General features: G+C 48.6%; 2 protein-coding genes across 3 annotated transcripts; both read left to right on the top strand.

Annotated features, from left to right (window-relative positions):
* Positions 1-21218: 21218 nt before the first annotated feature.
* On the top strand, positions 21219-27154 carry Rabggta (Rab geranylgeranyltransferase subunit alpha). Of its 2 annotated transcripts, none has more exons than XM_052191406.1 (17): positions 21219-21317; positions 21635-21691; positions 21825-21935; positions 22268-22392; positions 22560-22747; positions 23009-23212; positions 23692-23775; positions 23865-23947; positions 24049-24150; positions 24258-24363; positions 24461-24512; positions 24648-24736; positions 24852-24940; positions 25035-25151; positions 25852-25965; positions 26214-26301; positions 26907-27154. In XM_052191406.1, exons 2-17 carry the CDS (start codon positions 21689-21691, stop codon positions 27053-27055), a joined length of 1704 nt encoding a protein of 567 aa, XP_052047366.1. In that variant the 5' UTR covers positions 21219-21317; positions 21635-21688; the 3' UTR covers positions 27056-27154. The 2 variants fall into 2 exon arrangements, with proteins under 2 accessions (XP_052047366.1, XP_052047367.1); XM_052191407.1 differs by lacking the exon at positions 21219-21317 and adding an exon at positions 21339-21483.
* A 2326-nt stretch (positions 27155-29480) lies between these two features.
* On the top strand, positions 29481-43038 carry Tgm1 (transglutaminase 1). Its single transcript, XM_052191408.1, has 15 exons — positions 29481-29597; positions 30231-30566; positions 30711-30899; positions 31797-32045; positions 32372-32490; positions 33011-33118; positions 33464-33638; positions 34011-34149; positions 34289-34392; positions 36543-36631; positions 37066-37219; positions 37321-37602; positions 37980-38140; positions 38506-38642; positions 42679-43038. Exons 2-15 carry the CDS (start codon positions 30236-30238, stop codon positions 42902-42904), a joined length of 2463 nt encoding a protein of 820 aa, XP_052047368.1. The 5' UTR covers positions 29481-29597; positions 30231-30235; the 3' UTR covers positions 42905-43038.
* The last annotated feature ends 16639 nt before the right edge of the window (positions 43039-59677 follow it).

Here is a 59677-nt window from a genome sequence, read left to right on the forward strand (position 1 = left end):
AAATAAGCTTAAAAATGACAAGGAACACTCGTCATGGCTGAACCTGAAAGGACAGAAAATAATACAGCCTAACTCTAATGACCCCAAGAAATCAGGAGTTTAAAATGCTATCTCGCTTTATTAGAAACTAGGTAAAAGGTCACATTCCAGAGCCCGCCCTTTGTTTAGACCTAGCAGAAAGGCCTTGAATAGGTGATCCTGGCCCCACAAGGTAACTGGAAATGGACTAAGCTTATCTTGCTTCTGTAAACTGCTTACACCATTACCCCTATGCAGGAGTTCACACAGCTATAGACATTTAAGAAAATAGGAAACTAATTGGTCCACTGAGCACAGGCTCCAATAATTTAAACTGATTAGCCTAAAAACTATGGAGTGGTACAAATCGATTGGCTCGCATTTCTCGGGCTCTCCATGCTAAGAAATGATTGGCTTGTGATTCGCGGGCTTTGTCGTAAACTTATAAAAGCTGTCACAATTCGACACTCGTGGTCCTCAGTCCTCTACCCCTGCGTGGTGTACGGCTGTGGAACCCAGAATTCTGGAATAAAGAAATCCTCATGCTATTGCATCAAGACAGTTTCTCGTGAGTGATTTGGGTGCCGCCTTCCGGGGTGTGGGGTGCTGGGACACCCTCGGTTTTTGGGGGTTTTACAAACCAAACAAGGGATTGAGACTCCAAAGGTTTTTGTTTTATGTTGTTGTTGTTTTGATAGTTTTTCTCTGTGTAGGCCAGGCTATCCTGGAATTCTCTCTGTAGACCAGGCTGGCCTCAAATTCAAAGATCTGCCTGCCTCTCCCAAGCGCTGAGATCAAGGTATGTGCCACCCCTCCCCTACCACGACGCTTATTTGTATTTTTTTCTTATTTGTTTTTAAAGAAGATTTGATTATCTTTTGCTTTACAGCTAATATCCACTTATAAGTATCTACCATATTTGTCTTTTGGGGTCTGGGTTACTTCACTCAGGATGATTTTTTTTCTAGTTCCATCCATTTGCCTACAAACTTCATGATGTTATTGTTTTTAACAGCTGAGTAATACCCCATGGTGTAAATGGACCACATTTTCCTTATCTATTCTTCAGTGGAAAGACATCTGGGTTGTTTCTGGTTTCTGGCTACTAGGAATATAGCTGCTAGGATCCCTGCATATGTTATGGCTGAGTAGCCTGGTGTTCTTGTACAATTTCTAACAGCGTGGGAGTGGGGTGCTGTCTCTGACTCTTTAGCCTTCTTGTGAGACCCGTTTCCTCCTCCTGGCCTGCCTTATCCAACCTTGAGGTGATGGTATGTGCCTGGTCTTATTATAGCTTGTTTGTTTATTCCCTAGAAGGCCTACTCTTTTCTTAGAGGATGTAGGTGAGGGTAGATCTTGGGGAGAGGGCAGGTGCAAGGGGAATGGGGAGAGGGAGGGAAGGAAAACCATTCGGAGTGTAATGTATGAGAAAAAAACTTTAAAATTAAAGAAGATTTGAAGGGGCAGCATGCAGCCATGCGCTTGAGCACACATGTTATGCGTATGCTTGTGCAGGCTGGAGGAAAACCTCCGATGCTATTCAGGGCCATCCAGCTTGTTCCTTGAGACAGGGTCTCCTGCTAGGATCTGGGACTCGCTTATTCAAGTAGGCAGACTGTCTGGCTAGCTCTAGAGATCTCCCGTCTCCATTACCTAGCACCGTGCAGAGTCGTGAGTGCAGCCTCTCCTGGCTCTGTACCTGGGTTCAAACCCAGGTCCTCACACTCGCAGAGCAAGCACCTTACAGACGAGGCCCATCTTTGAGCCTAAGAGTGCAATTTGGAGGACATGTCATTGTCACCCAGTTTCCATCAACTGCTAAAGGCCCCTTTGGGGCCATGAGGAAGGCTGGAGGTCCCTGGTAGTCAAGGGAGGTGATGAGGTAATGTGGATGGGTGGGGCTGAGGCTTCAGACATGGAATCCAGATAGTCACGAAGGAGCCGGAGCCCAGTGAGCACATCTCGGACAGGAGGCTGAGCCCAAAACTGATGTTTTCCGTTCTTTTCCTGGAAATTACCCATCTGGACACTCAAAAACCTTGACACCGCCTTTTGCCACAGACCACCCCAGTCGGGTATGGGGGTCCCTAGGATGAGGGTCCTCGAAGGCTAGGTGGGTAAGGATTCGGCAGTGACAAACAGAAACAAAAACAGAGGCAGTTGGAATCTGAGTGTATTTTGCAGCTCTCAAGCAGAGGTTTTTATGCATTAAAAAAGCAAATATTACAACTCTTAGAAAATGTGTTCAGTGAAGCAATCACAAATACCATCATTATCATTTGGCACAGTAAAGCACAAGAATCAAGCAAACATTACAACTTCGAAAAGATGTATTCAGTGAATCCCAAACTGAACAGGTAACATTATTATTAATATAAATCACCCAAGTATAGCAACTCTGAAAGGATCTATTCAGTGAATCCCAAACTGAACAGGTAACATCATTATTAATATAAATCACCCAAGTATAGCAACTCTGAAAGGATGTATTCAGTGAATCCCAAACTGAACAGGTAGCATCATTATTAATATAAATCACCCAAGTATAGCAACTCTGAAAGGATGTATTCCGTGGGGCAGTCATCCAAGGCTAGTGGCATATTTCCAAGAACAGATTAACAAATCTTTGTGGTCAATTATTGTTTAAAATCTAATGCCTGATTTTTTTTTATAAATCTTCAATGCATAAATTTAAACTATTTTGATTCCTTTTATTTAAGGCTTTCTTTATCATATACCAAAACCCACCTGCGATGACACATGTGTAGCCATATGAAATTTTATTGTTGGGAAAGTTTTTAATCTATCATAATACTATTATATAATTTTGTAAATGATTTATAAAGAAAAGCATTAGTTTCCCCAGAGATAAGGTCGTGTTAGTGACCCCATCTCAAGGGATGGTTTCTTACCCATTATTCTTGCTTAAGATCTTGGCCCAGGCTACCAGGAACCTGTAACTAATAAAAGGAATAAAAGAAAACAAAGCAGATAAGTTGCTATGAGAACTGCGGCTCAAGCCAGCCTGTGGTGGTGCACGCCTGTAATCCCAGCACTCTGGGAGACAGAGGCAGGAGGCTTTCTGAATTCAAGGCCAGCCTGGTCTACAGAGTGAGTTCCAGGACAGCCAGGGCTATACAGAGAAACACTGTCTCAAAAAAAACAAAAATGCAAAAAGCCAAAAAAAAAAAAAAAAAAAAGAGAACTGCGGCTCAATATGTTTGCTCCGGCCGAGAGTTCCACAGCCAGAAGCAGAAGCGTCCTTCTTTTGAATGCTAATGCCTCAGTCTGTAGAATTTGTCACACAGATTCTGCTGGGGTTGGTGTGGCAGCCTTTGAGGTGTCACTCAGGATACCTGGTCCTTTCAGCTCTCTGTTTTTCTGTTCCTGAAAGAAGAAAGCCTCCAGATGGCCCCAGAAAGCCCAGTTCTAGGTGTCGGCAGCGCACACCTTTAATCCCAGCGCTTGGGAGGCAGAGGCAGGTTGATCTATGTGAATTCAAGCCCAGCCTGGTGTGCAGAGTAGAGTGAGTTCCAAGACAACCAGGGTTTCACAGAGAAACTCTACCTTGAAAAAACCAAAATAATAATAATAAAGAAAACCCAGTGCTACCACAGCTGCTCTTCAGTCAACTCCAGTCCTAGGCCTTCTCTCTAGGTTGGCCGGTGCCTTCTGTGAAGCCCCTCTGTGGGACCCTGCTTATCCCCTCCCCCTGCTCCCCCTAACCTGCACTTCACCACCACTGCCTCCACTGGAATATTTCTCTAGCTCAACCTCCCAGTCAGCCCATGTCCATGGTAGCCTTGTCCATGCCCAGCCCAGCCCTGGGCCAGGAGAGACAAGCACTCACTGGCAAGATCACAGACAAAGGTCCAGCTCTCAAAGCGCATTCAGCTATCAAGAAGAAATAAGCCACACTTGGTTGTGCGCGCCTTTAATACTTAGAAGGTAAAGGCAAGAGGTTCTCTGAGTTCAAGGGCAGCCTGGTCTACATAACGAGTACGTAGTGATTTCCAGGACAGCCAGGGCTATGTGGAGAGACCCTGTCTTGGGGATTTAGGGGGAGAATCATGCCAAGACCCTGGGTAGGGTTTAGATGCTAAGGAGCAGGAGGAATCTCCACCAGTCTCCTCCCCTGTTCTAGCGGGTTTACCTTTCTAGGGGGTTATGACATTTATTTCCACCACACCTTTCTCTGGTAAGTTGACCTTTGCCTGTGTTCCTGTCTTCCAGGAACCAAGAGTACCAATGTCCATCTCTGTCTGCCCTGAGCTCCTGCCTGACGTACCTAAGCACCCCCCCTCAAACCCCCAATACATGGTGTGGGTGCTTCTATCTGAAGATCATGTCCACAGAGTCCACTGAGCTGCAAAGGAGCTTAGATTTGCCCCAGGAATGAACAGGGTCTAAGGAGGAGCCAGGATGGATCCAAAGTAAACAACTGAAGTTGAACATGACGGAGCATATATGTCCTCCCAGGACGGGGGTGAGGGAGGCCAGCTTAGGTTATGCATGAAGTTCTGGGTCATGTGCCATTCTGGATGCATAAAGAAGGCCCTGCCTTAAAAATCAAGAGAAATGGGAAAAAAGAAAGAGAAAAGGAAGGAGAGATGGAGAGAGAGACAGAGACAGATGGAGGAGGAAGAGAAATTTCAACACAGGCAGGCATTAAGCGGTTTGGTTTTTTTATTTTTTGAAAGTGGCCTCTATTTTCATTTTTGTGTTTGGTTTTGACCTTTGATTGTAACAACAGATTATGGTTATGTAAGCAAACATTACTAAAGAGGAACAATAAAGAAATCAAAAGTCAGAAATTGTGGGTGATTACAGATAATGGTTTTAAAGCAGTGCAAACAGGAAACAGATCTTGTTCAACACACACAGACCGTTAGGAGAAGAGCTGCTTCTCACTTACAGGAGGGGACTTGTCATTTCAGGAGGTTGCTTCCTTGGGTTTTTAAGACAAGGTATTACTATAGACCTCAGTCTGTCTTGGAACTAGTCCAGGCTGGCTTCAAAGTCCAGATCCTTCTGCCTTTGCCTCCAAGGGCTGGAGTTACAGGCATGCTCTAGGACTTGTGAACGGGAGGTGGGTGCTGAAGTGGAGAGAACATGGGAAGGGCCAAGCAGGAGCTCATCTGGACCAGCGATCAGGATTGGGGTGTGGCCAGGCCAGCCGTGTTTGGAGGTGGAGGACGTCTGGGTCAGGACCCAATCCACAGATACCTGAAGGGGCCTCTTCCTTCTTCTGAGTCCATTTCAAAGGAAGGGCTCTCGGGTCCTTGAGCCAGGCTCCTGTTTGGAAGAGATACGAGATACGTCCACAGCTGCTGCTCTGTTTAATGAATGGCCTAAGAACAGATCGAGGCCTGTGTACCAGGCTGGAACACAAAACAAACCTCAAGCAATACTGAGCTTTCTCAAGAAAGCACTTCAAGGAGAGCTGGGGTCGCCCTAAGACTGCAGCCCTCAGATGCCGGGCAGTATGCTAGACTCCAGTCTTAAGACTCCTAGAGCAACAGGTGCTAGAGAAATGGCTCTGTGTTAAGAACACCGACTGCTCTTCCCAAGGTCCTGAGTTCAAATCCCAGCACCCACATGGTGGCTCACAACCATCCGTAAAGAGACCTGATGCCCTCTTCTGGTGTGTCTGAAGACAGCTACAGTGCACTTAGATAAAATAATAAATAAATCTTTTAAAAGTTTTAAAAGTTTTTTAAAGTTTCCTAGTGCAGGGATTTGAGCAGTATGCTGGCTAGCTTTATCAATGTGACACAAACTGAAAAGAGGGTCAGCTATAAAGAAGAAACCTTATCTGAGTCATTGTAGGGCCCAGACCACTGTGGGCGGTGCCACTCCTGGGCAGGTGGTGCTGGGTTTGTCCCAGAAACAAGCTGAGCAAGGCATGAAAACCAAGCAGTAAGCAGCCTTCTTCCTCCATAATCTCTGCTTCGGCTCCTGCCTCGGCTTCCCTGGGAATGATGGACTCCAGTGTGTCAGTGTAAACTCAAACCCTTTCCTCCTCAAGTCACTTTTGGTCATGATGATATCACAGCAGCAGAAAACACACAGGACACACAGAGCTCCCTGTGCCAAGAGGTCTGCGTCTCAGCGGGCTGCTGTTGTCTGCTGCCCTCACCCCACAGCACCCGGGGACTCAGCCGAGGCCAGGTATGGGAGGTGAGCGGGTTTCCCTAGCCAGGGTTCAGCTCCAGGCTCAGCTTAGAGTTAAGCCAAGGAATTACAGTTCTGGCTGCCCTAGAGTATCAGGAGAGGAACTAACTGGAGGCTACCTGCATTTAACTTGATAACAGGGAATCAGGAGAAGCCCTTTCCCTGGACCTGCAAGGAATGTTGGGAAAGAGGCAGAGAGAAAAAATGGGGCACCTTCATGTAACCTCTGTCAGCGAGTCCTATGCTGGGTCAAGTGAGGAGGTCTTGGAGTTCCTCTTGTTGGAGAGGTAGTTCCAAAAGAAACACAAAAGCAGAAACAGATATGGCCTGTGCCTCCCTCAAAGGGCCTGGGCCTGAGGAACATGGGCGACTCAACTTCACTGTCTCTTTAGCACAAAGGAACAGCCAGAGTTTATTAGGAGCTTGCAGTGACTACCTAGATCTTGTTGGGTTTGGGATGGAAGTCGAGAAAACTCACTTCTGACTCAGAAGCTTAAAAATGAATGCTTTATAGCCAGAAGCTGGAAAGAACCCAGATGTCCCTCAATGGAGGAATGGACACAGAAAATGTGGTACATTTACACAATGGAGTACTACTCAGCTATTAAAAACAATGAATTCATGAAATTCTTAAGGCAAATGGATAGAACTAGAAAATATCATCCTGGGCTGGAGAGATGGCTCAGCCGGTAAGAGCACCGACTGCTCTTCCAAAGGTCATGAGTTCAAATCCCAGCATCCACATGGTGACTCACAACCATCCGTAAAGAGATCTGACACCCTATTCTGGTGTCTGAAGACAGCTACAGTGTACTTACATGTAAAAATAAATAAATAAATATTTAAAAAAAAAGAAAGAAAATATCATCCTGAGTGAGGTAACCCAATCACAAAAGAACACACATGGTATGTACTCGCTGATAAGTGGATATTAGCCCAAAAACTCAGAATACCCAAAGTACAATTCACAGACCACATGAAGCTCAAGAAGAAGGAAGACCAAAGTGTGGATACTTCGGTCCATCTTAGAAGGGGGATCAAAATCCCCATGGTTCACAGCCAACCAATGGACTGAGCACAGGGTCCCCAATGGAGGAGCTAGAGAAAGGACCCAAGGTGCTGAAGAGGTTTTCAGCCCCATAGGAGGGACAATAATATGTACCAACCAGTACCCCCAGAGCTCCCAGGGACTAAACCACCAACCAAAGAATACACATGGAGGGACCCATGGCTCCGGCTACATATGTAGCAGAGGATGGCCATTTCAGACATCAGTGAGAGGAGAGGCCACTGGTCATGTGAAGGCTCAGTGCCCCAGTGTAGTGGAATGCCAGGTCAAAAAGTGGGAGGAGTTGGTAAGCAGGGAGGGGGGGATAGAGGGTTTTCGGAGGGGTAACAAGGAAAGGGATAACATTTGAAATGTAAATAAATCAAATATCTAATTTTAAAAAAATGAAAGTTTATTTTCTGAGCCCTCAGGGAGGTGGCCAGTTCAGGATCTGAACCATATCCCCAAAGGGAGATTGTAAAACACTTTTAAAGGATTGGAACACAAAGTGAGGGGGGTCGCTGGGGAGAGCTGCAGTGTTATTTAATTGTATTTTGATATTTGGGGTTAAGCAGTGATGTACCTGTTGGAGACTGGACCGTATTCAAGGCACTTGGCTTCAGGGTCCTTAATTCATTCGTCTAGACAGTAGGTCCAGAGCTCAGAGTGACAAGGGGACAAAGGAATGGGCCAGCTGCACGTGATTCATTAGTGCATAGCAGGCAATTGGGTATATATATTTATAACCTATACACCTTGGTTTAGATAACAGCAGTTTCTATATTCCTTTCCAGTTAACAGACAGGTTAAGAATACATTTGGAGAAATGGAATAGATATTCATTCTTAGGCCTGGGAACATGAACTTTTTGACCCTGCCAGCAAGATAGAGTTGTCCCTGAGATGTCTGCACTCAGACAGCTGTTTACAACAGAAGCAAACTGTTCAGCTGCAGGGCCGTCCCCAGCTCTCGAGGGCTTGGGGCTCTGCCCTGTGATTAAATGGAGACTGAACATGGAATGGTGGTACTTAGAGTCCATCTCTTTTACTCGTTCCCAACAATCCCACTCCATTTTTCGAACAAGTCTCCAGTACCACTCATTTCCCAGGGCCCTCAGGCTCCCAGCCCACCTCCCAGGCCCATTTCTGCCCACCATAATTCATCCTGTAAAGTCCATCTCTGCCTTCTAGAAGCTTCTGGGTTTTGGTTTTTTTTTTTTTTTTTAACCTTGTTTTTCCCCCCTTCTGGGAACTTTTTTCCTGTGACATCTGCTTGGGTCTTGACTAGTATGAGAGACGTGGATGTCCTTATCCATTTCCTAGGAGACACTGAGAAACCCTACCTCAAGCCAGCACTGAGTCTTGGGGCTCTCATTCCTACTTCCCCTGTTGCTACCCTCCCCACACAGAAGTCTATATCCTGAAGCACAGAACCAAATAGTGCTGAGCTATTCAGAGAGTGGCTAACCTCAACCCCACAGGTCCAGCGAGAACCAATGATGGTAGGTTGGCAACCTGAGGCAGGATCCTTTCCTAGGAGCCATCCTGCCTCCTAGACCTTGTCAGTCCTTCTTGCCTGCTCAGGGAGCTGGAGATTGGGAATTGAGGGTTGACTGGGGATTTCCCAGTCAGTAGGGCTATCAGCTGTAGGAGCCATGAGCGTCTCTTGGTGTCCTTCCAGTCTCCCCTATCTCTGGGCCAAAGCTCTAGCCTGAGTCATAGCGTACAAGGGAGACACAGCACACAGTGACACAGCCTTGCGAGCAAGCGAGCAAGCGTTCTCCTTCCTTACCGGGAGTTCTCAGCTTTCCGCGCCACTCCCTGTTTGCTCTCTCTCCGTGTTCCTGTGAGAACTCGAGTACCCACCCTGCCTGACTCACCCGGCCCATGCTTCTTGTCTTCACTCCCCGATATGCCCAGCTTCTCTCTTAATCCCTCACCAGCTCAGGAAGCACAACCTGTCTTGCTTTAGCCGCCATGGCTCACCAAATATTCATCCTGGCTGTCCTGGAACTCGATCCGTACACCAGGCTGGCCTCAAGCTCACGCCGATCTGCCTGCCCCTGCCTCCTACATGCTGGGACTAAAGGCGTCCGTCCACCACCACATCTGGCTTTTTTTTTCTTTTGAGAATCTCATACTTGAGTATTATATTTACATCATTTCTACCCTCTCTCTCCTCCTCCACTTTCCTCCCATTCCCTCCAACTCAAATTCATGACCTCTTCTTTAATCATTATCATATATATCATACACACCATATATACAATATTTCATATGATACATATTATATATGACATATATACAATATGACATGTATAATATTATATATAATATCTAAAACACCTGCTCAGCCCTTTTAATGTGGCTCTTATGTACATGTGTTCAGGGACATCCACCTGGGGTCAGATGACCTATGGGGGGGGGGGTTCATCCCTAAAGGCAATTAGTTCTCCCTTCCTCAAGCCTATGATTCCCTGTAGCTCTTCATCTAGGGCTGGGACTTTGTGAGATTTCCCGTTGGCACTGGCATTATGCATGTCATGTGGGTGACCATGTTGCTGAGATTTCATGGGTGCAGCTTCCCTGTGACATGTCTAGAAGACACCATCTCGCAGCAGGTATCCTGCTCCTCTGGCTCCACGGTTTCTCCTGAGCCTTAGGCGAAGGCGGCTCTGCACTGTAAATGTATAGCAGTCGCTTATCCTCTGTATTTTGACCAGTTGAGGATCTCTATAGGACACTCTGTTAGAAAAAAGAAGCTTTGGTGAGAAGTAGGAGGTACGACTTGCCTGTGGTTATAGGGGTAAGTATTTAGAATATTGTTAGAAACTATATTTGTTTAGGGAAATGGCAGTAGCAGGTTCTCTTCTGGAGTCTATGACCCTCCAATCAGTGGCAGTTCGGGTTTTCAATACCAGGAATGAATTTCCTCCTATGGAGCATGCTCGAGTCCAGTTCGACAGTTGTTGGTTACACCCAAGGTTTAAGTGCCACTATTACACCATTGTGGACATCGTGTCAGGCCAGCCATTGTTGTGCTTTATAGACTTTATAGCTAGGATGGGTCTCTGTGCGTTCAAGGCCAGCTTGGTCTACAGAGTAAGTTCCAGGACATCCAGGGCTACCCAGAGAAACCCTGTCTCGGGGAGGTATCGGGAGAGGTTAGAAAAGAAAATGCCTTACTCCTGGATCTTATGGAAGCATTTTCTCAAATGAAGTTTTCTCCTTTAAGATAACTCTAGTTTGTGTGTCAGGTTGACATGAGACTAACTAGTCCAGTATGTAAATATATTTCACATATATGTATGTGAATACACAAATTATAAACATACAAATATATTTGTATATCTGTAACACACATACATATATACAGGTATAATTAAATTTGCTTTTATTTTTACACAAATGGTTGTTTTGCCTGGATGTATGTCTATGTATCACAAGCATACAGTAGACATGGAAACCAGAAGAGGATGTTAGATCCTCTAGTACTGGAGTTTCAGAAGGTTTGAACCATATGGGTACTGAGAATTGAACCTGGGTCCTTTGGAAGAGCAGCCAGGGCTCTTACCCACTGAGACATTTCTCCAGCCCCTTATATAAAATGTTTCCCTATAGTCTTTTAAACCATCTTTAGTAGTACTTAGCTTTCTTTTTAATAAAGATTTATTTATGTGTAAATGTCTGTATGAGTCTATATTGCCAATGTGCAGATGCTCATAGAGGCCAGGGGCATGGGATCTTCTGGCTCTAGAGTTACAGGAAGTTGTGAGCCACCCAACATGGGTGCTGGGAACTGAACCCAGGTCCTCTGGAAGAATAGCAAGTGTTCTTTATTTTTTATTTTATTTTATTTTTATGTATATGAGTACACTGTCACTCTCTTCAGACACACTAGCAGAGGGCATAGGATCCCATTACATGTGGTTGCTGGGAATTGAACTCAGGACCTCTGGGAAAGCAGTCAGTACCCATAACCAATGAGCCATCTCTCCAGCCCCACAGCACATGTTTTTAACCACTGAGCTATCTTTCCACTCCTTTCCGAGATCCCCAGTGCTCTTCGGAGTTACAAAGTCCAGGCAGCTATGTTTCAGTACAGACTTTGATTCCTCGGGGTGCCTATGCTGCTCTGAAGTCATCTGTCATATTGTTTCCTTCTAAAAGTCTGGTTCCCTGGCTAGAATGTAGATCTGTGAGAGAAGGAATCTTATCTTGGACCACGTCATGAAACTGTGCTGGTCACCAATCATTTCAGTTGATAAATGTCTAGCTGAATTATATGTTTACCAAGTAACTGCTACGGTGAAGGAACCTTGATGGGGAAGGGAAATACAGGCAAATGACTCTCTTTGCATAGTTTACAGCAGAAATGGAAGGAGGGCACTGCCCCTCACATGATGAACTAGAAGGTAGTCACAGCACCATGGAACCTGGTACCAAGAGGCACAGAGAAGGTATGAAACAAGCCCCAGCCGGCCCACCTCTGGGCTCTCTTCTTGGAAGAAGCCTACTGTATTCCTAGACAGCGCAGTCCCCCAACTCAGCACACCCGGTATCATGTGCCTTTGCTTAAGGGATTATTTATGTCAGCCATAAGGTTCAATTGGATGGCCCTGCTTTAGGCCGTAAGCTCATAAAGCAGGGATTATAGCTGTCTCATGACCCTATCCCCTGTACCATAGGTCCAGCTCGAGGCCCTCAGTTACTACTGTACAGTGAATGGATGGGACAGGAAAGAACAAACACTTATCCTTTGAGACACCTCCCAGTGAAAGAGCTCCCATTCTCCCCAGTGCCCACAGCCTCATCCCGTTCCTTGGCTCATATCGAATCTTGCTTCCTGGTACTAACATTGCATGTGCCCTAAATTAAATTCAACAGTGCCATTCTAGGGTTGTTCAACAGTGTTGCCAGGCTGCCCGGCAGTAGGCATCTTGGCCATGTTCCCAACCCTTCAGCACGATTTTAAGCAAAGTCATCAGTTTCGTCCACCAGAATTCAGGTCTGGCTCACATGGCCGAAGCTCAGGTTCTGACTCCAGGAGGCTTTTGAGCTTTTCCTCTCATTTCCCAGCTTCTCTTCCTCAACGACAGCAGCCTGAGTCAGCGCCTACCACTTCCTAGGTGAGATAGGATTCTCTGCCGCAGGGACTTTCCCTGTGGGGTCTTCTTGGCTTTTAGGCCCAGCCCTTGGGCTGCACCCCTCTATTCACTGGCTGGGCTGTTCCCTCTCTGTCCCTAACCAGGATGTATGCTGTGTGCACAGCATAATACCATTGGTCATCAAGAGATTTCACCAGGCTGACTCAGAAGGAACTGGGATGTCAGGACGCTAGAAAGAATCCAAGGTTAAAAAAAAAAAGGCAGTGCTCTGATGGAAGGAGTGAAATGTAGATATTCCTGAGTCATCTGCTCCCTGTCCATCTCAGCGATCAGAATCTTGGAAAGTTCAGGACAGGAAACGCTTGTCCCTGAATGTCTTCTTTTGGTTGGTTGGGTTTTTTGGATTTGGTTTTTCGAGACAGGGTTTCTCTGTGTAGCTCTGGCTGTCCTGGAACTCACTCTGTAGACCAGGCTGGCCTCGAACTCAGAAATCCGTCTGCCTCTGCCTCCCAGAGTACTGGGATTACAGGCGTGCACCACCAGCGCCCGGCCCCTGAATGTCTTCTATATCCTCTTTCTTTCTGTCTTGCTTGCTTGCTTTTTCTTTTCTTTTCTTTCTTTCTTTCTTTTTTTTTTTTTTTTTTTTTTTTTTTTTTTTTGGTTTTTCAAGACAGGGTTTCTCTGTGTATCCCGGCTGTCCTGGAACTCACTCTGTAGACCAGGCTGGCCTCGAACTCAAAAATTCACCTGCCTCTGCCTCCCAAGTGCTGGGATTACAGGCGTGCGCCACCACCACCTGGTGAGACAGGGTTTATGTAACCCTGGCTGTCCTGGAACTTGATCTATAGTGCAGGCTGGCCTCAGACTTAGAGATCTGCTTGCCTCTGCCTCCCAAGTGCTAGGAGTAAAGGTGTGTGCGCCACCACTGCCTAGCTTTATTGCTTCATTACCTTATGGACAGTACATACCACCCTGTCTACCTTTGGTCAACTCCAATGAACAGAGGCCTTCATACTGAATCTGTGTTCTCACTGGAGAGATACAGGATTGATCTGAAAAGGTGGTCAGGAGTTAGAACGTGGGCTCTTCTTGCAGAGGACCAGAGTTCAATTTCCAGCACCCACATCAGGTAGCTCACAGATACTTATAACTTCAGCTTCAGGGATACCACTGGCACTTGGCACACACACACACACACACACACACAAACACGGCAGGTGATAAGTGTAACTACTATGCCAAGATTTTCAAAACTTATCTTCTGCCATCTGAGACTTCTAGTTCAGTCTCCAAGGCCATTGGCTCTCCTCACCATCCCAAGTTTCCCCTCCTGACTACAGGTTGTCTCCATACCTCTTAAAACGGACCACATACTTGCGTATAACTGCTACCAAGCCTGGGGCCTAGGAGCTGGCCACTAAAGCTCCCTTAGAACCAATCAAGGACACACAGTTTGTTCTCTGCTATCTTACCAACGATAAGCCAGTCAGGACCCCTGTGTTACCCCGCCTCCCACACTGTTGCTCTGATGCAAACTACCATCTGAGAACCAAAGAGCTTGACTTTGAAACTATTCAAGCTATTAAATCCATCCCAACAAACTGGCCATCCCATAATCCAGTATTCATCGTCACTGGAAAAAATGCCACCACTAGGGGCCTGGCACAAAACTGACACAGACTCTAGTCAGTGTATCTGATGCAATCCTACCCAGTTCACCAGCCTGAGGCTAATCTACACTGATAATACCACTGATTTCTACACAAGCACTGTGATTCAGAAACCTGCCTCCAACCCAGGCCCCACCTCCAACCCATGGGCTGCAGGACTTTCTTCTCTGAGTATCTTTGGGCTGAGGGGAACCTGCAGATACCTGAGTATCTTTGGGCTGTGGGGAACTCTCTAGACCTCCTCCTTTGACATCTTGCTCAATAGAGGCCAGGGTTAGAGAGAAACAGTCCGAAGCTGGACGCAGAGGCAGATCACAGTCACAGAAGGTAGCAACCGGGCACTTCTTATCCTGAGCCCTGAGACGGCTCCCAGACTGCTGGGCCGCAGGGGCCTACGCCGTTCCCCCACTTCCAATTCCTTTCCTGGACGTAACTTGTAAGAACCTTTGCCTTCTCCTCAAGGTGCCAGGAGCCTGCCTATGCAAATGTCTAAGGGCCTGTCACTTGAGACCTGGCCAGGTTCCCCTTTCTGGTTCCTTTCTTGAAAGGTAGGAAGCAACTCCCCACCATGCCCAGAAACCTCTGGCACACCGTGCTCACTTCCTCCCGCATTTCCTGCCTTCATGTGTTTTCTTAGAGTGCAAATGTGCAAGGCCGAGCTGGAGAGACCGGGAACAAGTGTGTCGTCTGGGCTGTGACAGGCTGGACACCAGGCTCTCTCCCCTCTGAGCACACAGCCTCCAGCAGAGCCCAGCTCCTGGCCACCCCAGCTACGGCACCCAGCTGTGATGGCGGCCATGAATGATGGCTTTGGGAGCACGGACACCCTCTCTCTTTCCATTGTTCACATCCCTCTGCTTCCCCTGGGACGCTGCTCCATCCAGCACTCCCAGCCCTGCCCTAACCACGACTCTATCCAAGCTCGTTTGTGGGTTCCCTCATCTCCCTTCTCCCGGGATGGCACATTCCCTGCCGTAGTGTAATTACTATGTGTACATGCCTGACACCCACGCTGACCTCTTCTGCTCTGACCTCTCTCCAGGCAACTGTTTCTTGCGCCTCAGGGCATCCCCACATCAAACCCAACAGAGTAGAAACGGCCCTTTCTCCTCTCACACTGCCCTCCCTACCGCATTCCAACAGCTCCGTGGAAACCACAAATTCTCAGGCGTCTCTTTTATAAATGGCTGATCTATCAAATCCTTGCTGGAGCAGCCGGATCCTATCCACTCCCACCCGCCTTGTCATTCCTCAGAAGCAGGTGCCCTTCCCCGCCCTCCGAGCACACCTGTTATCATCTAGGCATCTTGATTGGGTTCTTTTCTCTGCCAATTAAAGAATCAAAGGGTGAGGAAACTCGAGCTCAATGGGCAGCAGCAGGAGGAATCTCGAGCGAAGCAGGCAGAGGGGCGGAAGGAAAGAGCCGGAAAAGAAAGGCTTTGCATCAGGTGAAGAAGCGCATAGAGCATGCACAGAGAAAATGACCACCCGCAAAGCCAAAGGCCAGTCTGTCCCTGAGGCCTGGGGGTCCTAAGGGTCTTTGAGGGGTCTTCTTCCCCCAATTATCAATTTGAATAAAAACAGGGAGGCTGGTAGGTTCACAAATTTGGACTAAATATACAAGGTCTGGCCTTGATCTTATCAGGCTGCTCCACAGGCAGGGAGCCTTACTGGTGGGAGAGAAAGTCCACCAGGCCTTTGAGGTTGCAAGGGTTTTGTTTCAGGAGAGGAGGATGAAGGAGAAGCCAGTCATCTTGGAAGTTCACCATCTTTATTATCTGGTCATGGTTCCTCTTCCCATCCGAAAGTCTACAGGAAGTCTGGCCTGACTGCTAGCCCTTCTCCCCGCCCACGTGGCTCTGACTGACAGGTTCCGCCTGTATTCCACTGAGAAGGATTTTCTAATCACCATCCCTACTCCCTATATCCCTGTCCCTCACTAACCCAGTCTCTCCTCTGTGCCTTGGAGAAATTTAAAATAGAAGGATCAGATCTGCAACCGGATGATGTGTATACTCTTAAGGTATGTCTATGTTATTCTTCTTTGGCAATTGTAGGAAGAATAAAAGAAACACCAGAAGTTTAAGGGGGAAAATTGTTACATATCAATAATAAGATTTATAGTAAGTGCTTTTAGCTTAACCTGAGTCCAGGAAACACTACTGGAGTTTTCGGGTCAAAGCCTGGACTCTGACTATGCCAAACAACCATGCTCAGTCACGTCCCCAGTGTAATCAAGAAAGAAGTAATATATCTTCTTTCCTGTCAGGACAGTTACAGTGAGGCGTTCCTTCTGCAGGCTCCATGGGCTCCTGTCCCACTCAAGTTCAAGACCCACAAGAGATCTGACATACTCAATTTGTTTTTGTTTTGTTTTGTTTTTGTGTTTTTTGTGTTGTTTTTTGTTTTTGTTTTTGTTTTTGGTTTTGGTTTTTTTGGTCTTTTGGTTTTTTGAGACAGGGTTTCTCTGTGTAGCCCTGGCTGTCCTAGAACTCACTCTGTAGACCAGGCTGGCCTCGAACTCAGAAATCCACCTGCCTCTGCCTCCCAAGCCAGGATTAAAGGTGTGCACTACCAGCCATCACTGCTCTATTAAATTCTTGCCTACACCTCCCAGTGTCTATTTAATCTCTCCCTCTCTCTCCTTCCTCCCCCTCTTCCTCCTCCTCCTCCTCTTCTTTTTTGGTTGTTTCAAGACAGGGTGTCTCTATGTAGCTGTTTGTCCTGGAACTCACTCTGTGTAAACCAGACTTGTCTCCAACTCAAAGATCCATCTGTCTCTGGTTACCATGTGCCTGTGCTAGAACCAAAGGTGTGTGCCACCACTGCCTGCCTTCAAATTTTTCAGAAAATAACAATTCACTTTGGTGATGGTGTACACTTTCAATCCCAGAACTAGGGAGACAGAGACAGGTGAATCTCTGAGTTCCAGGCCAGACTGGCCTACAGTGTTAAGTTCCAGGACAGCCAGAGCTATACAGAGAAACCCTGTCTTAAAAAACAAATTTAAAAAGGAAGAAAGGAAGAAGGGAGAGAGAGAGAAGCAAGAGAGAAAGAGAGAGAGAAAGAAAGAAAGAAAGAAAGAAAGAAAGAGAAAGAGAGAAAGAAAGAAAGAAAGAAAGAAAGAAAGAAAGAAAGAAAGAAAGAAAGAAAGAAAGAAAATAATTCAATTCAATTGTATTAGCCACATTTCAGCATGGGGCTAAGGCAACTGTTTGAGACAATGTAGAGAATGAATATCTTTCTTCATCAAGAAAATCAGGGGCTGGAGAGAGGGCTCAGCGGTTAGCACTGACTGCTCTTCCAGAGATCCTGAGTTCAAACCCCAGCAACCACATGATGGCTTACAACCATCTGTAATGAGATCTGATGTCCTCTTCTGGGATGTCTGAAGACAACTACAGTGTACTTACATATATAATAAATAAATCTTAAAAAAAAAAAAAAGAAAGAAAATCAAGGGCTAAGGGCATGGTTCATTGGCACCATTTGCTTAATACCAACAAGGCCCTATGATCTCTGGTATTAAAAAGAAAAGGAGGGGTCGGGGGTTGCAGGCTGGGGAGGAGATTCTGTGGGTAAAGCGCTTGCTATACGAATGTGAAAACCTGAGTTCTGATATCCAGCACCCATATAAAAGCATGGATCCATCTTTAACCCCTGCAGTAGGGAGTTAGTGAAAGACCCGGTATCTTTCTGGTTGGTTGGTTGGGTATTTTGGAACATGGTCTCACTATGTAGCCTTGGTGTGGTAGCACTTGGCTCACTGTGTAAACCAGGCCTCAAACTCAAAGATCCACCTACGTTTGCTTCCTGAGTTTTAGGATTAAAAGTGTGACACCTCACACTGACACAGAGAGTTCTATTACACAGGACTTGACTAACCATAACCTCTAAGACGACAGAAATAAGTTTTGGTTTTGGCATAGTTTGGTTTGGTTATTTTGCCTGCACTGGATCCCTGGAGCTTAGCAGTCTGTGGCAACCCAGGCCTGATGCCAAAGATGAGTGGTTGAATACACACACACTGCGGTAAGTTACAGAGGACCCGGTTTCCAGGCCTACCTCTTCCTCTCTCCCTCTGCCTCTGGAGCATGGCTGCCTGCCGAGCTTTGACTGTGGCTCATGGTCCCTTCCTTCCTTCCAACCCATATTTGGTCTCTGCTCAGGGTCCTGGAAATACTGTGTGTACGGATGCCTTCCACCCCCTCTCTGTTTCCTCATTGTATGATGTGGGTGATGATGCCTACGTATGGCCATAGTGTGATGTGGGTGATGATAAATACGTATGCTTTAAGCAGGCTGACTAGTCTCTACTGATGTTCAAATAATTGCTTTCACAACAAGCAGAAAAATCTCTGCAAATATCAGAGCCCAGCTGCCTGCTTCCCACTACCTCAGGGAGAAGGCCAAATATAACTCACGGCAACTCCTCTTGCTACTAAGTAAGAGGCCTGTCATCAGTTCTTTCATTCTTATCTGTGAGGGCACCTGGCTCAGCTCCTCTCTGTCAGCCAGCTCAGTCTGTTTGGTTTCTCACCCCCAGCTGCAAGCCACACATGTCTGAAATGCCCTTCCTGCCTTCTCTTTCCAAAACACAGGCCCCACCTTTTTGAATGCAGATGTTTTTCACAAGACTCACTTCCTCTCAAGCCTGCCTGACTCAGCTTTCCCAGTTTCAAGATCGGTAATTATTAAATAGTCTCCCGTGCTTACCTCAACCTTCCCCCACCCCCTTCCCTCCTCCCTCAGTGACTGTGATGTAACCCCGTGTTTGGCAAACCTTCCGGTTGGCATCTGTATTCCTGGTATCTGGTTGTATGTCTGAGTGCCTATAGAACAAGAAACAAAATCTGGAAGTAGCCAAACAGCATCACCACCAACAAAAAATAGATGTTGAGGGGAGACTAGCCCTGAATCACTGCTCAGTCTTACCTGGTACTTACTGCTACTACTTGGGTGGCCCTTGGCAGGCTGTTAATCTTCTTAGACCTCCATTTCTTGAATGTTTGTCAGGAAAATTAAAAATAATAACTATAATATCCTTGCTATAGTATTATTTAACTGAGCATTTATTCAGTATAGTTGTTATTCAAAGCATTTCACACCAATATTTTATTTAATCACAATGTCAACTCTAGAAAAATTTTTCCTTCTATTATTGTTGCTGTTTTGTTGTGGGGTTTTTTTTGTTTTGTTTTTGAGCCTACATTAGCAGAAACTAACCTGGAACTCCTTTTCTTTTCTTTCTTTCTTTCTTTCTTTTTTTTTTTTTTTTTTATTTGGTTTTTTCGAGACAGGGTTTCTCTGTATAGCTGTGGCTGTCCTGGAACTCACTCGGTAGACCAGGCTGGCCTCGAACTCAGAAATCCGCCTGCCTCTGCCTCCCAAAGTGCTGGGATTACAGGCGTGCGCCACCACCGCCCCGCTCTGGAACTCCTTTTCTAACTCAGGCTGGCCTTGAACTTGGGATTCTTTCTCTCCTCCCATGTCTTGAGGTTACAGGTGTTCTCCAAGACATCCAATCCAGCCTTTTAACTTTTTCACTTACCGTCTTAGTACAGAGCCAGGCTGGCTTCAGACTCAGGGACCTCCTGCCTCAGCCTCCCAAGGGCTAGGATTACAGGTGTGAGTCACCAAGTTAGGCTGAGTCATGATTTTAATCACTCTGCTTTGGCCTCCACATGTGGTCCTGTGTGTGTGTGTGTGTGTGTGTGTGTTTTCATGTGCAGGCTCACATGTATCAGAAATACAGAGCTCCCATCAGAGTGCCATGAGCAAAGATAACAAGTAACTTAGCACCCCCATCCCCCACCCCCCCATCCCCCACCCCTTACCCCCCTACCCCCACCCCACCCCACCACCCACACGGGGACTGAAATACACACAGCTGGAAGAAGCATCCCTTTTCTTCTGAAATATGTTACAGGACCTAGAAAAGGGCTGACTAGGCAGTGGACACTTTCAATATGTCTCTGTGACTCAAGATGAATGACAGTACAGAGGACACAGGATGCAGAACGCTGCTGCAGCCTTGGTGGCAACTGGACTGCACTGGTCATTGAAGAGACTGAAGGCTGGGAGCATCCTGTCATTTAGTACAACAATGAAGATAAGGCTGGCACTCAGGGGCTGGGGGGAGGCAAGACAGTGTCTTCTAGCTTTTATAATTTGAAATATCTCTGGGACATAGAGGCAATACTCTATTTCTTCCTTTTTTTTTTCTTCTGGATTTCCGAGTCAGGGTTTCTCTATGTATCCCTGGCTGTTCTACATTTCTCTCTGTAAGCCAGGCTGGCCTCTAACTCAGAAATCTGCCTGCTTCTGCCTCCTGAGTGCTGGGATCAAAGGCGTGCACCACCACTGCCCAGCGATACTCTATTTTTTAAAAATTAGAAATCTCACCATTATCTTAAACTCTAGAACTCCTGTCAACCCCCTGAGACATTGACATTACAAATAGCACCACTGCCTCTGGCTTTTGACTATGTCAATACACACATATACTGATATAAGTGTTACTGTCATTATGCTTGCAGACATCTAGACTGGCGAGAGATTTGGGTGCCAGATAACCATGAATGTAGATGAAATCAAGAGAACAGAAAAGAAACTGAGAACTTTTGACAGCCAGAACTGTCTGATAGCAGCTTGCTGGAGAATCTTCTTCTGCCTTGATAAAACCCGTTAGATTGAGTTCCTAAAGCTAGCCACCAAGGTCCATCCTTGGACCACTTCTTCCTCCCGAGGCTAACTACCAAGGTCAAAGTATTAAAGTTCAGCCATCAAACGCCCCCTTTGGCTCACCTAATTAACATGCCCCATTAAGATTAATCACCTCATCCTAACACAGGATCCCCCCTTTTACCTTTATAAACTGCTGTTTACCTATGGGCCACCTCTGTCCCCTCTCCAGGAGAAATACCTGTTCTCCCTCTCCACTGTTCCCTTTCCCCTTCTCCATCTCCTGCTTCTGTCTCTTATTCTTATACTTCATCCCTCTAGGGCAAATAAAGCTCCTTTGTCCTGAGAACTTGGTCTTGGGGTGTTCTGAGCCGAAACCGATCCCTTCAGGCTGCAGTCTGTGATGGTAATGGGTAGAGCCTGTCCACATTCTCCAGTCACTCACAGGCACCCGGGCGCTAACAGAAACTTGTTGACACACACGCAGCTCCCTCGCCAGGCCTGCAGGGGGCGCAGCACCTCGTCTCTGCACCTTACACGGCACGGAGCCGCTCTAGCCATACTGGGACTCGGTGGCGGCCGGAGTTGCACCGCCTGGCGCCTCCTGCCAGTGCAGGTGGGTTCGCCCGTGGAGGAGGGGGTGCAGGGGTCCGCGGGACGGGCGAGTTGGCGGGCGGGCACTGCTCTCTCCCCGCGCGGCTTGTGCCTGGGCCCTGGCGGTCCTACCGACCCTGGCGGGTGGGGCTTCGCAAAGATCTGTGGGAACCCAGGCCGGGGTTGTGGTGAGCGCTCCCTCCTGACTTCACAGAGCCAGCCGCCGGTCCCCTTTTACACACGGGGGATCCTTAGCCTGGGCCTGCTGGCAGCTTCCGGGAAACACATAGGGGCGGGGCAATGGGGGCGGGGTTCTGTGATTGACATCTCTCCCCGCAGGCTGACCAAGCTACCTCTGGACCCCTCCCCTGTCCCCAACGCTGAGCCGAAACCATGGTGAGAACCCTGAGCTCAGCCCCTTGCCCCTGCACGTCCGTGTCCTCATCACACGTGGCTGTCTCTGCAGGGCTTCTGCAAGTCTGCCCTTGCAAGGCAACCTGCATCCATACCCTCCTATCCTTCCTTGTAGCATGGACGCCTGAAGGTGAAGACGTCCGAAGAGCAGGCAGAGGCCAAAAGGCTGGAAAGGGAGCAGAAGCTAAAGCTCTACCAGTCAGCCACTCAAGCTGTCTTCCAGAAGGTGGGGCCTCAGAGCTAGTCCCAATCCCCAAAAAAGCTTGACCCTAGAGTCAAACTGCAGGGATCTAAATCTTGATTCTGTTATGGCTGTATTGCCTTGTGCAAGTCACCAGAACTGTCTTCAGTTTGTTCATCTGTAAAATGGAGCTAATGATTGCACATCCTGTGTAAGAGTGTTGCAAAGATTAAGTGAGAAAATGCCTGTTAGACGTTGTAAGGTTTTTGCATAGTACCTGTTGCATAGTGCCACTATTGACTGGTTCTGAGTTTATAATGTTTAGCCTAGAGCTGGGGAGATGCTCTGGTCTCTGATCCTATAACTGTTCTTCTCAGCGGCAGGCCGGCGAGCTGGATGAGTCGGTGCTAGAACTGACAAGCCAGATTCTGGGAGCCAACCCTGATTTTGCCACCCTCTGGAACTGTCGCAGAGAAGTGTTCCAGCAGCTGGAGACCCAGAAGTATGTCATTCAGGACTCTGCCCTGGCCCTGCCTGGGTGACGAGCTGGATGGGGAACGGAGTAGTCGGCCATTGAGATAGGGTAGTGGGGGGACCAGATACGAGAAGGGAGGGGCAAGTTGGGGTTGGTTGTTGGAAGGCTCTAACCCCCTTTCTCTTGCCGTACAGGTCTCCTGAGGAGTTGGCTACTCTTGTGAAGGCAGAACTAGGCTTCCTAGAGAGCTGTCTGCGTGTGAACCCTAAGTCCTACGGCACCTGGCACCACCGCTGCTGGCTGCTAAGTCGCCAGCCTGAGCCCAACTGGGCCCGGGAGCTGGAGCTGTGTGCTCGCTTCCTCGAGGCTGATGAGCGGAACTGTACGTGTCCACAGTCCTGTCGCTACAGACCTCATGGGTCCCACACCCCGGTACTGGGTCCTCGGAGTGGGGAGGGATACGCAGGATCCAGCACCAGCCTCCATTTTGGTAGGGCTGAAATGATGGCAGAGCCCGATGCAGCCCCTGTGTTTTGCATTGAGGTGTTACTAGGGCTCTCTGAGGGAATTCTGGGGGGGCATCGGTGCCGTAGGCCCTCTTGGTCCTGCTTCTGAGTCAGGCTCCCTCCCTCAACCTCCCTAGTTCATTGCTGGGACTACCGGCGCTTTGTAGCTGCCCAGGCCGCTGTCGCCCCTGCGGAGGAACTAGCCTTCACTGACAGCCTCATCACCCGGAACTTCTCCAACTATTCCTCCTGGCATTACCGCTCCTGCCTCTTGCCCCAGCTGCACCCCCAGCCAGACTCTGGCCCACAGGGACGGCTCCCTGAAAATGTACTGCTCAAAGGTAGGTAGGCCTAGACCAGCAGTTCCCAACCTGTGGGTTGCGACCCCTTTGGGAGTTGACCAACCCTTTTCACAGGGATTGCCTAAGACGGGAAATATCAGGTATTTAAGACCGGAAATATCAGGTATTTATTATGATTCATAGCAGTAACAAGATGATAGTTATGAAGTAGCAACAAAAAATAATTTTATGGTGGGGGGGGTCACCACAACATGAGGAACTGTATTAAAAGATTACAGCATTAGGAAGGCTGAGGACCAGAGGCCTAGAGGATCCTGGCAAGGATTCTGCAGGACCACCCCAGTCCTGATGCCTGTCTAACCTGTTCTAAACCACCTTATTGAGCTCCTACTTCTTAGTGACACACGCAATTCCTGTGTAAGGCTGGGGTACAAGTGAGCCTGGGACGGAGAGCTATGGGAATGCCTAGGATCCTACCAGCATGCTGACACAACCCCATACCTTCCTGGCCCCCACAGAGCTGGAGTTGGTGCAAAATGCCTTTTTTACTGACCCCAATGATCAGAGTGCCTGGTTCTATCACCGCTGGCTGCTGGGCCGGGGTAAGCAGTGGGGAAAGGGCAGAATGTTTGAGACTTAGAAAGAAACAAAGACGACTTTTAAGGTAAACCGAGGCCATCTCTCTCCCTAGCGGAGCCCCACGATGTTCTCTGCTGCCTGCATGTGAGCCGGGAAGAGGCCTGTCTGTCAGTCTGCTTCTCTCGTCCCCTGATAGTGAGTCAAGTGGTTTTATTAAGCACATCGTGAGACATACAGCCCCCCCCCCAATCTGAGGCTGCTAGAGCTAAGAAGTCTCTCTTTGTTCCCTGTGACAGGTGGGCTCCAAAATGGGGACCTTGCTACTCACCGTGGATGAAGCACCTTTGAGTGTGGAGTGGAGGACCCCAGATGGCAGGAACCGGCCCAGCCATGTCTGGGTATCCCACGATTGGGGGGGGGGGGGGCAGAAATGAGGGCCTGGGGCAGGACTAGGGTGGGACAGAAAAGCAGCGAGGTTTACGTTTCCTTGACCCGGGGCTCTCAGCTCTGTGACCTGCCCGCTGCCTCTCTCAACGACCACCTGCCCCAGCACACGTTCCGTGTCATCTGGACAGGAAGTGACGCCCAGAAGGAGTGTGTGCTTTTGAAAGGTGATGCTGTCTAAAGCTCCCCTCACCATGCCAGTTCCCCAGCCTTCTCTCTCCTCTCCCCACAGTGTCCCATCCCACTACTTAACCTTTCCCCTAGGCCTCCAGGAGTGCTGGTGCCGAGACTCAGCCACTGATGAACAGCTATTCAGGTGACAGCAAGGAGCCCATGGTCGAAGACAGGGGATCTGGGCAGTTGGGGCAGGAGGCATGGGCCTGTGGGAAGGGGGATGGCTTCGAACTCTGGGCTGTGGGCAACGTACCTTCCCCGACCTTCCCACTCTCAGGTGCGAGCTGTCCGTGGAAAAGTCCACAGTGCTACAGTCTGAGCTTGAATCCTGTAAGGAGCTGCAGGAGCTGGAGCCTGAGAATAAATGTGAGATCCTAAGCCGGCTCCCAAGAACCAGAAGCACCCGGGAAAGCCTCTCCGGGGAACCTCCCTGAGCAGAGGGTCTCGAGAGACCGCAAGCCTTTCTCCACCTTCTCTCTAGGGTGCCTGCTGACCATCATCCTGCTGATGAGGGCACTGGACCCCCTCCTCTATGAGAAAGAAACACTACAGTACTTCAGTACCCTCAAAGCAAGTTGGGCCTGGGGGAGGGCAGGCCCGAGGAGGCCCAGTAGGCCGTTAGAAGGCAGGTGACCCCCATAGCTGCCTGCTTCCTCTCCCTCAGACTGTGGACCCCATGAGAGCAGCCTACTTAGATGACCTACGCAGCAAGTTCTTGCTGGAAAACAGTGTTCTCAAGATGGAGTATGCCGACGTCCGCGTGCTGCACCTGGCTCACAAGGTCTGGGCTCCACATGGGCCCCTCCCTCAGCCCCTTCCCACTGTCTTCCCTACCAGCTTGACTCCACCATCTTTCTTGAAGCCTGCTCCTTCATTAGGTCTTCCTTCCTGTCAGTCAGTTCTTCATCGTGTTTGTTCCCTGGTTTTAAATCCTGAGCCATCAAAGCTGAACTAGGAATGTATAGCTCATTGCTAAGGCTCTGGGCTCAGTTCCCAGTGCTGAGAACAAAATTTAAAAAAAAAAAAAAACAAAACCGTTTTTCCACCGTCTGCACTCCTGTGCTTCTCACACGGGACCGGGCCAGAGCCTAAATCCTAAATCCTTTCTAGAGATTTCTGAGAGCCGTCCAGACTCTGCTTTTTGTGTTTCTAGTCATCTCAACAAATCTGTTTTGCCTCATCACTGATATCACCGCAGCCCAGCACAGCCCTACTCCTCGCTTTCTGTTTGCTGTAGGACATACCACTCTCCTCTGTCCCACACTTGAGGTTTCCTCTCCCTGTCGCCTCTCACTAGCCACCCCTCCATGACCATCTGTCTGTCTGTCCCCTGTCCCTGACATAGCACAGGCTCCTATACACCAGGCTATTTGTCCTAAGCACAGCTAGTTGCTAACAAGGGTCTTGTAAGGTCTGTATGGAACAGGTGGCTGGAGATGGCCTAGCTCCTGCCGAGTTTTTCACCCTTCCCCCACCCCCAGGATCTCACAGTGCTCTGCCATCTGGAACAACTGCTCTTGGTCACTCATCTTGACCTGTCCCACAATCGCCTCCGAGCCTTGCCCCCAGCCCTGGCTGCCCTGCGCTGTCTTGAGGTAAAGTCTCCATTCCTCCCATTCTGTCTGGGGTTCCCCTTTTCCACTCAGAAGTCTGCCTGTGTTACAGCAGGACCTCCTGACCTCTGACCCCTACAGGTAACCCCTTTGCCACCCCCTTGGCTACCCAAGCTGGCCCCGGGAGCTTTTCCACACACCTAAGCTGGTCACTCTGGGCTCCTCCATGGCTTGTACTGGTCCCAGGCTGCCTGTTTGCCCTTGTGTTTCCCCACCTCCCTGTTCCTCAGGTGCTGCAGGCCAGCGATAATGTCCTGGAGAACTTGGATGGCGTGGCTAACCTTCCCCGGCTGCAGGAGCTGTTACTATGTAATAACCGTATCCTCCAGTCAGTCTGTTTGCAGACAGCTTCTAAGACAAGGAGCAGGCTTCAGGGGGACAAACCGCAGACACAGACAGGGTCATCTCGAGGCAGGACAGGAAACGGCTTGGGCAGGGCGAGCTGAGGGGAGGTGATGCCCTAGGGCTGTCTGTGACTGTTATTAACTTCTGCTCTGGAGTTCTGTAGAGTGTGACTTCACACGCCGGAGTTCACGGGCAGGCAGGCAGCCTGTAAAGATTCTCAGGAGCCAAGAGGAATCTAGAAATCAGGAAGTTCCATATTTTTTAAAATCCTCTGATCCCCCTCGAAATTGGAGGGTTAGAGCATCTGTGACCCACATTTCCACATGGCTACTTATAAATACTAAGGGCCGCTTGACAGCCCTCTCCATCTCTCTTTATGATCCCACGGGGTCCTGCTTCCCACAACCCCTCCTCAGCCAGACATTCTCCGACCTCTGCTAAGGACTTTATTTTCCCCGGGAAGTATGGAAGATGCCATCAGACTTGCTTCCAAGCCTCAGCTTCCAGCTTTGGGGTGTCCAGTAGCAGACAGTGGGTGGGGCAGAGCTACTGGGGTTTCCTTGACTCTACCGCCCAAGGCCTCCAGCAGTCTGCATCGCTTCAGTCTCTTGCCTCCTGCCCCAGGCTAGTCCTCCTCAACCTGCAGGGCAACTCGTTGTGCCAAGAAGAGGGCGTCCGGGAGCGTTTGGCTGAGATGCTACCGTCCGTCAGCAGCATCCTCACCTAGAGGCCCCGCCTCACCCTCACCCTTTAACTTATTGGGACTGAATAAAGAATGGAGAGGCCCCTCTGGGCTGCCGAGCCACCATTACTGCTGCCATGACAACACTACCTCCATTACTACTGTGCATTTTGGGAAAAGGAAGGGAGGGGCTCTGGGGTGTGGGTCCACTGTCCCGTGATCCCCTCTAACAAGAACCTCAGTGTTTATGGCTGGTCAGGACCAGGGCTGGATTTGAGTTCACCATCAGTTTTGGGCTAGCGCAGGGCCTGAGCTTGAGGCTGGGGTAGGAGTTGGGATCAGGTTGTGGTTTGGGCTGAGAATCAATCAGAAGAACTGTCTGTAGCTGGGAGAGACTGTGACCCTTTCTCCTGTGAGTCTGCCACCTTCACACTTTCTGCCCTGACCCATTTTATTCACACCTGACTAGGCTCAGGGCCTTAGTGTTTGAGGAAGAATGTCTCCAGGCATCTCGCCCCACCTGGTTAGAATGACAATATTGGTCCCTGTGGATTATTCTATGGTTGAAAAGCCTTTGGGAACCCTTGGTCCCACTTGATCCTCATACACTCTGGGATGAGACGGTTAAAAGATTTGAACTGACGATGAAACTGTTCTGACCTGCCCAGGGTTGCTGAGCTCTGCGTGCTGAAGCCAGATACTAAACACTCTGCTTTAGTGATTTAGCCCTTTTCCTGTTTCTATATTGATAGAGAATGATTAAACAGAGGCCTGGCCTCAACTTGCCAAGGTGTTTAGATGGGAATCTACTCCTAAGGTGCATCCCTCCACAGTCGTGACTTTGAAAGCCGCAGGGAACAAGGCCTCGAGGGAGTGGCTCGGGGGTTAGGGCACTGAGTCAAACTTGGCTTAGTGGGGAAAGAGGGTGACTGGTTAGAACAAGAAGAGTGCAGCAAACCGAGCATTTTCCTGTTTCACTGGAATCTGCCTGGGCACACGTGTGCTCACCTACCCCGCCCCTTGAAGCCCCGCCTCTTCTTGTATCCTAAGTGATACACAAACAATCTCAGAGTGAAGCCCTTTGGCTGACCCGCCACACACCTACCTTGAATTTTGATCTCCAGTGGTATGTGTTGGAAGTCTGCTGGGTTCCAGGGCTTGCCAGCTGAACAGGGGAAAATTCACATGATGCTTACTGTCAGCTCTCTTCAGTAATCCCAGCACTTGGGAGGCTAAAGCAGGAGGATTGCTGTGAGCTCAAAGTCTACCTGGGCTAAATGTGAGACCATTTCAAAACAAACCAAAAAAAGTCAGTGTACATGTAGATCTTGGAGCTCCTGTTCCTACTCCTCAAGATACCTCTGAACAAGATACATTTCCAAACAGATTGTTGCCAAGCATGCTACTTTGTGTCTTCTGTTATTTTCACTATCTTTGGGATGGAGTGAAGAGGTCCCGGCTGGCGGGGCCCCGGACAGGGCCAGTGAGAGCGTCCCTAATGACGCCCTGGCTCCTCTCTGCCTTGGGGCTGTTTTAATGATATCTCTGACGTTTACCCAGAGCCAGGGCTGGACGGTACAGAGTGAGTTCCTGGAGCCGGTTGGTCTGGATTCTCAAGAAGAATTCCAGGCTGCAAATGAGGGAAGATGCTCACCTGCAGCTGATGAGACACTCAGTGAAAGAGGGGGGACACCAGGTAGTCTGGGGAGGAGTCCCCTGTCCACCCCGCCCTGAATGGGAAGACCTAAGCCTTCCCGAGACTTTCAAGCTAGAAGGGGGAAACAAGAACAGTTTCTCTTGTGACCCCCTTAATCTCGAACTTAGAAGAAACAGAGACAGCCCACTCATACTGGGGGCTGGTGAACAGCTGGAAAGAGACAGACGGGTGCAGTGTGCTGAGGGGCGCGAGGAGACCTGGTAGAGCTGGCTGGTCAGGGACTGACTGGCAGGTGGAGCCAGTTTGAGGGCCTAGATGCTGATGTCATCTGTCTGCAGCCTAAGGTACTGGGAATTTCCTAGGCAAAAGGAGTTCCAGTCCCAGGGACCAGTTTCATAGGGCCAAGCCTGGTGGGTGCCACAGGAGAGCTTAGCAGCCGGGCCCTATAAAAGCAAAAGCAGGCATCTTCAGCTTGGAAACAAGTCTGCCTTACAGGGCGGAGTGGAAGAAGATCCCTTCTCTTTTGCTTTCTGAACACCTAGTGTGGCAAGAAATCAAGTTGGTGTGGGATCCGTCATCAAACGCCTTCCCTTTTCACCTCAGCCACAGGTCTGACAGAACTTTGACCCAGACCCCCTCCTTAGCATTACCTCAGTTCCTAGAAAGGAATAAGTGGGTGGAGCCAGTCTTCCCGCCCCTACCAGGGGACAGCCCCCAGAGAGCCTCTTGACAGTAGGGATGAAGCAACCCTCTTCCCCCTTTCCCAGAAGCTCAGCCCCGCCTACCCTCCCCTCATAAACTACTTGCCCGGCCCGCCCTACACCTTCCACTCGTGTGGCTACGTCCAGCCTGTTGGTCCCGTCCCAAACGGCCTGACCTACTCCACCCGGGCCCGGGACCCGGTGGTGCCGTCACCAACACCGCTGCCAGGTGAGAGCTTACACCTCAGTGCTGAACCACTGCGGGCCTTTGCTGTCAAGGGACACACAGCCCAAGCCCAGAAAGGATCGATCTCCAGTGCGTACCTGCTGTGGGCTGAGACCCGATTTTCCTGGGGCCAGTCTCTGCTTTACGCCTGCTGTGCCCTCTCTGCAGCCCTGCCGCCTGAAGTTTGCCCGGACGTGGGGAATGTGGGGGGACTCTGACCCCTATGCCTCCTACTTGCTATTAAGAAGCAGTCCTAGAGGCTGTACCTCTAAACTGGGAAGCCAGCGGGTGGAGAGACCTGGGTTTGGAGATTGGGTCTGTGACAGGTGTTCTCTTAGGCAACTTCATTTCCTCACATGGATCTTCAATAGTTTCTCCAAAAACTGGACATCTGTTTTTTTTAATATGATTTGAGACTGTCTATAGCAAGGTGAAGAAGTTTTTCTCTGCAGCATGGGGTGCTTTCTCTGGGTGACTTAATAGGGTCTCTGGGGCATCTCAGGGTTAGAATAAGATTATCCCAGTCACCTAGCTGGTACTGAACCAATTTCTCTGGGTAGTTTCTGAATGGGCGGGATGGGCATCCCAGGCATAGGAGATCTGAGTGAATGAGCACCCTCTGTCTCTCCTACACAGGCACAATGGAAGGTCCTCGCTCAGACGTGGGCCGCTGGGGTCGGAGCCCCTGGCAGCCCCCTACCACACCGTCGCCGGAGCCGGAGCCGGAGCCAGAGCCAGACCGACGCTCGCGCTCCCGCCGAGGAGGAGGCCGCTCCTTCTGGGCTCGTTGTTGTGGCTGCTGCTCGTGCGGGAACAGAGCCGATGATGACTGGGGGCCCGAACCTTCAGGCTCCAGAAGCCGAGGGGCCAGCTCCCGGGGTGGGGACTCTCGGGGTAGGGACTCTCGGGGTGGCCGAAGACCTGAGTCTCGGGGCAGTGGTGTGAATGCAGCTGGAGATGGCACCATCCGAGGTGAGACCTCACACCTTAGCTTAGACCTGAGCCTTCATGGAGACCGAGATGTACCCTGGCATCTCTAATGGGGCCTGAAAGACTTCTGAGGAGGGTCTGGGCTCCTCGCGGACTCCTCACTCACCCGGGGATGTGGTTTTGCAGAGGGAATGTTGGTCGTGACCGGTGTGGATCTGCTGTGCTCACGATCAGACCAGAACCGCCGTGAGCACCACACGGATGAGTTTGAATACGATGAGCTGATTGTGCGCCGCGGGCAGCCCTTCCACATGATCCTTTTCCTCAACCGGGAATATGAGTCCTCGGACCGCATTGCCCTGGAGCTCCTAATCGGTGAGTGGGGCCTGGGATGGGAAGGGCAGAGCCCCCAGACCTGTGTTGGGTTAGAGAGGTCTTTAGGCTCCTCCCTGGTACTCCTCACCGCTGCCCAACGAGGCTGGTGCCAGACTCATAGTGCTCCCCTAGTGGTGCTCTCGGGAAGGACAGGGTTTCCTCTAGCCGGCTTTCCACAAGCCTCCGGAGGCAACTGTCTCACAGCGCTCTCTCATTGGGCCTGCCTCTGTGTCTCCTTCAGCACGGTTGACTCCCTGTGCCCTTCTCCCTGGGTCTGGCTGGTTCGTTCCCCTCGCCTCCATCTATCAATCCCTCTGCCTCCCTATCATATGGCCCAAGGCAGAGGCCTCCCTCACCATGTTGCCTGGTGACCATTGACTGCCCAGGCTGGTGATTATGCAGCTGCTGGGGGCGGGTGACTCTTCTAACCCTTTGATTACAGCCCAGCCATGCACACCCCAGCCTCTAATTTCCCAGGTACCCCTACCACCTCCAGAAATGCTCTGGGCTCTAGAAGCCATGACCCCAGAGAGCCGCTCTACCCTTCAGTATCCGGAGTGTTCTTTCCCCTGGGACAAATGGACGTGGCTCAGCTCTCTCCTTTAGTCCTGTAGGACAGTGGGTGACAATGGCCCCAGTATCCCCTCCCTCCTTGAGTTCATTGTCAGGGGAACAGGTTTGGGATGTTGGACTGGGGTTCTGCCCTGACATGCGGGAGAGCATGGGGCGGCCACCAAGCTGCTCTAAGAAAGATTGTCACAGACTAGTGTGGTAACCCTACTTAGGGACACATAAATTGGCTCATAGACATTTGGGTGGGGCTGAGTGAAGTCTTAGTCTCTCTCCCACTTCCAAAGAGACTCTCTCATTGCCTAATTGCTGATCTTGTTACTCTAGGAAACAATCCCGAGGTGGGCAAGGGCACCCATGTCATCATCCCCGTGGGGAAGGGGGGCAGTGCTGGCTGGAAGGCCCAAGTGACGAAGAGCAGCGGACACAACCTGAACCTGCGCGTCCACACCTCCCCCAATGCCATCATCGGCAAGTTCCAATTCACTGTCCGCACACGCTCAGAAGCTGGAGAGTTCCAGTTGCCCTTTGACCCCCGCAATGAGATCTACATCCTCTTCAACCCCTGGTGCCCAGGTAAGCCAGCTGGGCTCTAGAACAGAGCGCGGGGGGTCAGGACTTCCTTTCCCGAGGTCCAGGTGAGGAGACTGAGACCCGGCATAGAAAGGAGACGGAGGCCCGGCATAGAAAGGAGACCCACCTCACTTCTGACAAAGGCGCTGGTCACAGCCGACCTTTCTCACCACCCTTCCTTAGAGCAGGAAGATGCTTCCTGTCAGGCTGGAAGCATGCCCAACCCCATTTTTTTCCTGTGGGTATGCGTTGTGCTGACCTGGCAGAGGGGAAGGCAGGGCTGTTGAAGAAAATGGATAAGATTTGCAATTTATTTTCTGTGGATACAGAGGACATAGTGTATGTGGACCATGAGGACTGGCGGCAGGAATATGTGCTGAATGAATCTGGAAGAATCTACTATGGAACAGAAGCACAGATTGGCGAACGGACCTGGAATTATGGCCAGGTGTGGCTGGGCTCAGTTTCCTTCGTTCCTTTCTTTCTTTTTGAATTTGTTTTTTTCAAGACAGGGTTTCTCTGTATAGCCCTGGTTGTCCTGGAACTCACTCTGTAGACCAGGCTGGCCTCGAACTCAGAAATCCGCCTGCCTCTGCCTCCCAGAGTGCTGGGATTACAGGCATGCGCCACCACCACCACCTGGCCCTTCCTTCCTTTCTTCCTTCTTCTTTCTTTCTTTCTTTCTTTCTTTCTTTCTTTCTTTCTTTCTTTCTTTCTTTCTTTCTGAGACAGGATTTTTCTGTGTAGCACTGGCTGTCCTAGAACTCACCTTGTGGACCAGGCTGGCCTCGAACTTACAGATATCTACCTGCCTTTGACTCCCGAGTGCTGGGATTAAAGGCGTGTGCCACCACTGGTCTTGTGCACTCCCTAAAGGGAGATAGAGATGCGGGCCAAGGTGGACCACTAGCCTGTGGTCTGAGCATCTCTTGAGGAGCTGTCGTTACCCCTGCCCTCCTGCCTTCCAGTTTGACCATGGGGTGCTGGACGCCTGCCTGTACATCCTGGACCGGAGGGGGATGCCATATGGAGGTCGTGGAGACCCAGTCAGTGTCTCCCGGGTCATCTCTGCCATGGTGAGCACCCCTGTATTACTAAGCCCTATCTGTGTTTGCCTGCCCTGCCCTTTAAGGATTTTCCAACCCTGTCCAGGAAGAAGTTTTCACCCCCTCTCTCTCCCCCCCCCCAACCTGTACCCCACCCTGTCTTTCATTGTTTCTGTCCTGTCTCCTTTGGAATGTAAGGCCAAACCCCAAACTTGGCACACCTAGTGCTCACATTCCAAAGTTACAGCAGATGGGTTGGGGGAGGGGTGGGTGGGTTTAAGTTGAGTCTTGAGGTTGCAGGGTTAGGGGCTGGGGAATCCAGCCTGTCCTGAGCACCTCCCCCTATCCAGCCACACCCTCTGTTTTCCTGGGCAGGTGAACTCCCTGGACGACAATGGAGTTCTGATTGGGAACTGGACTGGCGACTACTCTCGAGGCACCAACCCCTCAGCGTGGGTGGGCAGCGTGGAGATCCTGCTTAGCTACCTACGCACGGGCTATTCCGTCCCCTACGGCCAATGCTGGGTCTTTGCTGGTGTGACCACCACAGGTAGTAGAGGGAATACGCCAGGAGTAGCCTGGGCTCTATGAGGCAGGAAGGGATCTATTTCTGTGCAGCCCAGCTGTGGCTACAGGATAGGGTGGCACTAAAGGTGCATGATAGCATGGCCTTAATTATCATTAATTAGTGTCAGCAACCGAGAGAGGCCTAAGGGAGAGAAAGAAGCAATGGTCAGGACCTGGGCCAAGCAGGTGGCTTCGTAACCCACACTGCTTTGCAGCCCAAAGGCCACCTGGGTCTTCTGACCCCTAACTCTGGAAGGTCCCTCTGTGCTTGGCAAACTCAGCACCCTTTTCTTCCTGCCGATGCCACACCCACAGCCAACCTCCGCCCCAGCCCTTAACCCCGGCTCCTCCACAGTGCTCCGATGCCTGGGCCTTGCCACCCGTACTGTCACCAACTTCAACTCTGCACACGACACAGACACCTCCCTCACGATGGACATCTACTTTGATGAGAACATGAAGCCACTTGAGCATCTGAACCATGATTCTGTTTGGTGAGCACAGCGCGAGGGGTGGCCTGCCATGTGCCCTAACGATGCTCTGAGGCATGAACCCTGAGGCACGGTAGGAAGGGGAGCTGGGAGGACCTGGATGGGAACCTCAGGCCCAGAGCCCCCCTCCATGCCCCTCTAGGAACTTCCACGTGTGGAACGACTGCTGGATGAAGAGGCCAGATCTGCCCTCGGGCTTTGATGGGTGGCAGGTTGTGGATGCCACACCGCAGGAGACCAGCAGTGGTAAGGCAGGCCTGGCCCAGAGTCTATTGGGAACACCCCCTCCAGCTCCTGAGTTAGCCCCGGACTCAGCTGGAGAGCCAAACCTATAGATCTTTGTACGGATTTATCAACTCAGCCACCATGGAACCATTAGATTATTTTCTTCTTGTTAACTACTTGACTTAATTTCACTTTATAATTTATAATGATTAATATTCTGAGATGGTTCAAAAGTCAAAAGAGATTTAAGAACATTCAGTAAGAGGTTTCCTTCTCCTGATAAACTTACGATTCTTACTTGCTGTTTTGTTGCTTTGCTTTGCTTTGCTTTAAGACAGGGTTTCTCTGTGTAGCCCTGGCTGTCCTGGAACTCTCTCTCTCTGTGTAGACCAGGCTGGCCTCTAATTCAGAGGTTTGCCTGCCTCTGCCTCCCAAGTACTGGGATTAAAGATCACACCACCACTACCCAGTTCTTACTTGCTTTTTAATTTATATATCTGAGATATAATTAATTAAAAGATACACACAGAGAGAAAAGTAATAAGTAATAAATGCATGAATGAAAGGAAAAAACAGTTTTTAATTGAATAAGATAAAATGTAAAGGTTCCTTATTTTTTCTTAGATGTCTTTAAAGTAAATTTCTATTAGGGGGGTTCCTACCCAAAATCTTATCATCAAACTTGATTCATCAGAATTTCCAGCAATAGGATCTAGTAGTGTGTATCTATTTCTTCCCAGTCCTAGTTTTGAACCTGGGGCCTTGAGTATACTCAGAATCCATTTTTCAATCTCTGTTTCCAAATTTCCCCTGGTAATTCTTATGGACACCCATGTTTGGAACAAAATTCCATGCTAATGGAAAACATGGTGAACGGCGGCTCTCGGCGGTCAAACGGCTTTGTCTGGGTCTCCAGCACAATGAGTCCTGGTTTCCCCTTCCTTTTGTTCCCCTGTTCATTGCATTCATGTGCAGTATGGAGAAATCAGGGCTCAGACAGAAAATGGCTCTGTAACCATCAGAGCTGACCTGGGGCGACACGCCCTGGCTGCCAGGGCTTCTCTTCTCTGCATCCACACATGCTGTCTCCACAGCAGTCGCCCTGCCCTCTCTGCTCTGCTCACACGGCCTCCTCTCCCTCTGGCTCCCCCACCTTCCTAGAGTCAGACAGCCTTGACCTGACTTACATTCTTCTGGCCATTTCCCAGACCCCTCCCTGTCAACCGTCTTTGTAAAAGGTGTCCTGGGTTGTGTAACCTAGCAATGCTTGCAGTGGACATGGAGACTTGATCTCTGGTCTGGCTCTATGAAGTAGTGGAGTAAGGCAGAGCCCTGACAGGATGGCTAGGGCTTAAGTCTACCACAGTCACTTCTTAGATGAGTGACATTAGCAAGGAAGTTCCCTACACCTTTGTCTTCTGTATTCTTGTATAGAATACTGTGTGTGTGTGTGTGTGTGTGTGTGTGTGTGTGTGTGTGTACTACAGACCATATGGTGTAATTGAGAGGATTAAATGGACACAATGTATCATGCCTACAACATTACAGCAGCTCAGTAGGTAGAAGCTCTTTCCAGCTGTCCTATAAGGTCCTGGCATCCATCGCACTGGCTGGGCCTGTTTCCCCATCTGTAAAAGGAGGCCAGAGCGTTAGGTGTTAAGATTCTTTCCTGTTGGATAGCCCTCACTTCCTGTTTACACTTTCTGTCCCAGCCTGCCCATTTCAGCCAGCTCGTCCTCTGTAGGGAGCCCTCCTGAGAATGAGGACGGTCCCTTCCTGCGCACCACCCCTCTCACGGCCCATCAGGAAATCGGCGCATGCGCAAAGCTGCTTGCGCAAAACTGGGTGCGCAAAGCTGGGGCATTGCTGAAGGAGCGATGGTGCTACCTCTGCTCGCAGACAACCAGAACCATTAGAGGCCCTGAAGTGATTGTGATGAGAGATCGGGGGAGGGTATCCTGTTCTCTGAGAAACATGGCCACCGCAGCCTGCCAGCGCAGAGAATGTGCTGAGCGCCTACCTGGTTATCTAGTCAGGCTGTCCATCCGCAGGCCCCTCGCGCTCCTACCCTGCCCTCTGGGTGGCTGCCATTGGAGCCTTGTGTGGCCTCTGACCAGAGGACAAGGGGTCCCCTTGGCCTTCTTAGACCCGTCACCTGCTTCACGTCCTAGGTATCTTCTGTTGTGGCCCCTGTTCCGTGGAGTCCATCAAGAACGGCTTAGTCTACATGAAGTATGACACACCTTTCATTTTTGCCGAGGTGAGGCTGGCCTCTGGGTGCCTCCTCTAGCAAACAGCCTGAAGTGACCGGAGCCTTGGCTTCAGTCCTGAGCAGTCTGGTCTTGACGTCCCCGCTGACTGACTAGCTATGTAACCTCAGGCAAGTCACTCCTTCTAGAGGCTTAGTTTCCTCAACTGTAAAAAGGAGATAATGATGGCCGCCTTGCTTCCTGTCCTCAGGATCAAAAGAGATAATGGATGTGGGGCTGCTTCACTGGCTGTAAAGCAAGAGAATATGCACAAGGAATTACTGTTATTAATGCCAAAATGGGCTACAAGGGGCCTCCTGGACAGACCTCTTCCCTGCTTTCGGAGAATGGCGGGTTGGCCCTGCCTGCAGCCCCTGGGGTTGAGGGAAGGCACTGGGGTCTGTCTTCCTGACCCTCCAGTCCTACTGTCCTTTGATCACCACAGGTAAATAGTGACAAGGTATACTGGCAGCGGCAGGATGACGGCAGCTTCAAGATAGTGTACGTGGAAGAGAAAGCCATTGGCACACTCATTGTCACAAAGGCAATCAACTCCAACATGCGAGAGGACATCACCCACATCTATAAGCATCCAGAAGGTAACATTCCCCCAGCCCAGCCAGCTCCAGGCTGAGGGCTCCTGCCGAGCACGTGCCTGCCCCAGCCAGAGCTCAAACTCACCTCTGACCTCAACCCCCAGGCTCAGAAGCAGAGCGGAAGGCTGTGGAAAAGGCTGCAGCCCATGGCAGCAAACCTAATGTGTATGCCACCCGGGACTCTGCTGAGGATGTGGCAATGCAGGTGGAGGCGCAGGACGCTGTGATGGGGCAGGATCTGGCCGTCTCTGTGGTACTGACCAATCGCGGCAGTAGCCGACGCACTGTGAAGTTGCACCTCTATCTTTGTGTCACCTACTACACTGGTGTCTCTGGGCCTACCTTCAAGGAGACCAAGAAGGAAGTGGCATTAGCCCCAGGAGCCTGTAAGTGGTCCTTCCCCAGTCCTGTCCCTAGATGGTACTCTCTCCCCCAGATAGTGCTCCCTCCCCATCCCTGCCCCCTAGATGGTGCTCCCTCCCCAACCCTGTCCCTAGATGGTGCTCCTTCCCCAGCCCCACCCCCTAGATGGTACTCCCTCTCCAGCCCCACCCCCTAGATAGTACTCCCTCTCCAGCCCCACCCCCTAGATGGTACTCCCTCTCCAGCCCCGCCCCCTAGATGGTGCTCCCTCTCCAGCCCCGCCCCTGGGTGTCCAAGTACCATGGCTTTGGACATGGAGGCCCTACAGCAATAGGCAGCAGTTCTGGGGAAACTCTGTCTGGGGAAGAAGGCCTGTCATCACCATGTATTTTCTTCCCAGCGGACTCGGTGACCATGCCTGTGGCCTACAAGGAATACAAGCCCCACCTTGTGGACCAGGGGGCAATGCTGCTCAATGTCTCAGGCCACGTCAAGGAGAGTGGGCAGGTTCTAGCCAAGCAACACACCTTCCGTTTGCGCACCCCGGACCTTTCTCTTACGGTGAGTGCAGCTTTCTGGGACTCCTGGGGTGAACAGAGAGCCAGAGCCTGAGGCTGAGGAGAACCGTGGGCAAGGGAGAACACTAAGCCTGAAACAAGTTACCCTGATGAGCCTTGTCGGAGAAGGTTAAGGTCCAGACCTGGCCTTAGTTTCCTCATCAATAAAATGGGCTCTCGGGTCCAAGTCTGTTTCATACTCAAATTGCAGAATGGATATGAGTTTCTGACTCTATTTTTGAGGTAACTTTTCTGAAGGACAGAAATGTGGAATTTGGCAAAATTTCGATCCTAACACATTTCTCCCTTGGGTGCAAAGTGTAGGCTGGCCAGGGTCTCTGATGAGGGGCGGATTTCTGTTTCACTCAGTTACTGGGAGCAGCAGTTGTTGGCCAGGAATGTGAAGTACAGATCGTGTTCAAGAACCCTCTGCCTATCACCCTCACCAACGTCGTCTTCCGGCTCGAAGGTTCTGGATTGCAGAGACCCAAGGTCCTCAATGTCGGGTGAGTGTGACTTCTCTAACTTTGCCCACACCCTCTCTTTCACTAGGCTGCCCTGAGCCTTGGTTTTGCTCCTCTGTTCTGGACCCCACAGGGCAGCTTGGGGCAGCTGGCACCACAGGCCAATTCAGCCCGACCAGTGTTCAAGACTTGCTGAGTGCCTCAAGTTACAGTGTCCCTGCCCTGCCTCACCTTGTTAATTAGGGAGCTGAAACTCACATGGAAATCATTAATAGCCCATCCCTAACATTTGCCAAATATAGAAGTGTTGACCAAGCATTCTCAGGAGGATTATCTCACTTGGAGATCATCCGGGCCTTTTAAAGGGCGTTCGAGACCATCATATAATTAAAAGGAGAGCTGAGAAACTCTACAGACTCAGGTTCGAGCCGCTGCTCCACTGCTCTTGGCAAGGTCTCTGCAGTCAGGTGCCTTCAATTCTTCTAAGCCTGTGTGGGAAGGTAACAAAGTCTCTGGTTAGTTAGTCTAGCCTTTGGTATAGCTAGTCCCCACTGTATGAATGGGAAGGCCAGTGGTTTCATCCCACAGCCCAGAAAGGCAAGCTTTTCCCTTCAGGGTCTCTGCTTGCTGCATGGTCTGTGTCATAAGAACTGAGCCCCAATTCTCAGGCCCTCAGCCAGCTTGGATCTGATCTCCATTGGGTGAGGCTCTGGACCCAATAAGGGTAGATGGTACCTACCTGTGCCTTTTGTTGTAACCTGGCACAGACGTGTGTAGCTCCTCCTCAGGAGAGCGTGGAGGGGAAGAGAAGGCAGAGGAAGCCCACTTTCTCCTGAAGGAGTGGATGTCCTGATCTAAAAAAGGGCCTGTGAGAAGGCATAGGACAGACCATCGCCTGTCTTCATACCTTATGCCGATAGCCACTATTTCTGTTATGAGGCTAAAGATGAGTTTATTATCCTGTTCTTTGATCTACCCTGGGACTCAGGGGTTGTCACATCACAAAGTAGCACAAAATAGACCCTATAAGGGCCTCTGGCAGCTCAGATGACAGGATGTAAGATGTGCCTTGGGACGTTGACACCACAGTGGAAGGAGTCTTCTGTCTTAGGCTCCCTAGATGCACACGCCCTTGCCAGGCTCAGCAGGCCCTGTGGCTCTTGGGCTGCCCCGCCCCAGAAGGACAAGACCACTCTGCCTGGTGTGCGGAGAGGTGGCCTCTTCCTTCTGTGGATGGCTTGCATGGTATTTACCCCACTCTCACCCTCTCATCTGAGGACCAGATTCCAAGATGGGTGTTACTTTGTCTCTCGGTTACACATCAAAGGCTGTGGTATGGAACTCAATTATACCACCAGGTGTGACACCCCAGCCCGGTGACTGGCCACTAAGTAAACATTCCAGGACTCACTCCTCCAGTTGACTGTGTCACCGGGGAGGCTGGAAGTTCTTGGGAATTTCCGCCAGAACCAGAATCATACTCTCTCTAAATCTTTCAAGGCCTATATCCCTTCTTGAAAGGTGGGTTCGACTTTGGAGACAAGGCCAAAGCCATTTAAAGATTATTTACCGCTGGGTGGTGGTGGCGCACACCTGTAATCCCAGCACTTGGGAGGCAGAGGCAGGCGGATTTCTGAGTTCGAGGCCAGCCTGGTCTACAGAGTGAGTTCCAGGACAACCAGGGGTACACAGAGAAACCCTGTCTTGAAAAACAAAAACAACAACAACAACAAAAAAAAACAAATAAAGATTAATTACCAAGGGAAACAAACAGGTAGATATTTCTGTCTGTATCATTGAGAAATTATGCATGACACAAAGGAGACATAGGAGCTTGTACCTGCCTGCCTGCCTGCCTGTGAGGGATGGAGGGGCTGGAGGAGGGGAGAGCTGGGGATCTGTTGCCGAGAACAGTTCCATTACCTGCAGCCGTTTAGGTCAGCCCAGCTTGAGCAGCTGACTTCCTCTCAGCTTAAACTGAAAAACAGGGCTGGGAGCCAGGCACGTGGCACACGCTTTTAGTACCACCTCTTCAGAGGAAGAGGAAGACAGATTTTTGTGAGTTGGAGGCCAGCCTGGTCTACAAAGTGAGTCCTGGACAGCAAGGGCTCTGTTACACAGAGAAACCCTATCTCAAAAAAAAAAAAAAAAAAAAAAAAAACAAGCAAACAAACAACAAGTTGCCACAACAGATGATGTGACAAGGGCCTCACCTGAGCTATCAGAATGAGTCTGGGGAAGATTTTGTGACATTCCTACTTTGAAAGTAGATAGCAGTTTTTTGGGGTTTTTTTGGGGGGGGCGGTAGAGGTAGAAATAATGTTAGTGGTTATAATATAAAGGTTAGCTTCTGAAATACAATAACTCAAAGTAAACGTTTGAAGGCTCCTGTGAGGCTGAGCAACCTTTAACTGTCCATCTATAGAGAAATGGGGAAAAATTAAGAGCACAAGTGTGTGGCCAGGCAAAGCACAACCTGCTCAATTATAGGCTTAATTTCACTTCCTGTCGGAACACTTCAGAAACCGCCTGGCCACCTCGGCTCCCTTTGATTCATGTCTGTATTATGAACCAGCAAGTGAGGACCAAAGAAGCAGCTTGTCTAAAGCAGTCTACTAGTTAGGTCCAGGGAATCCTCAGAAGCAGCCTCTAAGCTGAGTGTTTTAACCCAAGGAACACTCATCTTCAAAATTAGGGATGCCAGCTCCATCCCTAAGCAGACCACTTCATGGGGTCTAGTGCCAGAAAGGAACCCTAAGGCAAGCATGGGCTGAGTTGGCAATCAGAAGTACAGGTCTAGGAAGAGAATCAGGAGATATTCTAATAGCCATGAAGAGACTCCATATAAAATGCAACCATGTCCTTACTTAAAACGCAGCGTGTCCGGTGGGATGGTAAATGCCTGTAATTGTAATACTTGAGAAGGTTGAAAATTCAAGGCTAGCCTCAGGCACATAGTCAATCTGAGACTAGTCTAAGCTTCTTCAGGCCCCTCCTTCCCCCCCCAAAAAAAACCCCAATAAGTAAAAGAATAAAGTATGCAGGTTGAAGGAAATGCCCAGAAAAAAAGAAGATTCATTCTCTTGAGGACAGGAGGTGCCGGGGTGGGGCGTGAGCTAGGACCTGGAGAAAGACCAGGGATGGATGTGGCAGAGCTGGGAGCTCAGGGCAGGCACGGCCAAGCCTGCAGAGCGAGGTGGAGGTGGGTTTAAGTGAGGAGAGACACTCGTGGGGCTGGTCCGCAGGAGAGTGGTGGGGGTGCTGTCGTGCGCCAGGGTGGCAGCTGAGTCACAGTGAGCCTGTATGTCAGGTTAGGGAGTTGACTTCTCTTTCAGTACGTGCCAAGGATACCCAGCCCTTGAGGGATTTAGTTCCCTTCCCAGTGATTAGCAGGCTAGGGAAAAGGTGAGGTGAGTCTGGCGAAGCCGCGACTCCCAGGGGTGTTCGGGGATATATTTTCAGAGCTCCCCGAGGAAAAGGTACAGGTGTTGGTGTCACACACATATTCACACCAAGATATGAGAACACATGTCATTTAAAAAATGCCAACCGTCCCAGCCTGGGACAGCCTTTTTCCTGGGTAACAGCCTTCTGTTAATTCAGAACATGAAGTTGTTCCTTCTTCTTGAGGACAGCCGGGCAGATTTCTTTAGTTTGCTATTTTGGCAAGACTGAAAGCATTTGGGATCCCATGTTGAGCCTCTAGGTTTTACTCTAAAGTGCCCTTGGCCTTGACAGCCTCGTGAGGTGGGGTGCATGGGTTCAGCAGCAGTGGAAAGAAAAGCAGTCCAGGCTGAGGTGGAGAGAGAGCATTAGCAGTCTCTGTCCGGGTGGGAGACAGAGGGAGGAGGCGAGGGGCTGGGGAGATTTTCAGTGCAGGCAGCTGGGTGTGTAGGTGCCATCAGGCTGTGTGGGGGTGACCTGGGGCGGAGGCTCCTTCCGGGTTGTGGGTGTAGATTCCAGGGGACCCAGGAATGCCTGGTGGCTCCACCTCTCGCTGTATCTTCCTGACCATGCTGGGTCATCCTTTCTTGACTCTACCCTTAATCAAGGCTCCTGACGCTATCTCTGTCTACAGGGACATCGGGGGTAACGAGACAGTTACGCTGCGTCAGACCTTTGTCCCTGTGCGACCAGGCCCCCGCCAGCTCATTGCCAGCTTGGACAGTCCACAGCTTTCCCAAGTACACGGTGTCATTCAGGTGGATGTGGCCCCAGCCTCTGGGGGCAGAGGTTTCTCAGATGCTGGAGGCGACAGTCACTCCGGGGAGAACATACCTATGGCCTATCGAGGTGGAGCTTAACCCTGGGCCAGGAGCCATGGGACTGGAATCAGATGAACAAGGACATTGCCCCAAGATGGGGTCCCACCACGAAGCAGCTCCCCAGGCTCAGACAGGAAGGCTGGGGCACCTGGGGAGGCAGTCAGTCTTCACTTGTGCTGATAATAAACTTTTTTTTTTTTTTAATGAAGATGCTGTTTAGTATTCCTGTCTATCTTGGTCAAGGAGTATGGAGTCACACTGTGATGGAGATTTTTTTTTCTTTTTCAAGACATGGGTTTTCTATGTAGCCCTGGCTGTCCTGGAGCTCACTCTGTAGACCAGACTGGCCTCAAACTCAGAAGATCTGCCTGCCTCTTCCTCCTAAACACTGGGATTAAAGGAGTGCACCACCACTGCCCAGCTGGGTTGGCATTTCCTGAGCTCTCGTTCTGAGAATTGTGGCTGAAAGGTGCCATCTCAGTCACCCTTGAGATAATGCTTGTTTAAATTCATGGCCACCACACTAGCCCAAACTGTATTTTCAAATATCATTGTCTAAATTGGGCGTGACAGCACAGGCCTGTGATCCTAGTTACTTGGGAATTAGGAGGATCTAAAGTTTAATACCTGCCTGAGTTAGAGTGAGTTCAGTAGCAGCTTGGGTAACTTAGGGAGACCACGCCTCAAAATCAGAAGTGAAAAGAGCTCTGGGGTTATAGTCCAGGAACGCAGGACCGGGCACAGCCTGCCTGGTACACGTAAGGACCTGGATCTGAGGCCCTTGCACTAGCATAAAAAATCTTGCAGAATTTTAATAGAAGTAATTATGTTCAGTATTGGAGGGATGCAGAAATAATAGGGACAACAAGGGGGGTTTATAGGGAAAGATGCTGGTACCAAGACTGACAACCTAAGCTCTATCTCCAGGACTCGATGGTAGAAGAGGGAGCCACTCTCACAAGTTGTCCTCTGACCACCACATAGGCAGCAGGGCAGCATTCAGAAGGCTAAGGCAGGAGAATCATGAGTTTGAGGCCAGCCTGTGCTACACAGCAAGACCCTACCTCAAAACCAGCAAGCAGTTAGGCATGGTGCCACACACCCTTAAGCCTAGCACTCACGGGGCAGAGGTGGGTAGATTGAGGCCTGCCTGGTCTACATAGCAAGTTTCAGAGCAACTAGGGATACAGAGTGAATCTCTGTCTCAAAACAAACAAACAGACAGACAGACAGACAAAGGAAAGCGAGAAGACACAGTGATAATTTGGCTCCCAGGCCACTCTCCGACTCTTCTGAAGCTCCGTGGCTGCAACCTTCTGGGTTCAGTCACGGGGCGCTGGGTAAGTGACTCAGGGCTCCCCTGAAGTACTTTCTTATCCGGCTCTATCTTTCTATACGATATTAGCCATCCTTGTGACTGTAAGGCCTGCCGGCTTTCAAGTTTGCTCACCTACCACCTTCTTACACCTCTACTAGACATCTGATGGACACTCCAGATGCAATATGAGCAAAAATTAAACTCCTATCTCTCTGTCATAGTCTCCTGTAGCCACTCCCAACTCTGTAAATGGAGGCCCTGCTGTCCCCTAATCCTTGAACTCAGAATCTTGAATTTAAATTCTTCTACATCCTACGATGGTCGGGGCGAATCTGGTGGTTCTTTCTTTCCACACCTACACCCTCTGCAGCCACCGACCACCAGAGACTCTTCCACTGCGCTGAGCTTCCTGATTGTTCTCCCCATTTGTCTTTTCTTTCTCATCTCTCAGTCACCATCAGAATACAGTGACTGATCACACCACCGTCTGCTCTAAGCCTAGCGGGCCTCAAAGCCCTGCCCTTCTGACTTGTTTCTCTGACCAGCCACTTCCTGGCCTCCAGGCTCAGCCCTTGTCTGGCCTTCACCCTTTGGCCTTCTTGCCTGGGCTTCTGTTTCAGGGCCTCTGTGTGACTGACTTCCTCTTCTGCAGAAGTCCTTCCCCAAACGCCTCAACGGCTTGCTCCTTCACCCCTGCTTACTCTTGTGTGGTCCAGGTTGGTGACTCTCCCTTACCATTTCATTTAAAAATTACAACACCTTCACACACGCCTTATCCCTGTTTGTCCCTTTTCTCTGAAGCGCAAAGCATATATCCAGTTCTTTGTATGGTTGGCTTGTTAGCAGATTCTCTTTTCCCAATTTGCCTCACAGTCCACGCCTCAACCTTGCAATCAATCCTCCTGTCCTAGTTCCTCAAGTGCCAATTGAAAAGCTCACATATGTGGCTCAAATGTATTTTTTTCCTTTTAGATTTATTTTATGTATGTATGTGTGTGTGTGTGTGTACCATGTGTGTGTCTAGTACCTGTGGAGATCAGAAGAGATTGTCAGATGCCCTGGAACTGGAGTTGAGGCAAGCTGTGAACCACCATGAACCGAACACTGGTCCTCTGCTAAAGCAACAAGTGCTCTAACCACTGAGCAATCTCTCCAGCCCCCATGTAGTTTTCTTGGAATGTTATGTGTAGAGGGATTTTAATCCAGCCACATGGCTACCCTGGGCTAGAATACAGACACACCCATAGTACACACTTTTAATCCTAAACAATGAAGGTAGCCGGGCGTGGTGGTGCACACCTTTAATCCCAGCACTTGGGAAGCAGAGGCAGGTGGTTTTCTGAGTTCGAGGCCAGCCTGGTCTACAGAGTAAATTCCAGGACAGCCAGGGCTACACAGAAAAAAAACCTGTCTTGAAAAAACCAAATCCAAAAACAAAAAAACAAAAACAACAACAAAAAAAAAAAACCCCAATTAAGGTAAAGTTAGTTTGTACAAGGAAGCACCAATGTTTGAAAGTGATGTCTGAGTGGCAGAAAAAGTGGTAAATCAGAGAAAGATTTGACAGAACAGGATATACCCAACTCTTGTTAGAACAGAGAGGAAAGGGAAGCGATTTAAGAGAAAGCAGCACAGAGGAGAGAGGGCAGTTTTACTGGGACAATCGTACAGAGACAGGTTGCAGAGAGAGAACAAGCTAGACACGTGCGAAGACAGAATGAGCCAGAGAACGAGGAGCCAGAAGATTAGAACAAATTGCCAAAGGCAGTATGAGGCCAAGCAGAGCAACTCAGTCAGAAGCTGAGAGAAGCCAGATGGGACCAGTCAGCATGGAGAGCAGTTTGAGCCAGGACAGCTGAGTTGAATCAGCCATTTCAGAGAGAACTAGGAAGGGGGCGCTTATTCAGCAATAAGTCTCAGAGGCTGTAAAACATTCTAGGCCTAGATTAGATCATACAGAGGCTAGAAGCTGCCAGGACTAGGCCCAGGTTAGCAGACAGAGACAGTCAGTTTCCAAGATGACAATTACCACCAGGGAATAAAAGTTACTCTTCCAGTTACATATTCATGGCATCAGGCTTTTCATAGTGCCACTTCATAAGTGAATAAAAAAAGAAATAAAAAAGGAGGACATGAGTGATCCTAAATATGGTGGGGAAGGTTTCCTGTAGATATGAGGGTGAGCAGAGCCAGAGGCAGACACATCTGGGAGAATGCAGAGGAAACGACCCAGAGAAGAGAGGGCAGAGGCAGGAGACTGGAAGACCAAGAGGCCAGGCAGGCAGGTAAAGGGTACAAAGGGCCAGGGTAGCCAAAATGGCTGGATTATATAGGGAAGAGCTGCTTGGGGAAGGGCAGCCAGTCCCGGGCTTGAGAATTAAGGGTAGGGGATGGAGTGTGCAAGCCATACCCTGTAAAGATAGGGAGTGAGGGATGCTGGGAAAACCTAGCTGCCAGGTGCACTTTGATGTGTTAAATAGGTACCCCAGTGAGCTGTTTGTCCTGGATTTGAAACTTAGCAGTTTTCATGTGACTTTAAAAGTAATTGATGGGGCTGAAGAGATGGCTCATTGGGCCAGAGAAAGCTGGGGCCAGAGCAAGCAGATGTCCTGAGTTCAATTCCCAGGAACCACATGATGGCTCACAGCCATCTGTACAGCTACAGTGTACTCATGTACATAAAATAAATAAATAAATCTTTAAAAAAACAAAAAATAGATAATATAAATAAAAATGTATATGGAATGATGAGTGGTTATGTGCATATGCTGAAATTATTTTATGTGTATGAATGTTTTGCCTACATGTATGTATGTGTACTGTGTGCACATGCCTAGTGCCTCTAGAGATCAGAAGATGACAGGGTCCCCTGGAACTGGAGTTACAGATGATTGTGAGCCACCATGTGGGTCGTGGGAATCAAATCTGGGTCCTCTGCAGTCTCTGTATGATTGATTGGCTTGTTGGCAAATTCTTTTTATCCAATCTATGCACCATAGTCCAAGCTTTATGTGCTCTTAGTCACTGAGCCATCTACCCAGCCCCCAGCTACTAAGAGATTTTTATATAAGGGACCAGAGTACCGAAGCACAACTTAACCTTCGATGTATGTGGCTCCTGCTTAAAGTCAGGCTCTGTACCAAATGTCGTATGCATTATGAAGCCCACTCACCAATGTCATTTGTGAAAGGAGCCCCGCATGCTGAGAACTGATCTGGCCATGGTGGTAAAAAGATCCCAGGATGCTGAGGGGCCTAGAGAGTTCCCAGCCTTCCTTGTTTGAGCAAGAGGCCTACATGGAGGCAGTTACCAGAACAGGCCAGGGGCATAGCAAAGTGGTGAGAGTACTAAATGGCATATGTGACGCCCTAGGTTGAACTCATGGGCCACAAAAGGAGGGAGGGGCAGTCCCCAGAAATAGAGGTAAAGGAACCATCCTCATGTGGAAAGATATATGAGAACATAGGAGAGTGCAGTGTGCTGAAGATTGGCATGTAGGCACACAGCAAGCACAGAGGGAGAAATAAGCTTGGAGACAGACTGGCCAGGTCGGGCAAAGTTCTTTTTGCAGACTCTGTTGAGCATCTCTGCGGCACTGAGCACTAGAGCACTTGCCAAGCATGCACCATGAGGCTCTGGGTCCAATTTCCAGCACTGCAAAAAATTCTCTTCCCATCTTTTTAGGGATTTGGGCCTGTGTGTGTGTGTGTGTGTGTGCATGTGTGTGTCTGTGTGTGTGTGTGATCTCATTTCATACTTGGCCAGCTCAAAGCGCTGGAACTATAGACAGACTACCATGTTGTTTGGCTGGACTTTCTTTCAATGCAAAGAGGACCTCTCAGTTAAGGATATATGACCACCAGATCTTGATGAGACCAACATAATAAAAAACAAACAGGAATTTAAAAAAACCAAAGGGTGTTTGGGTTAGATATGGAGTGTAGTCCCCTCAGGATGAAAGACGGCAAACCTGGAATAGAAGAACTCATGAAAAAGAAGAGTAGGCTTGATGGCTGTAGGAACAGAACTGATTGGCGAGTGTTTAGACTGAAGGGGAGGAGAGGCAGAGTTAAGGGCCTGGCTTGGATGGCTAAATTCACACTATATGTTCTGCACACTGTATGGTGCCCAGAAGGAGGAGTAGGTCTTAACAGGGAAGAGGACTTGGTTTTCAGGTCATAATGGAAGCAACTTAGTTGCTGTAGGGAGCAGATAAGTCCTGAGTAAATGTAAATGGCTTCACCAGAGCACAGTCACGCCAAGGACCCTAATGCCTTAGACTCACGGGAATGGCAAAGCCTCCCCGGTCCAGGAATTGACAGAGTCTTCCCTTGGGCAGGCACGAATGCTGGGCATGTGCAGAACCTTCTACCCCCATGTCCTCTGGGACGGCTTCATTAGTAGACTCCTACAGAGATTTGCTACCAATACCTTTTTGTTCAGCTGTATATAATTAGCCCATTTCCAGGACCCATAGAAGAAACGCACTGGGTTTCTGGGTTGCTATAATTGTTGGTGCGTGTCAATCATAGCACACGACTCACCAGATTCCAGCCTTTCTGTACTTGTGTCTGCGTTTCTGTCCTTTCTTCGTTGGCTCGTGCACCTGTTGATCCCTGCACCACAGAGTGCAGCAGGCGCTCAGTAGCATCACCATAAGAAGAGAAGCACAGAAGGCTGGAGACAGCTTAGCAAGTGAAGAACCTCCCAAGCAGGACGGAGGAGCTGAGTTTCATCCCTAGAGCCTGCAGAAGCAAGGAGAGAACCAATTCCTAAGAGTTGTCTTTTGACCTCCGCACAGACCCTGTGGCTTGTTCACACATGTTCCCAACACAGAGAAACACACACACACACACACCACAGGATAATAAAATTAATAAAAATGGAATAAACTGGAGATCAACAACTCTATGTAGATTATCAGCATTATGGGCACAAGCCAAGTGTGGTGGCTCACATCTGTAATCCAAGTACTGAGAAGACTGAGGCAGGAGGATGGCCATAAATTCAAGGCCAGCCCAGGTTACAGGGGGAGTTCCAGGCTAAATTAGGCTATAGAATGAGATTCTTATCTAAAAAGGAAAGGAAGGAAAATGTGTGAGCACCAGGCAAACTGCTGTCCCCAAACTGGAGAGGAGGGAGACACAGAATCACAGCTTCTCAGCGGCAGGAGAGCAGGGATTCTGTGGAAAGCAGGCCAGGACTGGGCTGGAACACGGGAAACACAAGGGACAAACAGCTGGATGTTCCGTGTAAACGAGCACGAGTTCTAATCTCCAGGGATTGGGTCCATTCTTAGGCGTCTCCACTTTAACAGCCTTGCCTCTGTCTGGAAGCTTCCACAGCTACTCAATGAAAAGTAGAGGAAAGTCCCCTGGGCTTCTTGGCAAAGAAAGAGAGAAGAAAAAATCTGAAATCTATCTGGGGCTTCCCACTTCTTCCTTTTCCTCCTCCTTTTCGTCCTCCTCCTTTTCCTCCTCCTCCTTCTTCAGCTATGGTTTCACTATATAGCCCTGACTGACCTGAAACTCCCAGTGTAGACCAGGCTGGCCTTGAACTCAAGGATCTTCCTGTCTTCGCCTCCCCAGTGCTGGGACTAAAGGCATGAGCTACCGCCTGTGGCTTTAGGCTTCATTTCACTCTTTTTTTCCTCCAGTTATTTATTCACTTTACATACTGACCACAGCCCCTCCCCCAGTCTCTCCCAACTCCATCACTGTCAACTTCTCCTCTAATAAGGGGGAGCCCCCCACCCAGGTACCAACCCACCCTGGCACATCAAGTCACTGAAGGACTAGACACACCCTCTCTCATCAGGGCCAGACAAGGCAGCCCAGTTAGGGAACAGAATCCACAGGCAACTCCCTGCTCCAGTTGTTCAGGACCCACATGAAGACCAAGCTGCACATCTACTACATATGTGCAGGGGCCTGGGTCTAGTCTATGTATGTCCTTTGGTTGGTGATTCAGTCTCTGGGAGCCCCCAAAGGTCTAGGTTAGTTGACTTTGTTGGTTTTCATGTGGAGTCCCCATCCCCTCGCAGTCTCTCAATCCTTCCCTCACCTCCTCCACAAGACTCCCCAAGCTCCATCTAATGTTTGGCTGTGGGTCTCTGCATCTATTTCAGTCAGCTGCTGGGTGGAACCTCTCAGAGGACAGTTATGTTAGGCTCCTGTTACAGTCCTCATTAATAATGTCAGAGATCGCTGCTTGCCCATGGGATGTGCCTCAAGTTGAGCCAGTTATTGATTGGTTGTTCCCTCAGTCTCTGTTCCATCTTTGTCCCTGCACTTCTTGTAGACAGGATAAATTTTGGGTCAAAGATTTTGTGGGTGCACTGGTGTCCTTATCCCTCCACCGGGAGTCCTGCGTGGCTACAGGAGGTGCCCACTGCAGGCTCCTGTACAATAAAAGAACTTCTGGAGGTATCATTCCACTTGCAACAAGGCCTGCCCTCAAAAGAAACTAACGCTGGGGCTGGAGCGATTGTTCAGTGGTTGAGAGCACTGGCTGCGTTTCTAGAGGGCTGGGGTTCAGCTACCAGCACCAACATGGGGGTTCAGCCATTTATAATTCCAGTTCCAGGAGATCACACACCCTCTGCTGACCTCTACAGACACCAGGCTCACACTTGGTGCACTCATACATATAAAATAAATAAATCTTTAAAAAGAAAGACCGGGATGGAGAGATGGCTCAGTGGTTAAGAGCACTGACTATTCTTCCGAAAGTCCTGAGTTCAAATCCCAGCAACTACATGGTGGCTCACAACCATCTGTAATGAGATCTGATGCTCTCTTCTGGTGTGTCTGAAGACAGCTATAGTGTATTTACATATAATAATAAATAAATCTTTTTAAAAATTATAATTTTTTAAAAAATATATAAAAAAGAAAGACCAAAGAAAGAAGAGACAGAGAAAGAAAAGAAAGGATGGAAAGAAGGAAGGAAGAAAGGAAGGAAGGAAGGAAGGAAGGAAGGAAGGAAGGAAGGAAGGAAGGAAGGAAGGAAGGAAGAGAATTCACTAACTCAGGTCACTAAAAGCCCAGTTAATCTGGAAAGAGGGATGTTCCCAGCTTAGCTCCTCCCACCCTTTACAAGAGAAACTCAACTCCTGCCCACTCTGGCTTTCATAGTCACCTCTAAGGAGACCAGGGGAAGCCGGGTAGTGGTGGTGCACGCCTTTAATCTCAGCACTTGGGAGTCAGAGGCAGGTGGACTGCCAAGTTAGAGGCCAGCCTGGTCTACAGAGTGAGTTCTGGGACAGCCAAGGCTACACAAAGAAGCCCTGTCTCAGGGAAGAGAGAGAGAGAGAGAGAGAGAGAGAGGAATACATGGGCCTAAAAGACACTTGTGAGACAGTCACAGCTCTCAGCACAAATTCTAAAAGACACCTGCTAAGTGTAGGAAGACAGAATGCTCCCTCCCCCTCTCCCCCAATTACAAGAGCTCTTGCAGGGCTGCAGATGACCCTGCAGGCAAAGCCATTAGCTGTGAATTGATCCCTCCAACTGGGTGGAAAGAACTGACCTCACAGATTTGTCCTCCGAGCTCCATATGTTTGTTCACCATGGCACATGTGTGCCCAATAAAAGACAAAGAGAACTCTTGTAAAGTAACAGGAAAATAAGAGAGAGCCTGACCATGTTGGCTGTTCAGACGTTTCCGACATCCACAACCTTGGCATTTTGGAAAGTTCCTCAGTACATAGCCAGTTCCAGGCTAGCCTCTGTTCGAAGAGGGGTTGGGAAAGATGGCTCCGCAGTTAGCAGTTAAGAGCACTTGCTGCTTTTGCAGAGGACCAAGGTTTCTTTCTTTCTTTCTTTCTTTCTTTTTTTTAATATATATATATATAATTAGATACCATTTGGTCTTTTTTATTTTTTTAGATTTATTTATTTATATAAGTACACTGTAGCTGTCTTCAGACACGCCAGCAGAGTGCATCTGATCTCATTAGAGATGGTTGTGAGCCTCCATGTGGTTACTGGGATTTGAACTCATGACCTCTGGAAGAGCAGAGCAGTCAGTGCTCTTAACCGCTGAGCCATCTCTCCAGCCCCCAGGGGCAAGGTTTCTTTTCCAGCATCCACATGACTGTAGCTGGTCTGTGACTACTTGTGGATTCTTTTTTCTTCTACTCTTCTCTACCTTTTCACCCCCCTAACACTAGATAGGAGAGACAGAAGGATAGAGAGGGAAGGAAAGAGATCCCTGAGCAAAGCCAGGGCTTGAAAGCGTGCTGACTTTATTGCTAGCCTGCTTCTTGCCGATTAGGGGTGTCAGGTTCCTGGGGGGAGGTGATGTTCCCCATCAGTATATCTAATTTCTTCTTTTTTGTTTCTTCTTTGTGCATGACTACTTAACAAACTGGGACCGACGACCCAAAGCACCTCTGTGGCCCTAGCACTTACATGCCCTCTTAAAAGTCCCCAGAATTCCGAATGTCAAACAACTGCAGAAACGATCTGCAGCTGGGAAACTCAGGCCCCTGTGAGCACAAGGCAAATCATGATCAGCTCTGTGGACAATCCGAAGCAGCCCATCTCCCATACCTGAGATTAAAACAAAAAAGCATGGGGCTGTAGAGATGGCTCAGCAGTTAAGAGCACTGACTGCTCTTCAATCCCAGCAAACACATGGTGGCTCACAACCATCTGTAATGATGCCCTCTTCTGGGGTGTATGAAGACAGCCACAGTGTATCCATACATGAAATAAATAAATCTTTTTAAAAAAAATACTACTTCTGTGTTTTTGAAAGGAACCAAAACTCCAAAATTGTCACTACACATGTCAATTCCTGACAGTCTGTCTGTAACTCCAGTTCCACAGGATCAGACACCCTCTTCTAGCCTTCATGGACACTAGGCATGCACATGGTGCACATACATACATGTGGGCAAAACACTTAATATACATGAAATAGAAACAAATCTTTGGAAAAAAAAAAACAGAAAATAGCAAAAAGAAAATCTGCCAAAGACCAGCTTTGACACCAAAGGAGAAACTAAGGCAGGCAGGGAGGTGTGGCATCTGAGATTGGGGTTGGGGCTAATACCAGCTATTGGGGGTGGGCTTTGGGTGGTGTCTGCTGATAGCAGTGGACAATTTATGGGATTAGCACTGCTGATGGAACAAAATTTAACTATCTGGGGTGGGCAAGAATGCCCAGAGAGACACCCTGAACTCCTTTTAACTCTGAAGAAGCTGGAGGGAAAGAAAAGGATAGAGAGAAGGTCATACACATGCACACACACACTCGCAGGCTCTCTGCTACACTCACACACACACACACACTCACACACACACACACACACCACTTGCTGCAACTGACCACATGTTTCACCAATTTCACACGTGCAACTATGCTGGGAATTTGATTTGTGCTTACATAGGAATCCACCGTGGGTCCCTGTCAACAGCTGGGTTTTTGACTGGTCAATAAAGAGCCAGCAGCCAATGGCTGGGCAGGGGGACAGAGGCAGGACTTGGGATTTCCAGAGAAGAAATGCAGGACAAGTTGAAGGAGACTCACCAGGGCAAAAGGAAGGAAAAGGACACACACATGAGAGCTGTGGAAGACAGAGAACCAACCATGTAAGAATCAGGGGAAGGTGGCCCCAGGGGCAACGCCCGCACTGGGTCTAGGGTAGCAGATAAAGTATAGACTTTAGAAAGTAATAACTCAGCCAGGTGGTGGTGGCGCATGCCTGTAATCCCAGCACTCTGGGAGGCAGAGGCAGGCAGATCTCTGAGTTTGAGGCCAGCCTGGTTTACAGAGTGAGTTCCAGGACAGCCAGGGCTACACAGAGAAATCCTGTCTTGAAAAAACCAAATCCAAAAAAACCAAAAAAAAAAAAAAAGAAAGAAAGAAAGAAAGAAAGAAAAAAAGAAAGAAAGAAAGAAAGAAAGTAATAGAAAGAAAGTAATAGCTCAAGAATATTACAGGGGGAGGGAGGAGTGTTTTAGCCACGTAGAGGTTCAGGAATGGCCCAACCATTGAGATAGTTCAGGCAAATTAAAAATAATATTCTGCTGCCACTGACCACCCCAGCCGGGTATGGGGGTCTCTGAGATGAGGGTCCTCCAAGTCCAGGTGGGTAAGGATTTGATGGTGACAAAATCAAACACAGAAGAAGTTTGAATCAGAGTGTATTCTGCAGCTCTCAAGCAGGGGATTTTATACATTAATAAAACAAACATTACAACTCTTAGAAACTGAATCCAGTGAAACAATTACAAATACCAACAAAAATCATCCAAGCGTTACAACTCTGAAACTATGTCTTCAATGAATCATAAACAGGTAACATCATTATTAATATAAATCATCTGAGTATAGCAAGTCTGAAAGGATGTATTCAGTGGGGCAGTCATCCAAGGCTAGTGGAATATTTCCAAGAGCAGGTCAATAAATCTTTATGGTTAATTATTGTTTAACATCTAATGCCTGATTTTTTAAAATCTTCTACACATAAATTTAAACTATTTTAATTCTTTCTAATTAAGGCTTTCTTTACCATATACCAAAACCCAACTCTAATGACACATGTGTGGCCATATGAAATTTTATTCTTGGGAAAGTTTTTATCTATCATAATAATTTTGTAAATAATTTAAAAAGTAAAGCATTGGTTTCCCCAGAGATAAGGTCATGTTAGTGACCCCATCTCAAGGAATAGTTTCTTACCCATTATTCTTGGTTAAGATCTTGGCCTAGGCTACCAGGAACCTGTAACTAAGAAAAGAAATGAAAGAAAACAAAATTGAAAAATTGCCATGGGAACTGCAGCTCAATATGTTTGCTCCGGCCAAGAATTCCACAACCGGTTTCAAGAGACCTCCTTCTTTTGAAGGCTAATGCCTCAGTCTGTGGAACTTGTCACACAGATTCTACTGGGGTTGGTGTGGCACTTTGAGTTTGCATCTTTCTTTTGGGGACTCCAGAACATTAGGGTGGGTGGAATTGTACCACACTAGCTGGGAAGTAAAGAGGGGATTAACAGTTTACCATTTCACACATGCATATACATATACCTACATACGTATCTATGTTCATACATATAGACAGACATATATATATATATAGATAGATAGATATATAGATAGATAGATAGATAGATATGGAGAGAGAGAGAGAGAGAGAGACATATAATATACATTTGGTGAATGGCACAGAGGCCCAACAGCCACACTTTTTTTTCTCTCAGCCTTTTTATACCTTCTTAGACAAAAGTTCTCTATAAAATTACCTCACATTCCACAACAGCCAGGGGGCTACACAGAGAAACCCTGACTCAAAAAGCCAAAACAGTAATAATAATAATAATAATAATAATAATAATAAAATTACCTCACAGATAAAATGTTACACAAAAAAGAGTTACAGAAGATGATAGTAATTACAAAGCAGTTTTTCATTCTATAAGCTCATTATAAGTTCAAAGCAACAGTTTCACATGGCCTTCTTTTACCATAGTGCATACCTATGGTTACATCCTTGGATCTGACCTAGAATGAATGTTTTTCCTTCATCACAAATATGTTCCAAACCTTTTTCTCTTCTTAGAGCAATTTATAAAAGTTCATTGTTTTCCTTATTATGCAACCTTTACTTACTATTCTATGAGGAGGGGGCACAGTCTATCCTTGATTCTCTAACATCTTATTCTTACATCTTTCTGGCAAAATAACTAAAACTATCTCCTTAAACTTTCTTCCTAAAATTATTTTAATCAAATCAGGAATGTGATAAAGTCATTAATTTATCTAAACAGCATTAATTCATGAAAGTTCATCTTCATTTTGATCTGCAGGAAATTTGCCCAATGGGAGGAACATGAGGATCATGGCAATGACAGACATGAGAAAGCACATTAGTAGCAAGAAGCAATCCTGTGAGAAGTCTCTGGGGACACTACTCCCCGGAGAGCACCCACTGTAGGCAAGCAAGATGGTGGGTCATCTCCAGGGAGCTCACATGCCCACTTCAATGATTCCTGCCTGGCATCTGCCAGAAATCTATAAAGAACATCAAAGACATGTGACAAATATGTGTCAACAATAAATACTAGAGGAATTTTAGTCTAACATCTGCAGTGTACGATAAACACAACCTAACCTCTAGCCAAATAAAAATGAAAACCTGGCACAGTAAAGACTGATTTCCTCAGTTTCTTTCATTTATACATCTAAAGACCCACAAAAAATTATTTGGCATGCTAAAAGAAAAACAAGCAAAATACACAGTCAAAATCTGAATTTTCAGAGCAAGTAGAAGAACCAGACCCAGACATGACAAATGTAATGGAATTATTATACTAGAAACTTTAAAACTAGCTCAGGCTTCTAACAGGAAAGGCGGATGACAAGGAGGACCAGGCGGGTGATGTGCACAGAGAATTATAAGGAAGTGCCTGAGGAAACAACCCTGGGACTGGAACAGAGAGTGCCTGGGCTCCTCTTGCTAGTCTGGGTTTTCTGGGTCTGTGTTTAGGGACGATTCTCAGTCCTTGCTGTTGGAGAACCCTCTATCAAGGCTGCAGTCCACCATGCTGCCACCCCCCATGTCCCGCTAGCTCTCTGAACTCTACACAAAATGGAGGATTCCCTTTCTCATCAGAGCTCCCCTTTCTCTACCTAACCTTATTTGGAGAGTATCTCTGAGCACAGTGACCTTATCTGAAGAATGACCCTGTGCATGACTCAGCACACAAGTCGCACTCTAGCTTCCTGCCCTCAAGATAATTACGCATGGTGTGATAACCAATCTGCCCTTTCTGCCCTTACCCCTAAGAGCCCTAACCCTGGAACAATAAACTAGAGCTGCCTCACGGAAGCTGTCTCCGGAGGTCCTCACAGCCTTCTGAACCCCATTCTCTGCTTTTGCTCCCTCTGCCTCTGTGAGCCAGTGGCCAGTGATACCACCCCCCAGGAGAAGAGAGAACCACAATTGCTTCAAACATTTCTTCTTCATCTATTCTTATTGTGTGTATGTTTTGCATGAACTTTTAGTGGAGAGAATAACTGAAACTCTCTTGAAGAAATAAATATCAATGGAAATTTCCAAAACTAGGGTTCATGCTAGGCCCTACCTAGCATGCACAAAATACCAGCATCACATAAGCCAAGAGTGGTGGTGCACACCGGTAATCTCGGCACTTGGAAGATAGAAGGCAGAAGGATCAGAAGTTTAAGGACATCTTTGGCTATATAGCAAGTTTGAGGCTACTTTGGGATATATAAGAACTTTTGTAAAAAACCTGAAATGATTACAAAACTGAAATGTAAACAATAGACAAAAGTGAAAAAGATATAATATCCAAGAAATGTTAGACTGCAAATAGCAAAGCATACTGTTGTAAAATGCTGTCTACTGAGCAGAACAGCCATTACCATATTTTTAAAAAGATTTATTATTATATGTGAGCACACTGTATCTGTCTTTAGACACACCAGAAAAGGGCGTCAGATCAGGATGGTTGTGAGCCACCATGTGGTTGCTAGAATTTGAACTCAGAACCTTTTGAAGAGCAGTCAGTGCTCTTAACTACTGAGCCACCTCTCCAGCCCCACCTTCCTTTTAAAAAAGATTTATCTTATGTATGTGAGCACACTGTAGCTGTCTTCAGAACAGGGCATATGATCCCATCACAGATGGTTGTGAGCCACCATGTGGTTGCTGGGAATTGAACTCAGGACCTCTGGAAGTGCAGTTAGTGCTCTTAATCGCCGAGCCATCTCTCCAGCCCTGCCATTACCATCTTAACTGGAGCAGCTTACCACAAGATGACCTGTAAGAGCTATCTGGGTTCTTATTCCTCTTATTCCTTATTTCTCCAGGGAAGTAGTAGGGAGAGCCCTGAGACCCACACCTCAGATTCCAGTCACTCTCTCCTGAACTGCTCTCCTAGCTGTGTGTAATTTGGCCCTACCTCATATGGTCCTTAGAAATACTAGTATAGAATGTAGAAGATTAACCAAAAAGAGGTCTCTACAGCTATAGAGAAATTGTCATTCAAGCAAAGCTGTCTTTTTGGTAGCGTGTTGTTTGGGGGCCATCCACTCCTGAAGGAGATCCCCACTACTTCACAGAACGACACTTGGGCAGGGTCATTACTTTGATCTGTCATTGTCCTATTTGGGATAAGCAGCTGCTGTTTCACCTTCCCAGGAAAGTTCATTCAACACAAACACACATTGTTATAGGATATCTGAACTGGTGTGTCGTTGTGGTGTGGCTCAGCCCTTTGCACACACCTTTCATTTCTCTGGCTGGAATACAGACATGCCTTTCATACGTACCTTCAATCTCAAATAATGAAGGCAAAGTTAGTTTGTTGAAGGAAACAGCCTTGTTTGAACGTGATGTCTAATTGAGTGGCAGAGAAAGTAATGGATCACAGAAAGATTCGACTGAACAGAATATGCCCAACTCTCATGAGAAGAGGGAGGAGAGGGAAGCTACTTAAGGGAGCAAAACAGACGGTACAGGAAGGAGAGTACAGTGCAGGGATATGGGAGAGTTCGTGGAATTGAACCTCAGTCCTCTGCAATATCAGTCAGTGCTCTTAACTCATGAGCTATCCCTGCAGCCTCTTAATTTTTAAAAATTATGTATTTATTTTTCTGTGTGCATTGCTATTTGCCTACATGTATGTCTGAATGAGGGTGTCAGAGTCCCTGGAGCTGGAGTCATCGTTGTGAGCTGCAGTGGGGGTGCTGGGAATTGTACCCAAGTCCTCTGGAAGAGCAGCCTGTGCTCTGAACTGCTGAGCCCTCTCTCTGCCCCACCCTTAATTTAATCCTTAGCCTGATGGCCGTTGGACAGGGTTCTCTGGCCTAGCTCCGTCCTTCCCTTCCCTCTTCTCTCAGCACGTTGGCTTTCGCCTTTGGCTGTGTGGGAAGCTTGAGTGCCCTGGAGCTCTGGGTTTGCGTGGGAATTGTTCTGTTTGCTCTTCCGAGTTTTCTGGACCTGTGTTTAGGATCTGTCATGACTTCGGGGCACTTCCCAGTCAGTGCTCTAACATTTCTTCATCCTCCATTCTCACTGTGTGTAACAGTTTTTATTAACCTGGCTCTGTTTATTAATCTAGGCATTGTCCCAGAAACTTCTAGCTTCCAAACAATCTAATCTAGACCTGGAAGATTTTCAGCCTCTGAGATTTTGTCTTAGTTAGGTTTCCATTGCTGTGAAGAGACACCATGACCAAGGCAACTCTTATAAGGGACAACATTTAATTGGGGCTGGCTTATAGGTTCAGAGTCTCAGTCCATTATCATCATGGCGGAAAGCATGGCAGTGCCCAGGCAGGCATGGTACTAGAGAAGGAGCTGAGATTTCTACATCTTGTTCCAAAAGCAAACAGGAGAAGACTGGCTTCCAGGCAGCGGAGGAGGGTCTCAAAACCAACCAGTGTCACACTTCTTCCAAGAAGGCCACACCCACTCCAACAAGGTCACGCCTCCTCATAGTGCCACTTCGCCAAGAAT

The sequence above is a fragment of the Apodemus sylvaticus genome, chromosome 8 (genome assembly GCF_947179515.1).
Source record: "Apodemus sylvaticus chromosome 8, mApoSyl1.1, whole genome shotgun sequence".
NCBI lineage: Eukaryota > Metazoa > Chordata > Mammalia > Rodentia > Muridae > Apodemus > Apodemus sylvaticus.

What these genes read in the sequence shown, in the direction of transcription:
- Rabggta (XM_052191406.1), top strand. An exon ending in GGAGTGTGTGCTTTTGAAAG is followed by an intron (nt 24,364 to 24,460) that starts GTGATGCTGTCT and finishes CCTTTCCCCTAG; the next exon opens with GCCTCCAGGAGTGCTGGTGC. An exon ending in GCTGTTACTATGTAATAACC is followed by an intron (nt 26,302 to 26,906) that starts GTATCCTCCAGT and finishes CTACCGCCCAAG; the next exon opens with GCCTCCAGCAGTCTGCATCG.
- Tgm1 (XM_052191408.1), top strand. Translation starts at nt 30,236, where the DNA reads ATGGAAGGTCCTCGCTCAGACGTGGGCCGCTGGGGTCGGAGCCCCTGG. An exon ending in CACCTTTCATTTTTGCCGAG is followed by an intron (nt 36,632 to 37,065) that starts GTGAGGCTGGCC and finishes TGATCACCACAG; the next exon opens with GTAAATAGTGACAAGGTATA. An exon ending in CATCTATAAGCATCCAGAAG is followed by an intron (nt 37,220 to 37,320) that starts GTAACATTCCCC and finishes CTCAACCCCCAG; the next exon opens with GCTCAGAAGCAGAGCGGAAG.